Raw genomic sequence first — 72089 nt, forward strand, 5'->3', positions numbered from 1 at the left:
TCGATAAACCAAAATGGTACTTCCTTCACAAACATTTCCACTGACCAGAAACTTGCAAAAATTCTAGAGGAATAATGGCTTGATGAAAAATGCCCAAAATGGGTGGAGGTAAGTTATATGGATAACAGAAGGCCTAGAAAAATTGGAAGCCATAATGGAGCAAGATAACATATACTTGCTTCACAAACTAAAATTTTGGACAGAATCAAAGAATTGAAGATGAGCTCACATGGAGGCATGACATGAGCTCTACTTTGGTGGAGAGCTATGATATGATGATATGAGGGATCATGAAAAATGGCAACTCATTTGGATATGCCTAGCTTGTACTTCCTTCACAACCAGTTCCCTCAGACAGGAACTTTGAAAAATTGCTCAGGAATATTTACTAGGCAAATGAGGTTGCACTTTGGCATGTGGCAATGATATGGAAAGGAAAAGGTGTCCAAGGAGTTTGAGGTTAATTGGGAAAATAAAAATAGCACTTGCTTCACAATGTGCCATTTAGGGCAGAATAGGAAATGAATTATTTGAGCATGATGATAAACATGACAAATGAAATATTTTGCTATATTTGAGAAAGATATGACCCAAACAATTTATGAGAATTATTTGGGAATTTTAGGAGTGATGGAAATAAAGGTTGCTTCACAACCTAGGGCAATTTGAGTTATTCCTTTAATAGAAAAGGAATATCCCCAATAAAAAGAATATTGGGATTTGGGCTAGGATGAAAATGACAGGGTCTAGGGAAGGATTTGGGAATGACAAGCCACTTTGGAAGCAAAGAAGAGTTCATCTTCTTCAGTTTCCAGACCACAAGGCCACGGAAAAAGAAAACTCAAGCAAAAACCTCAGAAAAACAAAAGAAAAAGAAAGGGCCAAAAATCAGGCTGTCACAAACCTTACCCCCTTAAAGAAATCTCGTCCTCGAGATTTGGTTACTCAGGGAACAAGTATGAAGATCCTGAGTTAAGGAAACCGTTTCCAACTCGGGTATCCTTTTTGTTATTTTTGTTCCCACTAAATTTTTATCTGACTGGCCCTGGGGTGGTTTGCTTTAATATATCCATATTCTGACAGATTTTACCTTGCTTGTTCATGCTTATACAGGCTCCAATTTCTTTTCAGATCTGCTGACTTAGCTGTCTGTGATTGATTCTCACGACTGAAATATATGTCGGTCTCACAAATCCAAGAGTGATTTCCGCTGGGTGTGTCATCCGGCACTGACAATCTTTCATGAAGTGGTGATCAGATTTTTTTCTAGTGGACACCCAAGCTCTAACTCCTTGCATTGGGTTTCTCCACTAAATGCAGGTCCTTCGGGTTCCAAACAGTGAGTTGGGTCATAACCGCTTTCCCGACTGCTTCTAGCTTATCGCGGAAGTTTCTGAATCATCTTAACTGGTTCCACTGTCTTGAGTGTCGGATCCGTACCAAATATTTGATTGTCGCCTGTCGTGGCTAGCATAAGAGTTTGACATGTAGGATAATATCTGCAGACTTTACTGACGGTGGTTCTGCACCACGCGGGTCTTGCAACAATTTTCATACTCACATCACTGGTCTTGCTCCTTCATTATCGTTTTCTTGGTCTGGATCCTTGGCTGAAAGAGCTGGGTCATATTGCTTCTTTGTATCACCATAGGTATGGTCGGTACAATTTTTCGGCAATCGTAGCCTATCCTCATTTTCTGACAAGGTACCCCATTTAAATGGCAGTTTTAACTCCCCTCAAGTTCTGACTGATTCTTGCTTCTGACCAAAATGTTGCGGATCTGATTCTTGGGATTCACTGCCATATGCTGTCAATTCACAGCGTACTACCTTGTACCAATGTCTTACTGAGGAAGATTGGCTGGCTTGTGCTCAAAACTTTCATCGGACAGCTTGCTGAAGAAGACTGGGTATCGTGCTTCAGAAGCTTACCCCCTTAAAGACTTTGTTGGGGAAAGCCTCAGTACCTTATGCCAGAAGCTTTTGCGGTTGCTTACTGAAGAAGGCAGAGTACCTTGTACGGGAAATCATCCATGTATCGTACTGAAGAAGATAGATGAATCTTGCCTTGGAAGCTTGTCGGGTATCTTGCGAGGGAAGATTGGGTTACTTACACCAGAAACTTCTTATTGTGATATGCGGACTGATTTCCACATATATAACCATCTTAAAATTTTTGTTATTGATTTCTTGTATGAAACGGGGTTTTGTAGGACTATCCTCCTTTCTGAGGACATGCCATATTTTTGCTTGCTTCCAGGTACCTCGGGTTCCAAATTCATCCTCAACGAAAAATTACACTTGTATCTGAGCCATACCTTTGATAATATTTTGTCAACCTTGCACACAATTTATCTTCTTGCTGATTTGATCATTTCTGCTATGAGGAGTGAACGTTAATGCAAACTTTATACTGACATTCCATCCAGGATTTCTTTTGTATTCAGACGAGCTATTTCCAATTTCACCGCAGTCTGCTGACAATTCCATTCTGTTTAGCTGAGTTTCCAAATATATGCATTTCTTGCTGACTCTTCGGGTCCGGTGTCGGCTGACGAGCAACTTTAATAGGGGGAAATTTGTAACACCGAAGGCCCAAAGAAAGAAACAAAAGAAACGACTAAAACAAATGCACACAAGCATACTACTAATTTAATTAATCAAGCAATCATCACATATTACTACTACTCACACCATAATATGCATGCACACCTAAGCACACAAATCGCACGGAAACTCCGGTATTATGGTCAAATATGCTGTGGCGGTGTGCACGAAAATTATATCTGTGTGTGGAAGGAGTTGGCGTAACCGAAGCTACACCAAGCACTGGCTGAACAGTGGCTGGATCTGGATGGATACACCGGTGAGAACGGACTTGACGATCAAGTAGCGAGACACAAAAGTCACGACCACTTCATTATCAAGCGTACGAAGGGAATCGTACCCGTCCAAAGAATGAAATGACATGGCAAGATAACAATGGAAGACTGGGTTTATTGGCATTGCCCTTTTCTAATAACAAAGATCAGCAAGGGTTGCCAAGGGGACGAGATGAAGGGCATGGATGATGATGTGGTCGCATCACACCGAGGGGCAGGCATGCTAAGGAGGGTGCAGGCGGTGGACCAAAAACGATCCCGCCTATACTCACAAGATCAACCGTTAGTGACAAAATAATAATCTATATGCATGCTATGCGACAAACAAATGCAACAATCAAGTGCAACAAACCAACTAGGGTATATACTACCGCTTTCTAACGTTCGCGCGGGCTAAGGCATCATATAGCCAGACCTGGCTCTGATACCAAGCGCTGTGGCACCCCGGCTCAGAGAAAACCGGAACGCCTCGTATTCCAGCCCAGAGATCGAGGAGAAGTCTTCTAGAATACGGCACTGCTTAGCATAGAACAAACTAGCTTTCTATTATATCACGAATATGAATACAAGGTCTCCGATATTACAATGAATAACATCGGCACGGCGACACTACGCCATCCTCAGTTGCTCTATGCAAGTAGCAGAACAACTCGAAGCAGCGGAATAACTCTAGCAGCGGAACAACGACGACGGTGGTGAACTCCAATCCGCAGGGACTCTGGCTGGAACGCTTATCCTAGCTCGCAAACAAAGAATCCCTGGCAAACAAGCATGCAATCCAGGCACGACCTGCAAGCTGGCATGACACGCCAGGTCAGTACATTGAATGTACTTGCAAGCTCACAATTAACCAGAAGCATTCAAGACAAACAACAGCATGGCAATTACAGGTTAAGCAGGAATTAACATGAGATCCTCATAACAACATGACCTGAACAACATGACACCCAAAGTAATACTCCCAAAATAATACCAGGTACCATCATGAAAATAATCGTAATAGCCACTAAAATCCAAAGGCAACATGAACACGATACAGCTAGAACAACATGAGCATAGCATGAGCATATGAGTCTGACGATACTAGCATGCAACATGATGACACTATATGCATTATTTATTTTGCTCGGGTTACTACGTAACGATCACATGCCTCACTTACCAACCTCGGACATCACACGATTATCTCAGGATCAAATCAAGCTTGGTATAAACAATACCGTAGTAATCATTAAATGACCACAAGGAGCTTGATCTTTACCCATGATTCTCGCACAACATCGCGAATATACAATAACTCGGTATCCTCGATACCACCGTGATCCTTCCGGCGATCACAACCACGACCAACACTTGGTCTCAAACCGTGATCCTTACGACGATCACAACCACGACCAATATTTGGCCCGTGATCCTTACGGCGATCACAACCAACTTATCTCATCATCAAACCGGGGTTGTTATTAATCAAGTTATTATTAATACTGTTGACTCACGGTGGGACCGACACGAACTGGGCCCTTATCCGCGGGCGCGGCTATCGATAGATTTAATATACACTCTGCAGAGGTTAGTACACTGTACCCACACCACGGAACCCATGGCCTCGCACTCCTATTCGGGTGGACCAACGGCGTTCCGACAAAACCGATCTACTGCCATGACACTCTCCCGGCCACTCCGACCAACTCCCCTTTGGGCTAAGTCCTGGGTGGCCCCATGTCTACCAAAGACGCAACGACCACCGTCGTGGTCCGTCCCAAACAGGGACAAAAGCGCTTATCATCCAATCTACGGGCACACAAGGTTATGTCCGCCTACCTGATCAGGGTAAGCACGCCCATAACCTTCCCTAGTTGGAGGCACCGGCGAGAGGCATGACAATAGACCCAGTTAGGACCTCCCCATAAGGTAAGCGTGGTTGCACTGGTCAGTTTCGATATGGTGGCACCATGACTCAGCCAACAGTTGTTCAAGTTCAATTTAATCCGGTTAAACTTGAATGCAATATGCTGAGCCATGATAAAATAACATGATGCATATACAAAGCATGAGAATGATATCAACATAAGCACGGGATGCAACATAACTATCCACCATATCAACTATGAATAATCTCCAACTGAACATGGCATAATGACGAGCATGAATATTACAAGTGCAACACTACTCATAGCATAACATGACCACTAGCATCAACCATAAACATCATGCATGAACATAACAACAATGCAAGCATGCAAGCATTTAACCAACTGGATGCAATGGAACATGTATAACAACGGTACTCGGGACGGATGGTCGTCATGCACCGAAGACCATTACCAACATCAACATGTACTACTAGCAAGCATAAGCATATGAAAGGAATACTAGCAACTAGCAGGGCATGATAACCAGGTGCATAACAACATAGCAAGAAGGTAAGCACTAACCCAGAAGCATTACCGAAACAACGATAACCACATTTTAAACAAGCAAACATTTAATAAATATTCAAGTTGAAAACCATGGCTACTGCATGACTATCATGCAAGTGGGTATTGTGGCTTTCCTGGGGATGAAGAAAACACCGGGAAGATGTGCGGAAAGATCGCAGAAAGATTCGCCGGAAACACTTCTCTCTCGAAAGGGGCTGGTTAACAGCAAGGGCAAAATGGTCATTTTCACAATGTCAAATCATAGTGAAAATGAAACCAACAGAACGGGCTAGACGAGACGAAGAAGTGGGCTTTGGAATCACCTCATTTGGAGTTGTGGTTAAAAAGATATGAAGGGTTGAAGTTCAGGGACTTTTCTGCAAAAATATCATCACAAACAAGTCCCTGAGTGGATAAGACAGAGGCGCAAAGTTAGAAATACGCTTTCTGATTAAGAAAACGCATTCTGGGCTGAAACAGAGAGGAAATACGCTTTCAGTAAAAGAAAGCGTACTTTGAGCTGAAGCAAATGGAAAATGCGCTTTCCCGAAGGTGAAAACGTACTCAACCGAGTACGCCTCCACTTAATCGAGTCAGCCGAGGCGGGACTGAGGCTTGTGACGCTGACGTGCGGGTCCCACGGGCGGTGGGGCCCGTCACTTATCCAGCTAGGCAGGCGGGGTGAACGCCTACCCGCCGACAGGTGGGGCCGGTAGGAGATGGGGCCCGCCAGGATCCTGTCTTCTTCCTCCTCCTCGCTGTGCCCCGATGGAAACAGAGGAGGGAGGCAGGGAGGAGACCGGCGACGGGGCGGGCAGCTCCGGCCGTCCCAGGGTCAGGCGAGAGCACCGGCCGGTTCGGGGTGGAGTGCCGCGCCCACCCAGACGAGAAAAGGGCGCCGGGGAGGACCAGGGGCGACGGGGCTCACGGCGACAGGGAGGCGGCAGAGAGCGGCGGCCGTTCTCGGGGCACGGCCCTAGGGGTGCTCCGGTGAGGTGGAGAGAGGGTAGGGAGGTTCCCCGGACTTCGGGGAAACCGAGGGTGGTGGCTAGGGGAAGAGTAGGGCTCTGGTGGCCGTAGGATGAGGAGGCCCGCGGCCATGGCGGTAATGGTGGAGCAGGAGAGCTCCAGAGGCTCGGGCGGATGGATGGGGAGGTTGCTGGGAGTGAGGGGGGCTGGTGGTGAGGTCGGACGGCCTCGGGGTGGGCTTATATAGCCGCGGGGCGAGATGCCGCGCTGTCGTCGCCGCGGACACGCGGCCGGCGCCGCGGACGCGTGTGCATGCGCATGAGCTTGGGGAAGGCAACAGAGAGGGAACGGACGAAGGGCAGGGCTCACGGAGACGAGGCCGAGCTCGTGGACAAGAGGAGAAGAGGCCGAACGCCATAAATGCCCGGTCGGCTACAGGCTTCCCGTGGGCGCGCGGCGACGAGAGCTGACAGAGGGGAAGAGGGCTCCATGAGGACGGCGACGACGCGGTGCAGCTGTGGGACACGCTCACGAGCTCGAAGACGCCGAAAGGGAGAAGGGGTCCAGCACAAACAGCCACTGGACGCGTGCACTGCACATAGAGTGCGTGCACAGGCATGCCATTGTTGTGGTCACCATGTGCACTGGCATGTAGTGGGGAGAGGTACTTGTAAATGTTGTCTAGTGAGTAGTTCATCCAGGGGAGGTTGCATCTGAGGTGGTAGATGGGTTAAAAGTGACATGGTTAAAAAGTAATCAAGCTCTGAAGTTTACTGCAGTAAACTTGATCGAGCACTGCTGATCCACAGAGACTTGATTGAGATCAAAGGAGTTGTCTAGTATGTTTAGGGTAAGAAGGACTTACATCCTGGTAATTTTGAGAAGAATTGGACCACTAATTAATATAGTTGCTTTATGACTAAGTAATCTGGTCCAGAATGAAGATCATGATGATGCTCTCAAATGGAGAAGCCACTTGAGCTGAAATTGGGCAAGGCAGAGTTATTTGGTCTTATGAAAATGCTCAAAAGGTTTCACACCAATTGGATAAACCAAAATGGTACTTCCTTCACAAACATTTCCACTGACCAGAAACTTGCAAAAATTCAAGAGGAATAATGGCTTGATGAAACATGCCCAAAATGGGTGGAGGTAAGTTATATGGATAACAGAAGGCCTAGAAAAATTGGAAGCCATAATGGAGCAAGATAACATATACTTGCTTCACAAACTGAAATTTTGGACAGAATCAAAGAATTGAAGATGAGCTCACATGGAGGCATGACATGAGCTCTACTTTGGTGGAGAGCTATGATATGATGATATGAGGGATCATGAAAAATGGCAACTCATTTGGATATGCCTAGCTTGTACTTCCTTCACAACCAGTTCCCTCAGACAGGAACTTTGAAAAATTGCTCAGGAATATTTACTAGGCAAATGAGGTTGCACTTTGGCATGTGGCAATGATATGGACAGGAAAAGGTGTCCAAGGAGTTTGAGGTTAATTGGGAAAATTAAAATAGCACTTGCTTCACAATGTGCCATTTAGGGCAGAATAGGAAATGAATTATTTGAGCATGATGATAAACATGACAAATGAAATATTTTGCTATATTTGAGAATGATATGACCCAAACAATTATGAGAATTATTTGGGAATTTTAGGAGAGATGGAAATAAAGGTTGCTTCACAACCTAGGGCAATTTGAGTTATTCCTTTAATAGAAAAGGAATATCCCCAATAAAAAGAATATTGGGATTTGGGCTAGGATGAAAATGACAGGGTTTAGGGAAGGATTTGGGAATGACAAGCCACTTTGGAAGCAAAGAAGAGTTCGTCTTCTTCAGTTTCCAGACCACAAGGCCACGGAAAAAGAAAACTCAAGCAAAAACCTCAGAAAAACAAAATAAAAAGAAAGGGCCAAAAAACAGGCTGTCACATCCATGCCGCCAGCACAGGCGGGTAGTCCCGCGCGGTGCTGGAGGTAGCAGGGGAGGAGGAGGAGCAGGAGGGATGGTAAGGTTGCCATGATTTGGGTCATTTCTGGGCTGGACTTCATCCATTGGCCGCCGCAGTGGATGCGGGATGAGGAATTGGCTTGTAGCATAAGCACACGGCTCGGGTCTGGGACGTGGTTGCTACATTAGTACAGAGTACTTAGGAAGCTTCGGTGTGACATGGTTCGGTGACGATCGGACTGGCTATACGGACGGAGAACCGACCGACACGCCAGTTTGGATCGTGTCCGCGCCGCTAGCCGCCAATACTGCTGTCTGACACTTGTTTGGATGTTGTCATGTCGTGTAACTTTCACACTTGGCCTGGCCTGGATCACTCAGGCACGAAAATTAGCCTGCCAAGCGCCCCCGTTCGCTCACCTGGATCGCAGGTAGCAGCTACTCATACCTATACGTGGCTTGTGAGCTGGTTTGTATTGTCAGTATCTTTTTTGGTCCTTACATACACTACTGCAGGATGCTGCTAACGCGGCGCTACGATCAGAGACCCTTCGACGAAACTGTGTGCGATGCAATAATCGCAAACGGTGGTGTAAAAAACCGTCAAAAAAGGTGCAAAACATTTGCGATGGAGGATGCATCAAACACGGTTCAGATTTTAGTTGCATGTGCGATGCAGGGCATACGGTTCAGCTCAATTAACTGTTTGCGATGAGGAGGAACAAAAGAAACGGGCAGCCATATGAAGGTGTTTGCAATGTACATCATCCGGTTCACTCGGATGAACTGTTTCTGATTAGGCAACACAAAAGAAACGGTCAGCCCGATGAAGGTGTGTGCGATGTACATCATACGGGTCACTCGGATGAACTGTTTCTGATTAGGCAACACAAAAGAAACGATCGGCCCGATCAAGATGTGTGCGATGTACATCATACGGTTCACTCGGATGAACTGTTTGTGACTAGGCAAGAGAATAGAAACGGTTCAATATAACAAGATGTGTGTAATACGCGGCAAACAGGTATGTAATCAGAAATGTTTGTGAAGACAGATAATAACACAAACGATTGCTTCTAATATGACGTATGTGATATGCTCTGTCTATAGAACATCTATTTGCCATTGTGGGACGGGCGATCTACACCATAAGGATGCGAAGAGGCATTCCTACCAGCAAGGACTAGCTGTTCCACCAGTAGCTCATGTAAGAAAACTATCAAGTTAAATGTGCTCAGGCTGGAGCAGCCATCAGATGGGTGACTGGATGGGAAGTTTTGTTGATGTTAAATTAACTAATAGGACGGGAGAAATGACCCATTCCCTCAGCTAATTTAACCACGAGGTCCTTGTTTTTTTTAACACATGTTAAAGAAGGTCTACCGCATTACTTTTTGACAATGTGCGATACGTGGCATACAGTTCATCCATCCGACCTGTTTGTGATGGAATAGGCCATGCGTGTTGTGGGAAAACACTTGCTAGTATTCAACCGTTTGGGGTTGATGAATTCATCACCGACGGGTTCCCTAGTGTGGTCCGTCTTCGTCTAATCATCGTCTACTTCTTGTGTTAGCTTGATGTTCCTTCTATGCCAAGTTTCCATTAATTGATGGCATTTTATGAACACGCCACCGATTCCCGCCATTTCCTCACCGGTTTCCCGCCACCCTTCTCTATTGTGCATAGGCGGCGCGCGATGCACGGAGGCGACAAGCACAGCCTGTAGCACAGCCACCTTGTCCAAGCATGCCAACCCACCAAAGTGCCGCCTCTGCCATCAACCTCATCGACGAGGAAAACGAGCAGGCGCCACGACCCGTCGAGGCCGAGGCGCTCCTCGGCAACGCGATGGACGACACCGTGATGCGCGTCATTGCCAGGATTGAGCAGACCTTTGGCGCATGGCGCTTGAGCACCGTGGATCAAGATAGGCAGGTAAGCGCCAACATGTTGTAGCTCGCCGCACAACATGATCGATGGCACGCTACAGAGCAAGCTAGGCGCGTCCGTGCCGATAGGCTGCGGCTCACCGCACGGCGAGACCGTTGGAGCGCCGCAGAGCGAGAGGCGCGGCGCGCCGCATAGCAAGAGCGGATCCATCAGCGCTTGCCTGCTGTCGACACGGCATCGCAGCTGGGTACACATCCCGTCAGTACCCCCATTCGTCGCCAGGAGTGGGCAGAGGCCCTCAACGTCGTACTTGTATCAGAGGTCGGCCGCGCCATACTTGCACCGGACGCCCGCCGCACCGTTCGCCTTGTCCACGGCCCGCTGGATGCCAACGCGCTGGTCCGTAGGCTCGACCGCCTCCTTGGCCCAGGTGTCCACCTGGGCGTAGTAGAGGAACATGGCCGTCGCATCCTCGAGCTGGTGATCTCCGATGAAATAGCCAACTTGGAGCTCGAGATCGCGCTCCAGATGTACCGCGAGCGTGTCGACCGCTTGGATGAACGGCTGCACGAGTTCAGGCACAGCCAAGAGCTACCCTAGGCAAGGGCTGCTGGTCATGGTCTCATGGACGCGTTTTATTTTGAAAAGTCGTTTCGACGTGGATAGCTATGTTTTCACAGCAATTATAGCATTGCTCTGTTTATTGCTCTGTTTCAATGTGTGTACTCTGTTTTCCATTCTTATATGTTCTGTTTCAATATGTGTATATACGCTTTCTATTCTTTATATGTGGATGATAATAGCTAGATTCAAATTAGTATACAAAAATAGATAGAAAATGGAATTCATAATATATATATATATATATTAATCGTTCATTAGATCATCACAGAATATATATATATATATATAATATCATCACATATACGTGGTGATACTTAACTACTAGGTACAATGCATATAATTGAAAACGAACAATACTGAAACTAATAATCCCTCCTAGGGCTAGTATTCTGGCAGCCCCTCGCGAGCAGCTCCCTGGTGCGCGGCGTCTTCCCAGTGCGGAGGCAGTACTGCGACTCCTCTGCCTCGCAGCGCTTGACGTACCGATTTGCCTCTTGGTGGCGGACGTGCACGGTCGATCTTGCCATTTCGTTGGGCGACCACCGGAGCTCCTCGTCGGTGGCACTCTGGAGCTTATCGGCCCACCTCCATGCAGCAATGAGGCGCCCAACGCCTATGACCTTCCTCGCGAAGTACCCGTCTTCGTACACCTCCTCGGCACGACGACGCGCCCGCCCCCAAAGCTCCGCCGCCTCCTTTTTCCAGGCGGCATCACGGGCTTCATAGGCCGCCTGTTACCTGGCTTCCTCCTCCGCCATCTCCTTCTTGAATGCCACTTGCCTGGCTTTCTCAGCCGGCGGCAGCGACTTCCACAGACAAAGATTGTACTGGCCCCAAAACCAATCCAAAGTTGGGGGGTCCGACGCAACCTCGTCAGGCGGCGCGTAGGGGTCCTCGTCGCTGCTAATCGCGTGAGCATCCTCGGGGGGCAGCGACTCCTCGTCGGTGCGTGGGCAGACCGGCGGTGCCATGGCAGAGATTTGAGAGAGAGAGAGAAAGAGAGGGCGAGCGAGGCGAGGATGTAGATGAGAATGCAGGCGGGACGACGTGAGCAAGGTAGTATTTATTGGCGGCCGGAATCTAGATCAACAGGGACAGTACACACGCCGTTCGCTGGAATTTATGAGTACTGTAGTTTGAATTACACATAATTCCCATAGCAAATCCGTGTGTGAACATAATAGCTGACGGTTTCCAATACAGAACCGTGTCTGATTAATGATCCCCGCCAATCACCTACCAAACCTCGAGCCGCGAGATAGAGTGCCAATCGTGTGGGGGCCGGTTGTCTTGCCAGATCTTTACATTTTCTTTTTTGAACACCAGATATTTACATCGTCTGATGATTTTTTTAACTCGCACACAAGTAAACAAAAAAATGACTATTCAAACCGTTTTGGTTAGGCGTTGCATGTAGATGTAGTTCAAATTTGAATTACAGTCATTAAATGGTTAGAAAATCACTTAAATGTCTTTAAAAGGTCAAATGACCCCTGAAAATTTCCAAAATTTCACATGACAGTTGTATTAGTGCACGTTAAACGTAGGAAAAATTGAAGGTCGTAAGAGGAAGCTATCTCCCGTCCGTCAGCAAACATGCATTGTTCCCTCTCGGAACCACGAACCTTCTAGTGAGTTGATCCGGTTTGTGAGGGGTGTGTGTCCAAACTTTCGTCAAACAGGCCATTTTTTTTACCACATCATCCTGGTGGCATGACATTAAATCAAGCAAGGTTTCATGTTTTTCTGACCATTTTTTAAAATTTTGGAATTAAAATGCCAGCGCATGCACTCCATGCATGTGCCCATGCCTTGACACTAATATGTTTGAAAATTCCTTCTAATTTACTGCACATGAAATTAACTCACACACAAGTACACAAAAATATGATTTTTCAAAACCTTTTTGGTTATGCGTTGCATGTAGATGTAGTTCAAATTTGAATTACGGTCATTAAATGGTTAGAAAATCTCTTAAATGTCTTTAAAAGGTCAAATGACCCCTAAAATTTACCAAAATTTCACATGACAGTTGTATTAGTGCACGTTAAACATAGGAAAAAATTTGAAGGCCGTATGAGGAAGCTATCTCCCGTTCATCATCAAACATGCATTGTTCCCTCTCGGAACCACGAACCTTCTAGCGAGTTTCTCCGGTTTGTGAGGGGTGTGTGTCCAAACGTTCGTCAAACATGCCAATTTCTTTACCACATCATCTTGGTGGCATGACATTAAATCAAGCAAGGTTTCATGTTTTTCTGATCATTTTTTAATTTTTTGGAATTAAAATGCCATGGCATGCACTCCATGCATGTGCCCATGCCTTGACACCAATATGTTTGAAAATTTCTTCTAATTTACTTCACATGGAATTAACTCGCACACTACAAAAAAATATGATTTTTCAAACCGTTATGGTTAGGCGTTGCATGTAGATGTAGTTCAAATTTGAATTACGGTCATTAAATGATTAGAAAATCACTTAAATGTCTTTAAAAGGTCAAATGACCCCTAAAATTTACCAAATTTTCACATGACAATTGTATTATTGCACGTTAAACGTAGGAAAAAATTTGAAGGCCGTAAGAGGAAGCTATCTCCCGTTCGTCATCAAACATGCATTGTTCCCTCTCGGAACCACGAACCTTCTAGCGAGTTGCTCCGGTTTGTGAGGGGTGTGTGTCCAAACTTTCGTCAAACATGCCAATTTCTTTACCACATCATCTTGGTGGCATGACATTAAATCAAGCAAGGTTTCATGTTTTTCTGATAATTTTTTAATTTTTTTGGAATTAAAATGCCATGGCATGCACTCCATGCATGTGCCCATGCCTTGACACCAATATGTAAAATTCCTTCTAATTTACTGCACATGGAATTAACTTGTGTTGGGGATCGTAGCAGAATTTTAAAATTTCCTACGCATCACCAAGATCCATCTATGGAGTATACTAGCAACGAGGGGAAAGGAGTGCATCTACATTCCCTTGTAGATCGCGAGCGGAAACGTTCCAATGAACGGGGTTGATGGAGTCGTACTCGCCGTGATCCAAATCACCGATGACCGAGTGCCGAACGGACGGCACCTCCCCGTTCAACACACGTACGGAGCAGCGACGTCTCCTCCTTCTTGATCCAGCAAGGGGTAAGGAGAGGTTGATGGAGATCCAGCAGCACGACGGCGTGGTGGTGGATGTAGCGGGATCTCGGCAGGGCTTCGCTGAGCTTTTGCGAGAGGGAGAGGTGTTGCAGGGGAGGAGGGAGGTGACCAAGGCTGTTGTACTACTGCCCTCCCTCCCCCCTTTATATAGGCCCCCTGGGAGGGGGGCGCCGGCCAGGAACCCATCTGGATGGGGGCGGCGGCCAGGGGGAGACTTGCCCCCCAAGGCAAGTGGGGCGCCCCCCCACCCTAGGGTTTCCAACCCTAGGCGCAGGGGGGAGGCCTATGGGGGGCGCCCCAGCCCACTAAGGGCTGGTTCCCTTCCCACTTCAGCCCATGGGGCCCTCCGGGATAGGTGGCCCCACCCGATGGACCCCCGGGACCCTTCCGGTGGTCCCGGTACAATACCGGTGACCCCCGAAACTTTCCCGGTGGCCGAAACTTGACTTCCTATATATAATTCTTCTCCTCCGGACCATTCCGGAACTCCTCGTGACGTCCGGGTTTCCGCATACTCATATCTCTACAACCCTAGCGTCACCGAACCTTAAGTGTGTAGACCCTACGGGTTCGGGAGACATGCAGACATGACCGAGACGCCTCTCCGGTCAATAACCAACAGCGGTATCTGGATACCCATGTTGGCTCCCACATGTTCCACGATGATCTCATCGGATGAACCACGATGTCGAGGATTCAATCAATCCCGTATACAATTCCCTTTGTCAATCAGTATGTTACTTGCCCGAGATTCGATCGTCAGTATCCCAATACCTTGTTCAATCTCGTTACCGGCAAGTCTCTTTACTCGTACCGCAATGCATGATCCCGTGACTAACTCCTTAGCCACATTGAGCTCATTATGATGATGCATTACCGAGTGGGCCCAGAGATACCTCTCCGTCATACGGAGTGACAAATCCCAGTCTCGATCCGTGCCAACCCAACAGACACTTTCGGAGATACCCGTAGTGTACCTTTATAGTCACCCAGTTACGTTGTGACGTTTGGCACACCCAAAGTACTCCTACGGTATCCGGGAGTTGCACGATCTCATGGTCTAAGGAGAAGATACTTGACATTGGAAAAGCTCTAGCAAACGAACTACACGATCTTTGAGCTATGCTTAGGATTGGGTCTTGTCCATCACATCATTCTCCTAATGATGTGATCCCGTTATCAATGACATCCAATGTCCATAGTCAGGAAACCATGACTATCTGTTGATCAACGAGCTAGTCAACTAGAGGCTTACTAGGGACACGTTGTGGTCTATGTATTCACACATGCATTACGATTTCCGGATAACACAATTATAGCATGAACAATAGACAATTACCATGAACAAAGATATATAATAATAACCATTTATTATTGCCTCTAGGGCATATTTCCAACAACTTGCACACAAGTACACAAATATGATTTTTCAAACCGTTTTGATTAGGCGTTGCATGTAGATGTAGTGCAAATTTGAATTACGGACATTAAAAGGTTAGAAAATCACTTAAATGTCTTTAAAAGGTCAAATGACCCCGAGAATTTTCCAAAATTTCACATTACAGTTGTAGTAGTGCAGGTTAGACGTAGAAAAAATTTGAAGGCCGTAAGAGGAAGCTATCTCCCGTTCATCATCAAACATGCATTGTTCTCTCTCAGAACCACGAACCTTCTAGCGAGTTGCTCCGGTTTGTGGGGGGTGTGTGTCCAAACTTTCGTCAAACATGCCAATTTCTTTACCACGTCATCTTGGTGGCATGACATTACATCAACCAAGGTTTCATGTGTTTCTGTTTTTTTTGTAATTAAAATGTCATGCCACTCCATGCATACGTATTCATGCATATGTGTCCATGTCGTGATACAAATATGTTTGAAAATTCCTTCTAGTTTACTGCACATGGAATTAACTCGCACACAAGTACACAAATATGATTTTTCAAATCGTTTTGGTTAGGCGTTGCATGTAGATGTAGCTCAAATTTGAATTACGGTCATTAAATGGCTAGAAAATCACTTAAATGTCTTTAAAAGGTCAAATGACCCCTAGAATTTTCTAAAATTTCACAATACAGTTGTAGTAGTGCACGTTAGACGTAGAGAAAAATTGAAGGCCGTAAGAGGAAGCTATCTCCCGTTCGTCATCAAACATGCATTGGTCCCACTCGGAACCACGATCCTTCTAGTGAGGTGCTCCGGTTTATGAGGGGTGTATGTCCAAACTTTGGTCAAACATGCCAGCTTTTTACCACACCATCTTGGTGGCATGACATTACATCAACCAAGGTTTCATGTGTTTCTGATTTATTTTATTTTTTGGAATTAAAATGCGATGTCACTCCATGCTTAATTGTGTCATAGCCGTTAGACCAATATGTTTGAAAATTACTTCCAATTTGCTGCACATTGAATTAAATCGCACACAAGTACATGAAATATGAGTTTTCAAACTGTTATGGTTAGCTGTTGCATGTACATGTAATTCAAATTTCAATTCGGTCGTTAAATGGCTAAAAAATCACTTAAATGTTTTAGAAGGTCAAATGACCCCTGATATTTTCTAAAATTTGACATGGCAGTTGTATTAGTACTACAAAATTTCTCGTTCATTTAAAACACCATCTGTTGGCGCTTTATTCCAAATTCGTCTTTCACAGCTAATACAAAATATCTACAACATCACACACAATTGTTTTCTAGGAACCGTTTGCGATGAAAATATCTGGGTTTATTTAAGTCTCCCTCCTTAAGCTTCGTCGGCTCGTCTGCTCTAGTGCCGGCAACCCCCGAATCCACGAATCCCGATCCCCATTCCCGTACCTCCTTCTTGCAAAGATGACGTTGTGGAAACGTTTCGTGAAGGCCCGTATGATGGCCGCGTCCCCCCCCCCCCCCCGAGCGCCGCCGCCTATGCCGAGAGCGCAGCTGCCTACACCGAGAGTGCCGGCGCATCCGCATTGAGCGTGGCCGCTTCCGCCGAGAGGGCGTCTGCAGCGGCCGACGGGGCAGCAGCTGCTGCGATGGCGGCTGCAAACGCCGAGAGCGCTCGAGCTACCGTCCGTGCCGCTGATGTCGCCCTGGCCCAGGTCGAGGCCATCCACGCCAAGATCGAGGATGCACACGCCAAGATATTCCAGGCCACCTCGGACTCCAGCATGCAACCCACATCTGAAAAGGCGGCGGTGGCCATGGAGCACCTGCTTCCTCATGAGGTCACCGAGCGGGAGCTGGAGATGCAGGAGGGGGCGGAGATCGAGGAGCGCCGGGAGGAGGAGTTGTGCGTGGCCGAGGTCGAGGTAGAGAAGAGTCTGTCTGTCGAGGAATCGGCGGTGGAGTACCAACGCGAGCTCTAGCACAGCCACTACTACGAGTAATACAACCTTGAGGGCGGCGCCGAGGACGAGGACGAGGACGCGGTCGACTTCAGCAGGGGTGACGCGGAGTCCACCAACGGCGACATGTCGCCAGGACAAGTCATCGATGTCTCATCTCACACCGGCGATGCATAGGCTAGCGCGGCGGCGGATTTTTAATTATGCGTACTTAGGATTTGTTTTTAATGCTGGTCTTTTGTTAAAGCAATGTTTAGGTCAACTGGCTCTCTGTAATGACTAAAATTGCTCGATTCAGTAAGTGTAGTATGTCTGTTGTACGCTCTTTTGTGTGCCCAAATTAGCAAGCGATGTTAAATTATGCAATGACGTACCCGGGGAAATTTCCACCAAAATTTGAATTATCAAACTCATCCCATGCGCGTAAAGCAGAAGAATCGTTTGCGATGCACACAATCGTTCAAAGTGAATGGTCCGGCGGCACCGCGCGCGTTCAAAGTGAATGTGCCCATGCCTTGAGACCAAAATTTGAATTATCAAACTCATCCCATGCGCGTAAAGCAGAAGAATCATTTGCGATGCACACAATCGTTCAAAGTGAATGGTCCGGCCGCACCGCGTGCAAAGTTTCCCTCCACATTTCCAAAATTTTAGCCTACCGCCAAAATATCTACCCTCGCCCCCCCTTCCCCACCCCCTTTTCTCCCCGACCACAAGTCACATTTCCCATGTTTCCTCCTTCCTTCCTTCCTTCGTTCCTTGCTAAGCTATAGCCGCTTCCTCGCTCTCGCTGTCTTGCATCCTACCGCCAGGGTCGCCATGGTCTTCTTCAAAGACCTCTCCAGCGGTTCCTCCTTCGGCGACTACTCCTTCACCACCCGGGTATGCCTCTCTTCTCTCTCTCGGGCTATGACTTGGAATGAAGGATTTTTACCCGGCGGTCAATTTGAGTCATTTCTTCCTCTTGTAGCTCCCTAGGACCATCAACGGCAACGAATGGAGCGAGGTGGCTGAAGATCTATCTGCTCGTTGTCACCATCAATCTCCATGTGTGAAGCTAGTTGCGTTTGATTCGGTGGACAGTGGGAGGAAGTTTCTTGCATGTGCAGAGAAGGTTAGACCCTCTTTCGTTGTTACAAATCATTTGTTAGATGTGATTCACACACTGTCACGGTCCCAACCCATTCATACCACATCTTCAACCACACGCATCCTAAGACAGTGTCACAGTTTGTACCTAGTATCTTAAATTGTTGCCATCTCATCAGCAGTGCCATTAGAAAATTATTTGGCACCGCTTCAGTAGTTTGTGCGGCCAACTTTCGTCCACACATCCGAGCAGCCAAGAAGTAAAATACTAAATCTTTATGGCACGAAGGAACTGGGCATCGGAGCAACTACGTGCTCCGGAGTCCGGGGCCCTGATTTTTTTTCTGCTGCATCGGTTTGCCAGTGCAGGGCACCGGTGCGAGATGTAGCAACAGTTGTCTTTACCCCAGCTTTGGCATACATAGTGGAGGCCTTAGTGCTATTAGTTCTATGTTACTAAATTTGTGCATGTACACACCTGTTAGTATCAATTTGCTATCATCCAAACACTGTCGCTATGTTGTTGCAGTTATATTTACCTTCCCCATAAAATGTTCAATTTGTTATTTATTGAACATGAGTAAGAACTTGTAGCGTCGTTGTAGTTAATTATAGCTTCTGATGTTCCAGAATTTGGTTGTTGTCTCAGTATCAATTATTTCATTTGCACATTGATCTTTTTGAGAAGATATATCATAATTAACATGTTTCTTCAGTTTTTCAAAATAAGCATTGATGATTTTCTATGTTGATATAAACCCATTTCCCCTACAATTGTTACTGATCTAGTTTTAAATATTATAGGATGAACGGAAGTGTTCGTACTTGGAGTGGGTTGATCAAGAGTGGCCACAGTCTTTCAAGATGTGCCTAACGAAGTTCTGGAGCATGTATGAGGAAAAGAACACACGTAGGCTTAGAGAAAGTCTTGTCAACGCTGAAGCATATTTCAAGATGCGGGATAAAAAGTTGAAGGTGGAGAATGAGCTCAGTTTTTTTAAATCAGACTTCGCTAAGATAGTGTTGGCGAAGGAGGAGACACTTTCCCAGTTGGCCCGTGCAAAATGGATTCTTATTGAACTGAAAGCAGAGGTGGATAAGACGAGCCTGGATGATCTCGATTAGGAAAATGAATATATTGTTCTTATGAAGTTGAACTAGCTATATGTTGTACTGTGTTGTTTTCATGTAGCTACCGTACTGTGATGTTATAATATATTTATGTGCCTGATATGAAATTGGCAAACAACTGTTCGATATGAAATGTGAATTTGCGTAATATAGGAATTATTAATTATAAACTAATAAACCTGCTAAATGTGTCATGGACCTTTGCAAACGGTTCTAGCAGTAAAAGCGCTTGCGATGGATAGCCCAATGCCACACAGTTTTCTTCATCAAATTGTGTGTGATATAGTTGATAAAAGCAAACAGTTAACCAAGGAAGACCGTGTGTGATAGTTACACCTTTCACACATGAGCTTACACATAAAACTGTGTGGGATGTACGTCTGAACGGAAACGTTTTCCCTGGATTGACTGTGTGAGATGTACATAAGAACGGAAACGTATTCCTTGGATTGACTGTGTGTGATATACATACGAACGGAAATGTTTTTCTAGGATTCACCGTGTGGGATGTACATAACTAGGGAAATGATTTTCTCGGATTACCGTGTGGGATGTACATACCTACGGAAATGATTGGGTTTCGATGCCTCGCCCGATCGCACACGGCCCCAACCTGGGTCCCAGGAGGGCCTATCCCCGACGATTTCTGGATCGTGTGGGAAGAACACCCTATCGCACACACTCACTTGGCAACAGTTCCAAATGTCGTCGCGGAAAGGGATTAAAACCCATTTGTTTAGGACCGACGCGCACCAGTGATAACCTGCCAGGCCGAGGCACGATCCAAACAAGTCTCTCTACAGGCTGCCTAATCAGGCTAAAAACTCAAAATACTAGGGACATGCCAGATATTTGACCGAGGGTAGCGTCCAATTCAGCTAACATCTCTATCTGAAGCCTTACAATTTAGCTTTTTTATTTCCCCTTAAACTTTAACTTCTTATATTTGAGGAATTAAAAAATTGACTCCTAACTGAACTCTTAAAATTTAACTCCTTAAAGAAAATTGTACAAATATGAGCATAGATACATAATATGATTCAAACTATATTGTATAATACGGATATGAACATAGATATCACAATTGAATTCGAACTACATCAAAAACTGGAAAAATACCAAATCTTCCTGTATTCGAAGTTAAACTAAGCATCAGCGTCGGAATCGAAGTCTTTTTTCGGCCATGATCTTCTCCCAATTCACACCGCCTAGGTCGGGAGCAGTCGGAGTTGGAGTAGCTAGGTGAAAGATGGATCACCTCCTCCCCCGCCCCACCGGACGGCCTGGCCTCGCCGATAACCCCTATGTTGTGCAGCTCGAGCCGCCGATGGTCCTTGGCGATGAGCTCTGGATGCATCTGGCTGAGCTCGCCCATGTACTGCTAATTAGCACGCATTGCCTCTCGCCTCTCGAAGGCCTTCCGATTCTCCTGCACCTCACGGCAAGTTGGTGTCGACGAACTGCGGACCTTGGTTGCAAGGGGGAAGTCGATCTTCGCCTGGCTAGCATAGAGGTTCACCACCTTCATATTGTAGGCCCTCGCCATTAGCTCAGCCAATTGGAAGGAGCGAAGCCCATACCAGTGGATAGTGTCCTAATCATTTATTTTTGAAACACAGGTCTCCCATGCCTTTGCTGTATGCCATCGTACTTTCTCTTCGACGACGGCGAGGGCGGCAGGTTGGTGAAAGAGTGAGAGGGGCGCGTGTCTTCGCATGCTCGGGGTGGATGTGTGACGCACCGTGGATCCGCGCTTCAAATTTGTGGTCGTGATCTCCGACGGCTACATCCCACCATTACGAAGGCAACGCAGACCAATTGGAAGTGCTGGCGGGGTGCATTGTGGGCGAGACGGTCGCCGGAAGGGGTGCGGGTGCGCGGAGAGAGTGGGGATTTGTGCCGCGACGACGGTGGCGAAGCAGCCTTAGGGCATCTCTAACGACAACCCGCAAAAATCGTCCCGCATCCGTCCGCGAATAGGGGGGACCAATCCGCGAACACGGATGCGGGAGGATGCCATCCAACACTAGCCGCATATTTTTGAAATCACATTTTAACTAACAGTGAAATTCATGGAAAGGGGTCGATATCCATCAAAGTTTGGATAGAAAATAGCACAAATCATTTGTACATAGCACACAAATTAAGTCTAGTACAACAATGTCTCTAATTTGACTAGATCCCGGATGTCCAACAAGTTTTTAATGAACGAATCATGTCATTCCAGACAAACTCCCCCTTCAGCTTCATCCAATAGTGTGTGCACGTAAATGGTCGTCCCTCTGTCGTGTGGTACACCACGGCGGCGTGTGCGGGCTACATATAATGTGTAGACCAACATTGAGTGAATGACTCATCAACAAGTTGAGCAAGAGTAAGTAAAACTTACCAACTCCTCCATGTTCGCGTGCAATGGCCATCTTGCCTCCAACCGACCAACCAAGTTGCAAACTTGATGACGCTGACCTGGATAGCGCACCAGCGATACGACAATGACCTAATGTTGTGTGGTTGAATGATGTAAATGTCGTAGGGCGCAATGTGCTTTCGTGCATGAAACTTTTCATGCACTTGCTCCCAGAAGGGCTCCCCTCTGCTCCTGCATATGAAATCCGCAGATACAACCAGCCACGCATCGCACAACAACTCATTCTCCATGGTCGAGTATGTCACCATCATTCGTACTCTAAAAAATGACAGAGCATTTGAAATTAAGCTCAATGGCATTTGACCGAACACTTGCCAGGCGTGGTGTTCGCCATGGAGGTCGTCGATAGGGGGTGGAATGTACCTCGGTACAAACGACTCCAGGGTGGAACTGTCGGAACGGCGAGCGGGCGCGTCGGTGCTGGTTGGGGACGTCCGGCAATGCCTCTGTGGCCGCCGGAGATGAACAACAGCGGCGGCGGAGGTGGAGGGTGTCGATGCAAGGCAAGGGGGAGAAGGGCGGGGTGGAAGGAAATGGGACCGGGAGGGGGATTGGGTGGGCCGGGGGTGTCAGGGTCCTACATTTTGGGCGTCCGGACTCCCGCAAACCACCCCCACTTTCGTCTCCAATTTATGAGAGAAATCGTGTCCGGACCGCCTCGCGGACCGATACATGTTGGCGTTGGATAGTTTCCGTGGTTCGGACAGCGCAGTCTGGATGATTGTGGAATGTTTGCGGGCCCGCCTTGGAGATGCCCTTAGTGAAGGAGATGGGTGGCGCGGAGGAGAGAATTATTTTTCTAAGAAAAGGCACATTGTTGAGTAAATATAAATGATGGCCGGTGCGAGGAGTAAACTTTTTTAGGACTTAAAAGAGGATAAAGGATTGGCTAGGTCCAATTTAACTCCTCAAAATATTTTTTAAAAATTCTTTAATTGATTTTGAGGGATCGGCTAGAACGCTAGAAATGCTTTAACAACTAGACAGCCATGTATTTCATGGTTGGGGTTTTGCATTGCCAACGCCAGGTCCTTTATTTTAACATCATCGTCCTCACGCTTTGCTTCAGGTGAAGAGAGAAAGCGAGTGTGACAAAATTTTCATTGTTGGTTGTTGCCGTTTTTGATAGGAGACTTGGAAACCGGAAAATGTGTGTTGCACACAACGTCCTCCTACGACAAAGTAATGCTTTCTGACTTTTTTAGGGAAGTCATCTTTTATTAATCGCAAAATAGGATTACACTGTCTATTAGTTTATGGACCAAACAGTCCGGTGGTTTATCACCCGAAACACCAGAAAACTTTACAGAGACTATAATCTGCTAGCAAATGTGCCGCTTAATTAGCTGGATGAAAACAATGCTTGAAATTGAACTTCCTTACTGATGAACCAATGTAACACATTCTGCAAATATCAGTATATCACCAAACCCGGATCCCACTCGTTTGTCTCGTGCAAAAATTGGTCACCTCTTGAGAATTAGACCCCGCTTCAACTCGATGGAATCCAAAGTTGGATTCCTCCGGGTACTCTCTCTGTCCCATTATTACTAACTGATGCTCAAATTATCCGTGTCGCTTTCCGCCGATCTCTGGCTTCGTCAACTACGCCGACGCAATCTTTAGACCAACGCAACGGCCAAAGTTAGCTGCGTTAAAAACGAGTGGCCCACGATGAGTCCAAACTTTTACTTGGTCAACGGTCACATTTCAAGGATGGTTGTGGCAGGTCGAAAGAGCATCTATCTATGTCTGGCAACAACGTAGCAATTCTAGATCAATTGACATTTATTCGTTCGACGACAATGACCAGCAATGCAACATCCGGACAGTGTCATCTGTCATCTGATGGCAGGGAGGCGCGTGCCAAATTATAGAAAAAAAAGATGTCACATGCGCAATTTTTTAGAAGAAAGAGAACAGATTATCTGTTACAGTGAAGTAGCACTAAACGTTGAAGATAAAAAAATGATACAAATTGTCTATCTTCGTGTGTCTGGCGGCAGGTGTCGCCTTCGTGGGTTGTCGTGAGAGGTTTAGTTTGGTTTTCCGTATGTCAGGGCATTTTCAATATTTACCCGCAAATTTACATCCACATCCGTGCGTGAACAGGTGGATCACTCGACATATATGCGAATGCCGGCCATCCAACACTACATGCATACATTGTAAATCATATTTGAACAGATCGAACGAAAATCATGCAAACTTTTATACAAACCTGAGCACATCCATTACAATTCGAACAGTTTTCATTTAAAAAGGCGACCAGACCTTGAACCTATCCTACGGCGCCGCCCGCCGCCCACTCTCTTTGTATTTTACATTGGCGATCACATGCTCCATCTGCCGTCTCCATGAGCGGCGGCGGGGTTTAACAGTCATGAGGTGAAGGTACGGTCTCTCGCGAGGATGAGTAGAACATGTGAGACGGACCGACCCACTTGGGACACAATGCCCCGCCCCGCCTCCCATGCTCTATTCATCCTTTGAGGAGTCCGCGACCAATCTGTCACTGGTGTCAGTGGACGTGAAATTGAATATGGACGTGGACAGTCTGACACTATTCACTTGCCACATGCGGCCCTTTGGACAGCAGCGCATAGGACGCGCAACTGGCGACGTTCTTGTCCTCCACCGCCAGCACTGCCAGCGCGTGTGCGGGCGCGTCCGGCTTTGCGTTGCGAGTGGCACGTTAAGCACGCGCAGTCTCATAGAGTGCCCGCTGCTCCAGAACGAAGTTCAGATTTGCCGCGGCCATGGCGGCCACGACCTCCTTGCTTGCGCACTCACTGTAGTTTCGGCCCTCCGCCAGCCGGTGTTGCTCGAGGAGGAATAAGTTGTACCTCTGCTCCTCATGTCCCTGCCGGAACACCGACATAGGAGCTGACGCATGCCGCTCCTCATCCGCCGTGGCGGCATCGTAGTGCGCCAACACCTGCTCCATGGTCAAGGTGGCATGCACATGCATGGGGTCTGGACAGTTGTCATCGTCGGAGCCCATCTCCATCGCAGGGTCGTTGTCGGAGACCTCGGGCAAGCTAGCCGACATGTCGTGCTCGATTCACCAGGCACGACGGGCCTGCTAGGAGGCCACAAGGGCGGCCACCTCATGCTTTTGCTCTAATGTCATCTTCTCCCGCAGCGCGCTAGAGCTTACGGTCATGGTGGATGTGGTGTAAGGGAGGAGCATGTGCAGCGGATGTGTTGTGGTGTGGAGTTTAGCCGGGTGTGGCCGCCTTTAAATAGAGGATTCTAGTGAGGCCAAGCGTCCGGTGCGTCAATGCGCGGTGCCGGAGTTGGTTCCTCGGTGGCGAGCCTGCTTAATGGCTGCATATACAAACGGACGGGCATTGAACGAGCGTGGTAGATATCCATCTCGCTCCGTACAGTAAATGTCTCTCCGGCATTGAACAGGCCCGGACATCGAGGACGTGGCACAGGAGGCACTCTCGGCCGACGCACCAGTTCAATGTCGGCGCCAATAAGAGGTCGCGTCAGCTCTGGGCCGGCGTCAATGCAGAGCGACTGTTCTACAATGTCATGAATGCGGGGAGCTGGTGCCTGGCAAAAACGCACACCAGTGAGGGAGGAGTTTTTTTGCTGGGACATGATAGTCAGAAGCGGGTGTTGCAGCGGTCCAAACGTCCGCAAAGCCCCCCCCCCCCCACTTTGCCTCGGGGTTACGAAAAAACGTGTCCGGACCAGCTTGCAGACCGATACAGAACTGTGTTCGATGAAAAAACATGGCCGAACCATGCGGTCCGGACGGTGGGGCGGTGGGCGTTTAAGGCTCGACTGGAAGATTCCCTTAACCGAGCAAGTATGTTCTTTGTTTTTTTAGCAAATCGAGATCCTTCAAGCCGACTTTGAAAATTTCAATGAAGTAAACATCCAGATTTTCTCTGTAGATGATTCCTTTTCCAATTACATTTTCATCAGAAGCAAACGCATAAAGTCTCCAAGACTGAGAACCTCAGCCTGGGTTGCGCTAGCGACATCATAGGAAGTTCTCCAGCAAATCATCCATCCCCGTCTCTTCTGCTGTACTTTCCCGGTACGACACCTCATTAAGCCACAATATTTATTACTTCTATAGCTTGTCTTGCACTAATTGCATGCACACATGCAATCACGCACCTCTTTGACAGAGTCAATTCCCGGCAATCTCAGGTAGGGGACCCGAGCTGGTACTCTAGAGATGATGGTAATAAGAACACAAGGTTTTACCTAGGTTCGGACTCTATCGAAGAGATAGTACCATACATCATATTCGTGATTGTATTGATTTGGGATAGAGTACAAAATACAGATGGCCTTCCGTGAGATTGTCTATTGTATTCTACGAGCCCTACCCCTTGATTTAGATAGATACAGGGGGTCTAGGGTTAAAGATAGGCCAGCTAAGTATATGGTAACCATGTTGTAGATGATCTCTAGATCTTGGAGTATGCGCCAAGTCTTCGGGCTATATTCCTTCTCTGTGCCATGGGCCTTCTTGAGATAGCCCACTGGTGAACCTCCATGGGGGTCCTCGGCCTGGCCCACCTGGGCTGACGGGGAACCGAGGTGGTGAGTACCCTCTAGTCAAGGACATCATGAGTAGCCCCTAAACCGGTTTGCAAGTCAGGGACGCTCCTCGGATCTCTCGAACTGTTCTTCATCTTTAGTCGTCAGTGTTGAAAGTTGGTTCAACAAATCTTCCCATCTTTGATCTCGAGGTGTAGCCAAAGAATTTACACATGGGCATCTGAGGGGCCCCTTCTCCGCTCCCTTGGCCTTCACCAAGCGGTCTGTTATTTTTACGCCACACCTCGGGTCAAACTTTTCTCGCACACCGGTGCCTTAGCCTCGAAGAGTTCCCACGCTCGAACCAAGATGATGGTCTGGTCGCATTCTGACAACATTGACCAATTCTTATCTGTGCTCCCACGCAACAATGGTGTGCCTTCATTTCAGCGGTCATCATTACGTGTAAACGTGGCTCGAGGTCCCACTACGGTATCGTCTAATCAGTAAAGGAGATCATGCCCTGATATATGCGGCAATTTATGAAGGGGAACGCGACAAAAAACAAAAAATTTCCGACCTACGCACCAGCCCAGGACCACTATGGAGACTGCATACATGGTTTGATCTTTTTCGTTACCGACTCGTAGCGCAGCGGGAAGTAGAGTCGATGACAATCGGCGGTGCAGATCCCCGCAGCTAGGATTTACAACCTCCCAACCGCGAGGATGTATACCCTCATCTGCTCCTCAGACAGCCCTCCGGGAGGCGGTCGAACAGCCCCCCGGACGGTGTCGCGGACAGCCCTTCGGGAGGACCTTCGAAACTCGAACGGTCACTCGGACAGCCCTTCGGGAGGACCTTTAAAACTCGGACGGTCACACGGACAGCCCTTCGGGAGGCACTCACGAACTAAGACCAAAACTACGATCTCTCTACAGAGTTGCATACATACGGTGTCATCTATCCGGCAGGGCTTCGCCGTCCAGAACTAGTTCCTGCCGGAACCCAGACAGCCTTACGGCTCTACGAAACTCTTTTCGTGGGAGGGAGAGAAGAAGCCAGATAATGCATGGCACGTGTATGAGAGCAAGGGATGATTGTGGAGGGCTGCCCCTCCACCTCTATTTATAGGAAATCCCAAGGGGGTAGGGTAGTTTCACAAAAAACCCAAAATGCACATGAATGAAGTCCTTCCACAAGGACCTAGGAGTGAAACCAAGGAACAAGAGGGTCCCCAAAGGGGGATACCCCATGTGGCCGGCCACACCCCCATGAGGGGCCCAAAAAATGGCTCCTATCCATCCATGTCATCCCCAAGATCTTTTGGAGCAAAGCCCCAAAAGGTGGCTTTCCATAAAGTAACCATAAAGCTGATTTTCACTATTCACGACGACATTTTTCAGCGTCTGATCGAACTGAAAATATTTATGTGGGCTAAGAACATTTCCAGTACCGACTAAAATGATTTTCAACGCGTTCCGAAACAATTCCGATTTTAGTGATTTTCATCTGCGAAACGCATCTGAAGTGGCTCCGGCAGCTCCGGAACATTTCCGGTTTTTATCTCAGAAAATTCCAAAAAGCTTCCAGAATGATTCTGGCATCCTCCAAGAATTATCAGGCATGTGCCGAAACCAATTTGACTTAATGGTGTATCCCGAAACAACTTTTCGGTATCATCGAAACTTATCCGATGACCTCTCTCTGCGGTACGATTCCGCTGTCCGAAACTTTTCGGTGTCCGAAACTTTTTCGGTGATTTTCTCTCAGACTCCCTGTCTAGTATTCAGCAGATAGATGACCCTTAAGCGTGTGACCCTATAGGTTCGGTGAAGTATAGACATGACCCGGAACCCCTTCCGATCAATGATCAACATCGGAGCCGTGGACACCCATATTGACCCCTATACCCACACGAATAAATATTCGAGTGAACCTCCAGTTGCCGTGTGCTATTCCTGTTGTTTCGCGATATGTTACAAATACCTGAGGTGAGACATGTTGGCATTCCCGTGGATCAACAACTTGTCCACTATGCTAGTTACCTCGTTACCGGTATTGTTCTCTTTTCTCGTTATCGTGTTCCGGCATCCCCGTGATCAAATCACAAAGTGTCTGGCCAGACGATGATGGATACCGTAACACCGAGAGGGCCCAGAGATATCTCTCCATCGTCGGAGGAGCAAATCCCAATCTTGAGCTATCAATTTACTTGACACACTTTTCCATGAACCCGTAAGCCGCCGTAATAGGCACCCATTTACGGATGACGTTTAACAAACCCCAAAGTTCATGAAGCAAGCATGAAGAAACTCGATACTCTCATGGTCTAAGGAATCATGCAAACGTTAACCATCTCTGTGTTATGTACCAATAAACTTGTGACGAATGAATCTCATAGCATAACATCAATCCGGGTCGATTCAACACAAATGTTCTCTTAACATTGTGCCCTCAAAGTTGCTGGCATAGACATGCCCATGACCAGGAAAACAGAATCATCATGCAACACTTGAGCTAGTCTTAGAGGCCAGACTAGGAATACTTCTTACCGTTTATTATTCCACACGTGCATTTGAGTCTTCCTCCGAGCCTCGTGGATATTGCAGACTCGAGAATCATTGCAGTTATAGCATGGAACATAAACATAATTATGAACTCGGAGATAAATAATATCATTTATTATTACCTCTAGGGCATATCTCCTACAATTTAACCAACCACCCCCTTGATTCTCGTGCTTGATTAACACATGACGTCTAGGGAACTGGTGTAATTACTGCCCCACGACGTGCTTTACCACGCAACCGCTTCGTGTTCTCATCTGCCTATAAAAGGCTAGGGGTGAGAGAGAGAGGGAGAGAGAGAGAGACGGTTTGTGCTCTAAATCGGCAAAATTGATAATTTTGACCTTGGGACGAAATCATTTCACAGAATGAACTGGGTGCGAAACTATTTCACTCCCCTAACCCTTTTGTGTAGCGCCCGCCATGCCGGCGTCACACCCTACTGTGCAGCGCCTAGCGCGGCGGCGTTGCACTCCTGTCTACCATGGCAGCCCCTGGGCCCGCACCCAGCAGTGCAGCGCCTCCGAGCTAGGCGCCACAAATGGAATGTGCAGCGCCTAGACGCTGGGCGCCACACATGTAATGTGCAGCGCCTAGCGGCTAGGCGCTGCACTGTGACTTATCCAGCCACTTTGCTGGCCCCCCTCCCCCACCCCCCCCACACCACACACTCTCCCACTCTCTCCCCGAGCTTTAGCCCCTCTCCCACTCTCTCCCCCTCTCAAATCCTCTCCCAAATCTTGCAAATTTGAAGAAATTGTCCGTGGATTTCGAAGTCAAACCCTCCCTCAAGGTAATATTCTCCGATCCCCTTGTTTTGATCCAAGTAAAGTTCTCCCATTGCTCATTTGTTGCTAGTTTGGGGAGACCCTAGTTTTGTTTGGATCTAGAGATTTGCATGGAGATGTGAGATGTTTGTTTGCCAATTTCTATGATTAGGCTTTGTTAGTATGCTAGGGTTATTCTTATGGGTGTTCTTATGTTGGTGCTAGAGTTAGGTTTAGAGCTAGGGTTATGGTTATGGTTATGGTTAGGGTTAGGGTTAAGGTTAGGGTTAGGGTTGTTGTTTGATATATATATTAGGGTTTGTATTCCGTGTTTATCCTTGGATTAGTACTCATGGAAGCAATGTTACCTTGTGTTCTTTGAATGCTTATAGGGATGAAAAGAACATGTGTGTTTGTTCATCATGGGGACAAAGATGCCTTTTTGAAAGGCAATATAGAACCGGACCCGCATGAGCTTGACATGGTGTTTGATAGTAGTCCTAGCTATGCGGAGCTCTTGCAACAAGTTAGGAAAGATCTGAATTGGATGGACCCTAGTGATATCATTGAGTTGGAGGGAAGGCATAATGTTGGTTTTGGAATGCACATCCGTTGGAAGACAATGCGTGTCAACTCGGAGCAACGTTGGGTTGCATACAAGGAGACGGTGGCCGAATCACTAGACAAGGCTCTTGAGTTATTTGCAACAAAGAAAGTTGATTCAAGTTTGCATTTGGACTTGAACCGGAACCCCTCCCCTTTGGTTGCTAGTAGCCCCCCACCCTTGAAGCGAGATGAAATTGTTGAACCTCTTTTGACCCAGGAAGTGAGGCCAACATTGAGCCCGTTTACAAACAACCAAGATGAAGCTTTGCAAGAGGACAATGATGAGTATGCGGACGATGACAATGAAGTTGATCTCCATGACAACAATGTGGGTGATCTCGACAAATATCATTTGCAAGAGACAATGGACCATTCCATCCCTTTTTCCCGTGCATATGCATCGGACTCGGATGACGATGGTCCGATGAACAAGTTGATGCGGAGGGGTTCACGGTGAAGGAGGCCGAAGCTTTCGAGAAGGTATTTGGTCGGGATCATCGGACTACATTGTTCAAGGATGTTAGTCTCGCGGATGAAGCCGTGGTAGATGGTGGCCAATGTGTACCTCTTGGGGTTCGGCCAAGCTCTCACCGTGATTTGGTAGACGACAAGAACCGGATTGCTAAAGGTTCTAAGTTCGACACCTGGTTGAAATTGAAGATGTGGCTCGACAACTACTCGGTTACGCATTATCGTCCACACAAGGTGGTGAACTCGGACGTCAATGTGCGCTACACGGTTGCATGTGCATGTGAAGATGAAATATGTCCGTGGATTGTGCGTGCAAGACCATGGAAAGGAGGTCCAACTTGGCATGTAGTGAGTTGTGTGCCGACTCACATGTGCCAAGGCAAAAGGGTGGATGGCAAGATTGTGTCCCAAGACCACAAACAACTCACGTCCGAGTTCATCGCTTACAGGCTCTCCAACTCAATATCCACACTTCCAACAATGAGCGTCCACCATGTCATTGATCTTGTGAAAGCCATCTTTCATTACAAGGTGAAATACGACAAGGCATGGAAGGCGAAGCAAGCCGCACTTAAGATGTTGTATGGTACATGGGAGGAAGCATGCAACCGAATCCCTAGGTTGTTGTTAGCCATGGCCGCGACAAACCCGGGCATGGTTCATGTGGTCGAGCCTCATGGGCACCAAACAACGGTTCATGAAGGAAGGAAAGTCAGAGTATTTGGCCGTGCTTTGTGGGCGTTCGAGCAATGTGTGAGGGCTATCAAACATTGTGGGCCGGTCATCGCAATTGACGGCACGTTCTTGACCGGACAATACAAGGGCACCTTGTTGGTTGCGATAGCAAGTGATGCCAATAACCGGGTGTTGCCATTGGCATTTGCTTTGGTTGAGGTGGAAAACAATGACAACTGGGAGTGGTTTCTGCATCTTTTGAGGACGAAGGTGTTACCCGCTCAAAGGGAAATTTGTGTCATATCGGATCGGAATCAAGGAATTCTTAACGCGGTGGAGATTGACATTCCCGGGCATGCTCCGTTGCACCATCGATGGTGCATGAGGCACTTTTGTTCGAACTTCTATAGGGCATGTGGCCTTAAGGAGTTGGCCGATGATCTTCAAGATTGTTGTCTCGCTTTCTTCGATAAGCGCTTCGCCACTTTGTACAACAAATTGCTCGCACACAAAAAACTTGATACTGGGGGTCAAGACTTTCTCAATAGGCACATTCAATACCGAAACAAGTGGGCACGTGCTTTTGATGAAGATGGCCGGAGATACGGTCAAACGAATGCTTCAATATGGTGCTCAAAGGTGCACGTGGATTACCCGTGATGGCAATAGTTTAATACACATTTGACAAGATGAATGCATACTTTGTAAAGTACTCAATGGAAACTGATGCACAGATAGCGGGTGAGAACCCACGGAAGTACAAGTACAAGTTCCCACCCAAAGTTGATGAATGGTTGGTATTTCAATCACGGAAGGCGGACTCAGAAGAAGCTATATTATATGACAACGAAGAGTGGAAGTACGAAGTGAAAGAGCCAGGAGGAACCACAAACGATGGCCGGCAACATGGAGGTCGGGCTTTCAAGGTGTCGTTAACACAATGTGATTGCACTTGCGGGAGGCCATTGTTGCTTCATCTCCCATGCTCACACTTGTATACCGCCGGTCGCGTTAGGAATGTGGACATCATCACCCACGCACCATGAGGGAGTCGGAGTTCTCAATCATGACGGTCAAGAAAACATGGGCTCCCCGCTTTCACCCATACTTTGACCAATCACAATGGCCGGAGTATCATGGAGTTCAACTATGGCCGGATCCGGAGTTGAAGGTTGTTAAACGGGGTAGACGTAAGACAAAGCGTCTTAGAGGCGACATGGACAGATGGGGCCATGGTGGCCGCCGCAAAGCGGGCAACGACCAATTCCAAGAGCCTCGTGAGAGCTCCCGTTGTGGGGAGTGCAAAGGTCATGGCCACAACAAAAGAAAATGTACGAAACCAAGGAAAAGGTCCAAGAAAAATGATGCAAGCACAAGCCAACAAGGAGCTACACAAGGGAGCCAACCAAGTGGTAGCCAACCTAGTGGTAGCCAACAAGTGCCAAGCCAACCAAGTGGTAGCCAACCTAGTGGTAGCCAACAAGTGCCAAGGCAACCAAGTGGTAGCCAACAAGTGCTAAGCCAACCAAGTGTTAGCCAAAGAGGATCTAGGCAACAAAGAGGTCAGCAACTAGGACTTACAAGAGGCAGTGGTGGTGGTAGAGCTCGTGGTGGTGGTAGAGCTCGTCGTGGTGGTAATGGCCGTGGTGATGGTCTAGGACTTGGTGATGGTCTTGGCCTTGGTGGTGGACTTGGCCGTGGTGATGGACAAGGGCAAGTTCGTTATAGAGGAATGTTTGGATACCTAGATGGACCGTTTCCGTATGTTCCTCACTAACTATAATGTATCATATGTTCTTGTTTTTCATATGTTCTTGTTTTTCATATGTGCTTCCATTTGTTCTTATTGTCCTTACTAACCATTATGTTTCACTCATTGTAGGTATGGCGGCTTCCCAACCCAACAAACCAACGATGAAGGAGGATGGCGAAGATGAGATGGCGGGATGGTGGGAGAAGGCTGCGAAGAAGCTTAGAGAGGAGGATGCAGCCAAGCTAAAGAAGAAGAAGGAAGATGAGCTTGAGAAGGAGAGGAAGGCAAAACAGAGAGCGTCAAATGCGATGCGCGCTAGGGAGCAAGCGTTGGTGAGGAAATGTGAGGAGGCACAGAAGAAGCGTCAAAAGGATTTTGAAGAAAGAACCAGGAAGCTTCGGGCAATTGCAGCTGAAAAAGAAGAGAGGGACAATCAGATATTCATGGAGAGGGTGGTTAAGGAGGCTCACCTCATAAGAAAAAGGGAGGAGGAAGAGGAAGAAGATAGGAAGAAGAAGAAGGGAAAGGGCCTTGCTCTACGCAATAGAGCTATGTCATCCTCTTCGATTTGGTTGTGAACTACTATGTGTCATGAACTACTATGTCTCCTCCTCGATTTGGTTGTGAACTACTATGTGTCGTGAACTACTATGTCTCCTCCTCGATTTGGTTGTAAGAACTACTATGTGTCGTGAACTACTATGTCTCCTCCTCGATTTGGTTGTAAGAACTACTATGTGTCGTGAAGTACTATGTGTTATGAACTACTATGTGTCGTGAAGTACTTCGTGCATATGTTCTCTTCACAGTTGTTTGCTTGCTACGTATCAATCCTACTTCACATCTACTTACTATGTTTGCATATGCTAAAAAATTCACTAAGTCCAAGTGCAACGCCTAACACGCGGGCGTTGCACTGTACAGTGTGGCGCCTCCAAGCTAGGCGCTGCACAGGTCTGTAGCTATCCAGAGAGCAACAAAAGGTATGGCAAGTTACAGACATGTGTGGCGCCTAGCTCGGAGGCGCCACACTATACAGTGCAGCGCCCAGATGCTAGGTGTTGCACTGTAGAGTGTGACGCCTCCAGGCTAGGCGCTGCACAAGTCTGTAGCTATCCAGAGAGAAACAGAAGGTAGGCCTCCAATTTGGGGCAAAAATTTCGCTAAGTGTTTGTGCAGCGCCTAGCCCTTGGGTGCCACACTGTACAGTGCAACGCCTAGCTGCAAGGCGCTGCACTGTAGAGTGTGGCGCCTCCGAGCTAGGCGCTGCACAAGTCTGTAGCTATCCAGAGAGCAACAGAAGGTAGGCGTACAGTTTGGGCCAAAAAATTCGCTAAGTGTTTGTGCAGCGCCTAGCCTTTGGGCGCCACACTGTACAGTGCAACGCCTAGCTGCAAGGAGCTGTACTGTAGAGTGTGGCGCCTCCAAGCTAGGCACTGCATAAGTCTGTAGCTATCCAGATAGCAACAGAAGGTAGGCCTCCAGTTTGGGACAAAAAATTCGCTAAGTGTTTGTGCAGCGCCTAGCCTTTGGGCGCCACACTGTACAGTGCAACGCCTAGCTGCAAGGCGCTGCACTGTAGAGTGTGGCGCCTCCAAGCTAGGCGCTGCACAAGTCTGTAGCTATCCAGAGAGCAACAGAAGGTAGGCCTCAAGTTTGGGCCAAAAAATTCGCTAAGTGTTTGTGCAGCGCCTAGCCTTTGGGCGCCACACTGTACCGTGCAACGCCTAGCGGCTAGGCGCTGCACTGTACAGTGTGGCGCCCCCAGGCTAGGCGCCGCACAAGTCTGTAGCTATCCAGAGAGCAACAGAAGGTAGACCTCCAGTTTGGGCCAAAAATCTCGCTAAGTGTTTGTGCAGCGCCTAGCCTTGGGGCGCCACACTGTACCGTGCGACACCTAGCGTCTAGGCGCTGCACTGTAGAGTGTGGCGCCTTCGAGCTAGGCGCTGCACAAGTCTGTAGCTATCCAGAGAGCAACAGAAGGCAGGCCTCCAGTTTGGGCCAAAATTTTCGCTAAGTGTTTGTGCAGCGCCTAGCCTTGGGGCGCCACACTGTACCATGCAACGCCTTGCTGCTGGGCGCTGCACTGTAGAGTGTGGAGCCTCCAAGCTAGGCGCTGCACAAGTCTGTAGCTATCCAGCGAGCAACAGAAGGTAGGCCTCCAGTTTGGGCCAAAAATTTCGCTAAGTTTTTGTGCAGCGCCTAGCCTGGGGGCGCCACACTGTACAGTGCAACGCCTTGCTGCTGGGCGCTGCACTGTAGAGTGTGGCGCCTCCCAGCTAGGCGCCGCACAAACACTTAGTGTTTTTTTGTCATTCATACTGGGTCATTTTCAGCCATAGTTCAACATTTCGTATAATAAACATTAAGGTTCAAAAAGTGTTCAGCAAAGACATCATTTCTTAGAAAGGACCATCACAATAAGTTCAAGTTGAACATAGAGCTACCACCACTCCAAGTTCAACGACATAAAAAATTCCACATTACTAAGAGCTACCACCACTCCAAGTTCAACGACATAACAAATTCCACTCTAAGTTCAACATTATAAATAAAGGACAATGACTAGTGCTTTCCGCGCTTGCTGGCTCCTCCCCCCCTTGATGCTTATCTTCTTCACCTTCATAGGAAGAGGAACCCGCTCCGGCTCCGCCATGTCATCTACATAGTCATCCAAATAGTCATCCAAAGCCGCCATCCGCGAGGTGCCGCCCGTCCTTTTGCCTCTTTGGCATCTTTGGGTGAAGTCTTCAGGTGTGTACTTGTTGATTCCCTTCCTAGGCTTCAACTCGTATGCAAACCGAGCCTGGTACGTCCCCACGGTCATATCATCAGCAACCTATGCATCAACAGAAGATATGGAAAGACCGTGTGTGAGGATATAGTTAGCAATGCATCAACAAATGGATATATATCGTCATGCCATACCTCTTGGGTGACCACACCCACATCCTCATCCTCCAAAGGTTCACCATGGCCCTGCCCCGAAGCGGGATCTGATGGTGTCGCCGACCTAGACCGTTCTGGTGATACATACTCGGGGTCTCGACAACCGAAAAGGTTTGATAGCCGCCTTAACTTTTGACCCTGGCGCTGCAACATGTACAAGTGAATGAGACATGGAACGTAGCAACATATGTTAAGTGCTAGTTTGAAGGAGATGTGAACCTTAATGAATGCTCGAAGTGCACCTTCCCCATCGCTTTTGCCAGCCGGGGTTGTTTCCAGAATAGTCTCGGTCTCATCAGTTGCTTTCTTGATCTGGGCATGCTATGAACAGAAACGGTATCAAAGTGTTAGGCAAGCGAAGATGTGAATAGTGCGAATGGAAAAGCAAAAAGGGCTAACCACAAAGTTCATCACTGGAGCTGAAGGGATCACTGAGTTGCCTTTCCTGACTAATGCGTTGTACTGGTGATGGGCTACCTCATCAAAAACGGTGGGTTCTTCCAGAATCTCCTCAGCATACGCCGGCTTGCATACCTCCACGCGGGTACTTGCAAGAAACCATGTGAGATAGTTGTTGAACGCGATCGGGCAGTGCTCACGAAGCTGGGCTCGTTTTCCAGCCCTTGCTTGCTCCACACTAAGAGCGAACTGCACGACATACTTCCTATGATGGTTGGCCCAATCCTTGATCTTCCGATGCTTTTTCCTATCCAACCTGCAAGTTAGAAACAGAATATTAGCATCATCGAAACCGTCGAGAAGCTGCTAAGTGCTCAAGGTTAATTATATCTTACGCGTGTAGCAACTTGTCCGTGTCCTCCCACTCCGGCGGGTGTGGCTGGAACAAACCAAACTGGCGGAACACCCGATGTGGCAGGTGAAGCTCAACCGCCTAGTTGCATATCAGTGGGCACCGCATATGCCAGAGATCCCTATCCCTAGTGCACATCGGATTCAGCCTGAACTCCATAGGGTTACCAAAACTCTCTCCTTTTCCATATGGCTCCCATTCCACCTGCAAAATGGGATTGAATGCAAAATTGATATCGAGTTACGATACAAGCATGATAATCACTTATGCAATGTCGGTTCACCTGCTAAGGCGTGATCGCGTCCAGCTCGCTCTTGTACAACTTGTACATGACTGAGGGATCATCCGTCATCTCATTTAACACATCCCACTTGTAAGCCCAAGTGGGGAGCCGTAGTGGGTCGTCTTTGTCGTCCCAATCCTCGTACTTCACGGTCTTCGGTCGTCCAACCGGCAAACGCTCCCAGCTCCATATGGAAAGTGCGAGCAGACAACCACCAATACCTCCAGTGTGCCTACAACAGGCTTCGTCCAACTGCACATAAAAGAGAACATGGTCAAATTTGCTGCAAGGGCGCATTGATAATATATCAATGAAGTGAAAAGGAAACAACTTCATACCTGTCGATACAAGTAAGCCAGTGTCGCCGAACCCCAACTCCATTTGCTATCGAAGACGGTCAACGCCTTCAGCCACATCCATGGAGCATTCTTGCCTGTGCCATCAGCAAACATCGTCCTGGATATCACGTACCACATGTAAACACGAGCATATGTCCTCACCATGTCCTCATTAGCATCCTCAGGGCAAGTACTGAAGTTCGATGATATCCACGTGACAGTAGCGCCGGCTGCGACTCTTTCCTTCTTCTTGTCTTCTGCTTCTGGTTCCTGAGGCTCCGGAGGAACCATACCGATAAGGGCATGCATCTGCGCGCCACCCATCAGAATCGGTGTTCATACATAAAGGATTCCCATCGATAGGAAGACCGGTGATCATAGCAATATCCTGGAGCGTCACGGTCATCTCCCCGGTCCGAAGATGGAAAGTGTGTGTCTCCGGCCTCCAATGATCAATAAGCGCGGTGAGTGCTGCAGCATTGCTGGGTGGCGTCGACCGGCGGACCAACTGAATGAAAGGGAGAAGTCCTGCCTCCCTTACATACGGTGTGTACCGCTCATCATAGCGCATCCATCCAAGGGTGACCCCATGAGACCAAAGCTTCAGAGGTGCAAGATCCTACAAACAAACAAATCATAACATTACATATGGGGCATTTGTGTTTGAAAAAAATATGAAATTCATAACACCGGCCACTTTCAGTATTACCCGCTGCTCCACCGACATAGCGTACGACCGGTGTTGTTTGTCCCAATGAGCATCGAGAAGCCAAACCATCCTAACAATTTCAACAAAGCATTCTTGTCAACACGATTATCTTTTCAATTCAAAAAAACTAAAGTAGGCCTACTAGATGCAAGATTCAAAGCATATGTATCCAAAGCATTCTTCTCAATACGAGTATAATTTCAGTACAAATAAACTAAACTAGGCCTACTTCATACAAATAACTTTTCCATAGAAATAACATGTCAATCTATGTATCCAACCATATCTTTTCAATAAAATAAAATAAACTAGGGTTCCACAAATCAAACAAACAAGGGTTGTAATACATGCAAAATTCTAATACATGCAAGATTCAAATCTAATCAAATCAAACAAGGATTCCCCAAATCTTCAAAATATCATATTTTGTATGGATAGAAAGAAGGGGATCGGAGGAGAGTACCCTCTAGGATGGATTGGTGAAGAAATGCACGGACCAAATCGTCGGATCTGAAGGATTTGGGAGAGAGGATTGAGAGGGGGAGAGGAGGAAGCCGCCGGCGCGCCTGTTTTGTAACTCCTCCTGGAACGAATGGGTGGGGTGGGGGGAGGGGGAGCGGGCGGCTGGCATCTAAGTCACAGTGCAGCGCCTAAGGGCTAGGCGCTGCACATTACATGTGTGGCACCTACCTCGTAGGCGCTGCACTGCTGGGTCCGGGGCCCAGGACTGCCACGGTGGACTGGAGTGCAACGCCCCCGAGCTAGGCGTTGCACCGGCGTGGCGGGCGCTGCACAAAAATGTCAGGGGAGTGAAATAGTTTCACAGGCAGTTCATTCTGTGAATTGATTTCGTCCCGAGGTCAAAATTGTCAAATTTGCCCTCTAAATCTCTCAAGCCTTCATCTCTTTCCTTGAGCCTTTGCGCCCTTCAAGCATTACAGTGTTCGAGCCATACAAGCTTCATCGCCCACCCCCCTTTTCTCATCTAACAATGACCGGAGAGAGCAGCTAGGCCCTGCCGGTGAAGCCCCCAAAGTGCGGCAACAATACAACAGGGGAGTCACAAACTACCCGTGAGACACGAGCGCTATGGAAGCCTTTCATGGTTACCCAGCTGTAGATCAATCAGCTTCAAGGCGCCGGGTACTTGCCATCGGTGAAGATTGCCACGGCGCGCCCTAGCAATTCCGCCAGGATTCCTCATCCTCTTGAGGGTGAGCTAGTAGTATTTTTTGTTGGGGAATGTAGTATTTCAAAAAATTTGCCTACGATCACGCAATATCAATCTAGGAGAAGCACAACAACGAGCGGGGAGAGTGTGTCCACGTTGTTGGAGATCGTTGCAGAAATTAAAAAAAATTCTACGCATCACCAAGAGAAATCTATGGAGTCTTCTAGCAACGAGAGGGAAAAGAGTGCATCTACATACCCTTGTAGATCGCGAGCGGAAGCGTTCAAGTGAACGGGGTTGATGGAGTCGTACTCGTCGTGATCCAAATCACCGATGACCGAGCGCCGAACGGACTGCACCTCCGCGTTCAACACACGTACGGTTGGGGAAGACGTCTCCTCCTTCTTGATCCAGCAAGGGGAGGGAGAGGTTGATGGAGATTCAGCAGCACGACGGCGTGGTGGTGGAAGCAGCGGGGATCTCGGCAGGGCTTCGCCAAGCTCAGCGAGAGGGAGAGGTGTCACGGGAGGGAGGGGGAGGCGCCAGGGGCTTGGGGGCTGCTCCCATGCGCCTCCCCACTATATATAGGGGTGGAGGGGGCTGGTTTCTTGCCCTCCAAGTCCATTGGGGCGTTGGCAAAGGTGGGGGAAAGAAATCCCATCATTTCCCTTCCCCACCGATTGTTATCCCCCCTTTTTAGGGATCTTGATCTTATCCCTTCGGGATATGATCTTATTCCTTCTAAGGTGGGATCTTGGTGCGCCTTGACCAGGGGTGTGGGGCCTTGCCCCCACTACCCACGTTCATGTGGGTCCCCCCATGCAGGTGGGCCCCACTTCGAAACCTTCTAGAACCTTCCCGGTACAATACCGAAAAATCCCGAACATTTTCCGGTGGCCAAAATAGGACTTCCCATATATAAATCTTTACCTCCGGACCATTCCGGAACTCCTCGTGACGTCCGGGATCTCATCCGGGACTCCGAACAACTTTCGGTTAACCGCATACTAATATTTCTACAACTCTAGCGTCACCGAACCTTAAGTGTGTAGACCCTACGGGTTCGGGAGACATGCAGACATGACCGAGACGACTCTCTGGTCAATAACCAACAACGGGATCTGGATACCCATGTTGGCTCCCACATGTTCCACGATGATCTCATCGGATGAACCACGATGTCAAGGATTCAATCAATACCATATACAATTCCCTTTGGCAATCGGTATGTTACTTGCCCGAGATTCGATCGTCGGTATCCCAATACCTTGTTCAATCTCGTTACCGGCAAGTCACTTTACTCGTACCGTAATGCATGATCCCGTGACCAAACACTTGGTCACATTGAGCTCATTATGATGATGCATTACCGAGTGGGCCCAGAGATACCTCTCCGTCATACGGAGTGACAAATCCCAGTCTCGATTCGTGCCAACCCAACAGACACTTTCGGAGATACCCGTAGTGCACCTTTATAGCCACCCAGTTACGTTGTGACTTTTGGCACACCCAAAGCACTCCTATGGTATCCGGGAGTTGCACAATCTCATGGTCTAAGGAAATGATACTTGACATTTGGAAAAGCTCTAGCAAACGAACTACACGATCTTGTGCTATGCTTAGGATTGGGTCTTGTCCATCACATCATTCTCCTAATGATGTGATCCCGTTATCAACGACATCCAATGTCCATAGTCAGGAAACCATGACTATCTGTTGATCAACGAGCTAGTCAACTAGAGGCTCACTAGGGACATGTTGTGGTCTATGTATTCACACATGTATTACGATTTCCGGATAACACAATTATAGCATGAACAATAGACAATTATCATGAACAAGGAAATATAATAATAACCATTTTATTATTGCCTCTTGGGCATATTTCCAACACACGTACCCTCATAGACCGAAAGCGGAAGCGTTTAGTAACGCGGTTGATGTAGTCGAACGTCTTTGCGATCCAACCGATCCAAGTACCGAACGCACGGCACCTCCGCGATCTGCACACGTTCAGCTCGGTGACGTCCCTCGAACTCTTGATCCAGTTGAGGCCAAGGGAGAGTTTTGTCAGCATGACGGTGTGGTGATGGTGATGATGAAGTTACCAGCGCAGGGCTTCGCCTAAGGACTACGACGATATGACCGAGGTGTAAAACTGTGGAGGGGGGCACCGCACACGGCTAAAGATCAACTCATGTGTCTTTGGGGTGCCCCTGCCCCCGTATATAAAGGAGGGGAGGAGGAGGCCGACCGACAAGGGGAGTCCTACTAGGACTCCAGTCCTCATAGGATTCGGCCCCACCTTTTTTCCCTTCTACCGGAGGGGGAAAAGGGGAAGGAGAGGGAGTAGGAGAAGGAAAGGGGGGTGGCGCCCCCTTCCCAAGTCCAATTCGGCCTCCTCCCTTGTGGGGGGCGCACCAACCCCTTGTGGGCTGGTTAGCCTCCCTCCTATGGCCCATAAGGCCCATATCTTTCCCCGGGGGGTTCCGGTAACCTCCCGGTACTCCGAAAAAATGCCCGAATCACTCAGAACCATTCCAATGTCGGAATGCAACCTTCCAATATATGAATCTTTACGTCTCGACCATTTCCAGACTCCTCGTCATGTCCGTGGTCTCATCCGGGACTCCAAACAAACTTCGGTCATCAAATCACATAACTCATAATACAAATCATCATCGAACGTTAAGCGTGCGGACCCTACGGGTTCGAGAACTATGTAGACATGACCGAGACACATCTCCGGTCAGTAACCAATAGCGGAACCTGGATGCTCATATTGGCTCCTACATATTCTACGAAGATCTTTATCGGTCAAACCGCATAACAGCATATGTTGTTCCCTTTGTCATCGATATGTTACTTGCCCGAGATTCGATCGTCGGTATTATCATACCTAGTTCAATCTCGTTACTGGCAAGTCTCTTTACTCATTCCGTAATGCATCACCCCGCAACTAACTCATTAGTCACATTGCTTGCAAGGCTTATAGTGATGTGCATTACCGAGAGGGCCCAGAGATACCTCTCCGATACTCAGAGTGACAAATCCTAATCTCGATCTATGCGAACCCAACAAACACCTTCGGAGACACCTGTAGAGCATCTTTATAATCACCCAGTAACATTGTGACGTTTGATAGCACACAAGGTGTTCCTTCGGTATTCGGGAGGTGCATGATGATTTCTTGCTGGTGTATATATTTTTTGCAAGAAGGAATCATGAACATGAAGTTACAATTTCTATATTTACATCTTTTGCTCTGATGCATATAGCCAAGATACATGTAACTCATTGCTTGCTCTGCCATGCTTATGCATTCACATGCTCTTACATTCCATATCTACATGATTGCATACATGTAGGGGGAGCCAATGCATGTTACATGTCTTTCCAAAGCTTTACTTACTATTCTCTATATCTTTATCTAAGGCTTTGATGTATGTCGTCATCAATTGCCAAAATGGGGGAGATTGAAAGCACAAGTGCTCCCTGGGTGGTTTTGGTAATTAATGTCAACATATCTCTTGTTGGACTAATGTTTTTATCTAGTATATTTCACACAAGTTCAACAGATGTGGACAAGAGGATGTGGAACCCCTTCAAGATGCTAAGGACAAAGGATTGGCTCAATCTCAAAAGCTCAAGACTCTGCATTTTCATTTTGGTGATCCAAGATCACATTGAGTCCATAGGAAAAGCCAATACTATTAAAAGGGGATGAGGTGTTGCTTAATGGCTTGCTTGCTCAAAGTGCTTAGTGATATGCTCCAAATCCCTCAACCACGTTCTCATAACCACATATGTCCCAAACCAAATGTCAAACTCGGCCCCACCGATTTGATCTATCTGGCGCCACCGAGTTCATTTGACATAGCCACTTCCAGAAACCCTAATCAATTCGGTCTCGCCGATGGGATCCCGGTCTCACCGAGATGGGCTTGCAAACTCTCTGGTTCCTATTGCAATACATTCGGTCTTACCGAGATTTGTAATCGGGCTCACCGAATTTGCTTGACCAACTCTCTGGTTAGCTCGTTACCAAAATCGGTCCCACCGAGTTTGTGTAATCGGTCAAACCGAGATGAGGTTTTACCCTAACCCTAGCACATCGGTCCCACTGAGTTGATCATATCGGTCCCACCGAAATGCCTAACAGTCACATTATGAACTAAATCGGTCCGACCGAGTTTTCTGATTTAGTCCCACCGAGTTTGGTGAATTGTGTGTAATGGTTAGATCTTGTGTGGAGGCTATATATACCCCTCCACCCACTCTTCATTCATGAGGAGAGCCATCAGAACGTTCCTACACTTCCAGCGTACATTTTCTGAGAGAGAATCACCTACTCATGTGTTGAGGTCAAGATATTTCATTCCAACCACATAAATCTTGATCTCTAGCCTTCTCCAAGTTGCTTTCCACTCAAATCATCTTTCCACCAAATCCAAATCTGTGAGAGAGAGTTGATTGTTGGGGAGACTATCATTTGAAGCACAAGAGCAAGGAGTTCATCATCAACACACCATCTATTACCTTTTGAAGAGTGGTGTCTCCTAGATTGGTTAGGTGTCACTTGGGAGCCTCCGTCAAGATTGTGGAGTTGAACCAAGGAGTTTGTACGTGCAAGGAGATCGCATACTTCGTGAAGATCTACCCTAGTGAGGCAAGTTCTTCGTGGGCGATGGCCATGGTGGGATAGACAAGGTCGCTTCTTCATGGACCCTTCGTGGGTGGAGCCCTCCGTGGACTCGCACAACCATTACCCTTCGTGGGTTGAAGTCTCCGTCAATGTGGATGTTCGATAGCACCACCTATCGGAACCACACCAAAAATCTCCGTGTCTCCAATTGCGTTTACACACTCCAATCCCATCCCTTTACATTCTTGCAAATTGCATGCTTTACTTTCCGCTGCTCATATATTCTTGTCATGCTTGCTTGATATGTATTGTGAATGTTTAAACTTGTGCTAAAACTCCACCTCAACTTGAAGAAAATAAAAACTGCAACTTTTCTTTGCTAAGAGTCTATTCACCCCCCTCTAGACACCTCTTCTCGATCCTTTCAATTGGTATCAGAGCTTTGGTATCCATTGCTTTGGTTTAAACACCTTTGGAGGAAGATGGATGAGTCTATGTTGGGGAGTCTTAGACATAGAGTGCCTATTCTTGATGGAGAGTACTTTCATGAGTGGAAAAATGAGATGCTTGTGATTTTCAATGAATATCATTTGAACAAGTACATTACTAGCCCTTGTGCACCTCATGTTGATCCTTTGCATCCTACTTTTGATGAGTCTATTGACATGATACACAACCTTAGAACTGTTAATCTTATCACTAGAGGTTTGCCTAGAAACTTGATTGGTTGCTTGCCTACTCTTGATTGTGCTTACACTATATGGAGATTTCTTGAGAAACGATTTCCAAACTATTCCTTAAAAAACTTAGATGAGATCCTTCATAAGTCTATTGCTTTAACTAAAATGAGTCCTAATGATCCCAAGTATGGTGATTGTTTGTTTGAGCTTCGTGACCTTATGCGTGCCAAAGGAGATGTTGGAATCATTAACAATATCATCTCTGAAGTCATTAGAATCCATAAAGATGCACATTGTCATGGTCATAAATCTAATGAATCACTCTCTCTAGGAATTGACCCATCACAAGACAATGTTGAACAGGATACTATGATGAGGATGATGATAATGACTTTGATCTCGATGAGTCTATGAGACACTTTGGTCTTATGGCTAATCTTCGCGGCTACATGGTTGGAGGAAAGGAATGGGTCCTTGATAGTGGATATACCGATCATATGACCGGAGATAAGGATATGTTTCGTGAGCTTGCTGAAAACGACGGCCCTCGAAAGTATGTCACTGTTGGTGATAACTCAAAGCGTAAGGTGGTTGGCCTTGGTAAGGTGGCCATCTCACATGATATCTCCATACAAAATGTTATGCTTGTTGAATCTCTTGGCTACAATTTACTTTCCGTATCTAGACTTGCTGACTTTGGTTTCAATATCCTATTTACTGAAGAAGATTGCCAAGTGTTTCATAGAGATAACCATAATATGGTCTTTACCGGTATACGTAGAGGTGATCTTTACATTGTCGATTTCACTAAAAAGGCTCAACCTAGAACATGCTTTATTGCTAAATCTTCTAAAGGCTGGTTGTGGCATAGAAGGTTAGGTCATGTGGGCATGCGGAATCTTGATAAGCTTATTAAAGGTAATCATATCCTTGGAGTAAAAGAGGTTATATTTGACAAGGATAGATTGTGTAGTGCTTGTCAAGCAGGAAAACAAGTTGGAGGAAGTCACCCCGTGAAGAACATCATGACCACGAGAAGACCGCTCGAGCTACTTCATATGGATCTTTTTGGTCCCAATGCCTACAAAAGTCTCGGTGGAGACTCATTTGATCTAGTCATAGTTGATGATTTTTCAAGATTTACATGGGTGTTCTTTCTTGATGATAAATCACAGGTCCAAAAGATCTTCGAGAACTTCGCAAGGAAGGCCCAAAATCAATTTGAAGTGAAGATCAAGAAGGTTCGCAGCGACAACGGAACGGAGTTCAAGAACACAAATGTGGATACCTTTCTTGATGAAGAGGGGATTTCACACGAGTTCTCGGCTACGTACACACCTCAACAAAATGGAGTTGTTGAGAGGAAGAACCAGACTCTTATTGAGATGGCGAGAACGATGCTTGATGAGTACAAGATTGCAAAACACTTTTGGGCGGAAGCGATTGAGACGGCTTGTCATGCAACAAATCGCTTGTATCTTCACAAGCTACTCGGTAAGACGGCATACGAGCTTCTCACTGGTAACAAACCCCAAGTTGGATATTTTTGAGTATTTGGCTCAAAGTGTTACATTCTTGATAAGCATCGTCGTTTTAAATTTGCTCCTAAATCTCATGAGGGTTTCCTACTCGGTTACGGCTCAAACTCTCACACTTACCGTGTCTACAACAATTTCACACGAAAGGTTGAAGAGACGGTAGATGTGAAGTTTGATGAATCTAATGGCTCGCAAGTAGAGCAATTGCCAATTGATGTAGGAGACAAAGACCCTTCGGAAGCAATCCAAGACTTGTCTATTGGCAAGATTCGTCCAACGGAGGTGAAGGAGAGTACCTCGTTCGTCCAAGTGGAAGCTTCTACCTCACGACAAGGTGAACCAAGAGTTGACATGGAAGCATCCACAAGTGGGACACACCAAGATGAAGAAAACGAGGAAGTACACCAAGATGAACCTCATCAACCTCCTTCTCCACTACGACAAGAGAATGACAACGTCAACAATGAAGAAGGACAAGATGATGAAGAAGATGTTCCACCCCGACCCAAGCAAAAGCTCTACCGAGTTCGAGCAAGAGTCTCAAGAGACCATCCCATTGAACAAATCTTCAGTGATATTCAAACCGGGAGAATCACTCGCTCTAAAACTCGTTTGGCTAATTTTTGTGAACATTATTCATTCATCTCTAGCATTGAACCTATGAAGGTTGAAGAAGGTTGGAACATCCGGATTGGATAAATGCCATGCATGAAGAACTACACAACTTTGAGAGAAACCAAGTGTTGACATGGGTCGAGAAGCCCGACAACAACCACAACATCATCGGTACCAAATGGGTGTTTCAGAACAAGCAAGACGAAGACGGACAATCGTTCGCAACAAAGCACGTCTCGTTGCCCAAGGCTACACTCAAGTCGAAGGTATGGACTATGGTGAGACATATGCCCCCGTTGCTAGACTTGAGTCCATCCGCACCTTACTTGCCTATGCTAATCACCATGATATTACCTTGTATCAAATGGACATTAAAAGTGCTTTTCTAAATGGTGAAATAGAGGAGGAAGTTTATGTTAAACAACCTCCCGGCTTTGTCAATCCTAAGAAACCCGACCATGTTTACAAACTTCACAAAACTCTTTATGGTCTTAAACAAGCTCCTAGAGCGTGGTATAAATGCTTGACCAAGTTCCTTATTGAAAAAGGCTTTAAGATTGGAAAGATAGATTCTACTCTTTTTACTAAAAGGTTTAATGGTGAATTATTTGTGTGCCAAATTTATGTTGATGATATCATATTTGGTTCGAATAACCCTCATTTTAGTGAAAAGTTCGGGAAGCTTATGTCGAAGAAGTTTGAGATGTCTATGATGAGTGAACTCAAGTTCTTTCTTGGTTTGCAAATCAAGCAAACTAAGGAAGGCACCTTTTTTTCTCAAACAAAGTACACCAAGGACTTTTTCAAGAAGTTCAACATGCAAGAAAGCAAAGGTATGAAAACACCCATGCCTACTAGTGGACATCTTGACTTGACCAAGGATGGCAAATCGGTTGACCAAATGGTTTACCGATCTATGATTGGTTCATTGTTATATCTATGTGCCTCCCGTCCCGATATTATGCTCAGTGTGTGCATGTGTGCACGATATCAAGCGCCCCCCCAAAGAATGCCATCTTGTTGTGAAAAGGATAGTGAGATACTTAATACATACGCCAAATTTTGGCATTTGGTATCCTAAGAGGTCTTCTTTTGATCTTGTTGGCTACTCCGACTCGGACTATGCCGGTGACAAGGTTGCTAGAATGTCAACTTCGGGTACTTGTCAATTTCTTGGTAGATCTCTTGTGTCTTGGCCCTCCAAGAAACAAAACTCCATATCCCTATCCACCGTCGAAGCGGAATACATTGCGCCGGTTCATGTTGTGCTCAATTACTTTGGATGACCCAAACTCTTAAGGATTATGGGATCAATGTGAAACATGTTCCATTGCTTTGTGACAATGAGAGTGCTATTAAGATTGTTCATAATCCCGTGCAACATTCTCGAACTAAGCATATTGAAGTTCGTCATTATTTCATTCGAGATCATGTTACCGATAAGAAATTGGCGGATATATTCACCAAACTGCTTGATGAGAAAGTATTTTGCCGTTTGAGAGGTGAATCGAACATCATTGATGCTTCAAACTTGGAGTAGAAACTCCACTTGGATACATGCAAGGCATGAGCCTTTGACTAATCCTTGATATTTCTCTTATGATGATGATTATATGTATTGGATATATTTGCACCCTTGCATGCTATCTAACCCTTGTAGGTACTTGGATGAATCTAAATCTATGAGATTGTAACTCACTCACATCTTGAGCAATCTCTACATAACCAAGTCTCTACAACATGGTGGTTGAAGACAAAGAAGCATGAAACTCTTCAACCTATCATTTGACAAATTCTATATATCAAATTTCATTCGGTATCAAATTTCATGATTGTCATTTTGGATACACAAGTGCTCTTCCTTGCAAGACTAACCCGTGTAGGTAGATGAACTCAAACTACAAGAGGTGCTCCCAACCATTGATGACCTACATCAACCTTGAGCACCCCACACAAGTTCGACTACATGATCAAGTACAACACCACCACCAAAGGTATGATATTCCATCTTAGAGAAGCTTTACCCCAAGTCATGGGTCAAAGCAACTCAAAAAGATGCGAATACATCAAAATGCTTAAACGAAAAATGGTAACCCCATTTTGAGCTTAAACGATGAGTATGACCTATGATCAAGTGTTCTCACTTGACTCCTTAGTTAATATACTCTAACATAGGTGATTTTGTCGCCGCCCATTTCTAGATGAAGTTCTCTAGTGTTTCTCTAAGTTCTTGCATATTTGTTCCCCTTCTTTTTCAAAAAAAAACTTCATCTAGATTTTCTTTTCTCTGATCTATTCTGCATTCCCTGCATCCAATTCCTTGCAAATCTTTCAGTTGATTCCTTGAAAATCTTTGTGAGATCTTATTTTCCTAGTGAGCTGAGATGACAAAATGTTATCTCTGTGTTGAACTCGGACATACCGGATTTCCACTTTCGGTTAAACCGAAACAATTCGGTGCTACCGAAGTATATAACTCGGTGTTACCGATTTCACTGCAGAGAAGACAATCTGTCATTTGCATTCTGCAATTTTTGTTCCAGCTCCACTCAATGATTCTTGTCCTCTACCAGCATCACATTCCATATGCTGCTTTGCTCTGTGACTCAAGGACCAAACCTATTTTGACTCACAATCCAGAAGGTCCCTTCTTGGAAATTGATGTCAAAGGGGGAGAGAGAGATCACATCAAAGCTTAATTACTTCACAAGGGGGAGAGTACTTCAAAGGGGGAGAATGCTCAATCGTATCAAATGGAGAGAGAGACCCCAGAGACCCCAGATGCTTGGTGTTCAAGAGGAGAGAAGTCACATGTCTTTAGAGGGGAAAGACATGTTAGTTTGTGTTATGTTTTCGTGCTCTGATCTGTTTTGCTTTGATTTTCTTTTACCTACCTTCTCCCATTATCCAATATAAGATTCACGGGGGGAAAGACTTCTAGGGAAGGAAATCTTCGAATTCATTGCATATCTTTTACCTTTGGGGACATGTCTATATCCAATAGAGTACCTAGTACTCACTCTCTACATGTCATCCCAATCTTGGTACTCTTGTGGCTCTTTTGTTTGCTCTGTATATTAGATGCATCTGTGTTACCTAACCTTGTTTACTCAGGTTCATCTCTTCCTAAGCTAGCTCAAGACCACAAGGTAAGTATATGCATCACATTCATGTGCATGATGATTTCTTGCTGGTGTATATATTTTTTGCAAGAAGGAATCATGAACATGAAGTTACAATTTCTATATTTACATCTTTTGCTCTGATGCATATAGCCAAGATACATCTAACTCATTGCTTGTTCTGCCATGCTTATGCATTCACATGCTCTTACATTCCATATCTACATGGTTGCATACATGTAGGGGGAGCCAATGCATGTTACATGTCTTTCCAAACTTTACTTACTATTCTCTATATCTTTATCTAAGGCTTTTGTAACACCCCGGATGTAACTTTCCATATTTGTAACTCCAACTCTTACCATTTTCGGCTATGTGTTATGATATTCCCTCCGTGGTCGGGTTTTGTTTGTCGTTTTGCATTTTGCTCATGTCATGCATCTCATATCATGTCATCATGTGCATTGCATTTGCTTACGTGTTCGTCTCATGCATCCGAGCATTTTCCCCGTTGTCCGTTTCGCAATCCGGCACTCGCACCTCCTCCGGCGCACCCCTCTTGTTTCTTTTCATGAGTGGGTGTTGAACGTTCTCGGAATGGACCGAGACTTGTCAAGTGGCCTTGGTATACCACCGGTAGCCCACCGGTCAAGTTTCGTTCCATTTGGAGTTCGTTTGGTATTCCAACGGTTAACCGGGTAACCGCAATGTCCGTTTGTGTGTTGCAGAAAAACCCCTCTCTAAACAGCCCAAAACCCACCAAACTCTCTTCCATGCTCTAGGTCGTTCGATCACGATCGTGTGGGCGAAAACCGCACCTCATTTGGAGCCTCCTAGCTCCCTCTACCTATATATTTGCACCTCCCCCCGAAATCTCGGATCCCGAAACCCTAGCCCTTTCCCTCCGCGCGCCGGACGTGTCCGCCCGGCGCCGGACGAAATCGCGCCGCCGCCCTCGTCCAACCAGAACGTGCCACATCACCCCGCCGTCCACCCTCTCTCTCTCCTCCACCGCGCGGCCCGCCGAAGCCCGTACCCGGCCCGCGCGAGCCCGCGGGATCCCGCCGCCGCTCGCCGGTCCTTCCCGTCCTCCGCCCGGCGCCGCCGCGCCTCCGCGCCGGCGACCGCGCCGCCTCCACGACGCCGCCGCCTCACCGCCTCCACGACGCCGCCGCCTCGCCGCCACCGCAGGTCGCCGCCGGACCTCGCCGGCGCCGCCTCCGCCCGCTGCCCCACCCCCCGGACCCGGGCGCCGTCGTCCCCGACGCCTCCTCTCCCTCCGACGCCGGCCGCCGCCTCCCTCCCCTCTCCCGTCGCCGGCCAACGAGCCCCGGACCCGATCGGATCTGGATCTGGCTGTGCATTGACTTTCTCTCCTCCCCCGATTTTCCCTAAGTCTGAAGATTTTTACAATATGTGCACCTGTTCAACGCATCATAACTCTTTGCATATAGCTCTGTTTCGCGCGTGTAATATATCGAAATGTTCGCCTCGTGATGATCTACATTTTGTTCCATTGCACGATGTTCTTTTGAGTCAATCTTGATGCCCAAATCTCTGGTGCAAGAGTGCTAGTTGCTGTTATCTGCTGTTACTTAGCAGAACTTGAGAATTTGTTATTTTTGTTGCATTTAATCTGTGCATCTTATGGGCATGAGCTCTACATGTGTTTTGTTGTATGCCATGCCATCTTTACATAGGTGTATGCCATGTATTTATGTGATCTATTTGGTGAATAGCACAAGCATGGAAACTAGACTCCGTAATGTTTCTGATTTCAGGGACTTAGTAAATTTGTAAATTTACTAAGTTTTTGGCTGTTGTTATTTTGTTGCTATGTATCCATGTGGCTACAGAGAGATCCATGCTTATTTTGAAAATGTTCAGTAAGGATGTTTGGTAGATATTGTTGTAATTGATCCATTCCTGGCCTTGTTTGCAATTATGGTGTGCCATAGCATGAGTCATTCTTGCTCTACTTTTGCTATAAAATATTTCTGGCAGATTGTTTACGTGTTATTCAATTTTGCCAAGCTTGTTGTAGTTGATCCTTTCATGCTATGTATTTGCTCTTGCCATGGATAGCTTCATAAACATTCCATCTTTCTGTAGGTATTCTTTTTTTGTCATGCATTGCTTTGTGGTGAGTTCATCAAGCTCACCAAGATGCCCTCATAATGTCTGTTTCTGCCATACTCTGTTTTCTGCCAAGTCCGAAACCTGTTAACGGAACTTGCTTTGTTTACATGATTGCCATCATATCTTCTGGTCCTTTTTGGCTTAGGGTCAGTAAGGGACTTTTGTCATATGCATGTATTAGAATACTGCCATGCCTTGTTTTTCCATGTTAAGTTCACGTAGCATGTTCATTTCGTGCTCTGAACATTGCTACCTGATACTGTTTCTGCCATGTCCAGTAATTTCTCTAAGTCTGTGACCTGTTATCTTTTGCACTTTTTCCATGCTTGTTTGAACCTGCTGTGGCGTGATCTAGCCATAGCTCAGTGTTCATCTTTTGTCGAGCATCTCCTGAAGATTACTGCCATATGCTTTTTTGCTCTGTTGGGGTGTTGTAGCATTGTTACTTGTTGCATTCTAAGTGCTATCATGCTGTTAATCGCAGATTCATGTCATTCTTGTTTTGCTTGCCATTTGCAAACCGTGCATCCGTTTCCGGTGATCTTTATATCGATTTCGACCGAAATTATCTCATCTTTCCGTTGGCATGCTTGGTTTGCCAAGTTACTGCCTTGTTCATCATTTTCCTTCCGGAGCACGCATATGCATCGCATATCATATCTTGCATATCATTCATGTTTTGCATCACGTTGCTTGTGCATTTCTCGTGATTGATTGTGGTTCCGTTGCTTGTGTTCTTATTTTGGGTAGAGCCGGGAGACGAGTTCGTGAACGAGGAACCTGTTGAGTACGCTTTCGAGGATCAAGCTTTCGACAACTCTGAGAACCTTGCAGGCAAGATGACCACCCCTCGAAATTACTTCTATCTTTGCTTTGCTAGTTGTTCGTTCTATTGCCATGCTGCGCTACCTACCACTTGCTATATCATGCCTCCCATATTGTCATGTCAGCCTCTAACCATCCTTTCCTAGCAAACCGTTGTTTGGCTAAGTTACCGCTTTTGCTCAGCCCTTCTTATAGCGTTGCTAGTTGCAGGTGAAGTTGAAGTTTGTTCCATGTTGGAACATGGATATTTTGGAATATCACAATATCTCTTATTTAATTAATGCATCTATATATTTCTTAAAGGGTGGAAGACTCGGCCTTATGCCTGGTGTTTTGTTCCACTCTTGCCGCCCTAGTTTCCGTCTTACCGGTATTATGTTCCTAGAGTTTGCGTTCCTTATGCGGTTGGGTGATTTATGGGACCCCCTTGACAGTTCGCCTTGAATAAAACTTCTCCAGCAAGGCCCAACCTTGGTTTTACCATTTGCCACCTAAGCCTTTTCCCCCGGGTTTTCGCGAGCCCGAGGGTCATCTTTATTTTAAACCCCCGGACCAGTGCTCCTTCGAGTGTTGGCCCAAACTGGGCGATGTCCGGCGCCCCCTGGGCAACCAGGGTCTATGCCAACCCGACGTCTTACCCAGCCGGTGTGCCCTGAGAACGAGATATGTGCAGCTCCTATCGGGATTTGTCGGCACATTCGGGTGGCTTTGCTGGTCTTGTTTTACCATTGTCGAAATGTCTTGTAAACCGGGATTCCGAGACTGATCGGGTCTTTCCGGGAGAAGGTTTATCCTTCGTTGACCGTGAGAGCTTATGATGGGCTAAGTTGGGACACCCCTGCAGGGTAATATCTTTCGAAAGCCGTGCCCGTGGTTATGAGGCATATGGGAATTTGTTAATGTCCGGTTGTAGAGAACTTGTCACTTGACCAAATTAAAATACAACAACCGCGTGTGTAGCCGTGATGGTCTCTTCTCGGCGGAGTCCGGGAAGTGAACACGGTTTGAGTTATGAATGACGTAAGTAGGAGTTCAGGATCACTTCTTGGTCATTACTAGATGACGACCGTTCCATTGCTTCTCTTCTCGCTCTCTTTTACGTATGTTAGCCACCATATATGCTTAGTGCTTGCTGCAGCTCCACCTCATTACACCATCCTTTCCTATAAGCTTAAATAGTCTTGATCTCGCGGGTGTGAGATTGCTGAGTCCTCGTGACTCACAGGTTCTACCAAAACAGTTGCAGGTGCCGACGATGCCAGTGCAGATGACGCAATCGACCTCAAGTGGGAGTTCGACGAGGAACGTGGTCGTTACTATGTTTCTTTTCCTGATGATCAGTAGTGGAGCCCAGTTGGGTCGATCGGGGATCTAGCATTTGGGGTTGTCTTATTTTCATTTGGATTTTGACCGTAGTCGGTCTATGTGTGTATTTTGGATGATGTATGGATTATATTTATGTATTGTGTGAAGTGGCGATTATAAGCCAACCCTCGTTATCCCATTCTTGTTCATTACATGGGATTGTGTGAAGATGACCCTTCTTGCGACAAAACCACAATGCGGTTATGCCTCTAAGTCGTGCCTCGACACGTGGGAGATATGGCCGCATCGTGGGCGTTACAAGTTGGTAATCAGAGCTATCCCCGACTTAGGAGCCCCCTGCTTGATCGAATCGCTGACGTTGTTGAGTCCAGAACAAAAATGTTTTGAGTCTTAGGATTATATATATCGGAGAGTAGGATTCTTTTTACTCCTCAGTCCCTCGTCGCTCTGGTGAGGTCTCCTAACGTAGAAGTTTTGACTCTTCTCTCCTCAAATTTCACTAAAAAAAATTTAGGATCACGTGGGTATCTTAGAATCGTTCCGATGGTTTTGTGATGAGAACATTGTTCTTGGTGCCTCCTGACATTTAGGGGTTGTGGCAGTGTCCCGGGGAGTTGAGCTCCGAGGTGTTGTCGTCACAATTTTATCGTTGCAGTTCTGGAATACCTGAGTTTCGCCGACATCGAAATCTCTTTTATGCAGTTGTTGGTGAGATCACCTCGACGCCACCCAGTACTGGGGCGGGAGTTTGGGAGTATTGCCATAACTCGTATAACGGATGCTTTTCGAAGGTTGAGGTACACGATTTCCGAAGGTTTCTTGGTTATGTGTTGACGGATGGATACAGCTGGATCTAGGGATTGCTAGTTTGGGTGATATATTTTGTGTCCCGTGTATCCCCAACACCAGATTGCATAACCAGAAAATTTCGGGAGTTTATAAGTGGGAATTCAAGTAGCTCCTAGGATATCTTTCCGACAGACGCATGATATGAGATTGGGGTTCGACGTCTAGTGGTCCGCCTTTCCATGGTTGGTTTTACAGTGGTCTCGTAGTGTCTTAAAGAGTCCTTGGCTATGCCGACTCGGGGACGCTTCGTATGTCATGTGCACTGCCTTGTACATGATGGTGCTGTACGATCGAGCCCGTGTGGGCCCCACCACGAAAACTTCGGACGAAATCTCTATCATATGTTTGTTCCGGTTTATTCTGCAAGCCAATACTTTGTTTTGTTTTGAATTGTGGTATTCGAGTTGCTTCGAAGTTAAATGTTGTTTCCATATCTTTTTCTAAGTGGCTTCTCAACTTATGGAAGTGTGATGATTTACTATGGAATTCATTCGTTCATCTTCGTTCGAATGTTTATTGTGAAGACTATATGTTGCAATTTCTATCCGTTGATTCTACTCTATTTGTCTATCAAGATGCTAACGAATGTCACCCTCTTCAGGATGGCTCCGCCAACGCGTCAGAATCCGGAACGCAATGATGGGAGTCAGGCGAACCCTCCGCCACCACCTCCGCCTCCGGAGGCATGGCAAGCTATCATGGCAGCCACCAACGCCAATGCTCAGATGATTCTGCAACTCTTGCAAGAACGCACCCAAGGGCAAGGCAATCAAGGAAATCAAGGTCAAGGCAACAATCAGCCTCACTTCGCTACCCTCAACCAGTTTCTCGCAAATCAGCCCAAGTCTTTCAGCTACTGTGCCGAGGCCACGGATGCTGATGATTGGCTCGTGGACATCAACAAGCATTTTGAATGTAGCAATGTCAGGCCTGAGGACTATGTCAAGTTCGCTTCTTTTCAGCTCAAGGACCAAGCTGCTGATTGGTTTCAACAATACAAAGATTCCAGAGGAGGTCGTGTGATCACTTGGACTGACTTCTGTCGGGACTTCAAAGCGCACCACATTCCACAAAGTGTTGTTGAGAGCAAGCGTGAGGAGTTCCGCAATCTCAAGCAAGGCAGCATGTCCGTGTATCAATTCAACATCCAGTTTCAGAAACTTGCTCGCTTCGCTAAACAAGACGTTCCTGATGAAAAGAGCATGATCTATCACTTCAGAGGTGGCCTTAGAGAGGATGTGCAGTTAGCTCTCGTTCTTGTTGAGCCTACTCAGTTTGATCAATTCTACAACATGGCACTGAAGCAAGAGGCTGCTCAGCTCAAGTGTGAGGCTTCTAAGAAGAGAGTCAGGGACGCAGTTCAGTCTTCTTCTTCCTCACTTGTGGCTGCTAAGCAACAGAAGTTTTGGTTGCCTCCTCCTCCTCCGTTTCGTCATCCTTACCAGCAGAAGAACAAATGTGGCCATGGATCTTCCCACTCTTCCAACTCTGGCTATCAGAACAAGTCTCAGAATCAAGCTCCAAAGTCCAATGGCCCTTATCATCGTCCACTCTCAGAGGTGACTTGCAACAAGTGTCAGCAGAAAGGTCACTATGCTAACAAGTGCTTCAACCAAAGGCGCCTTCCGCCTCCTCCTTCTGTGAGATCTTCCAGCAATGCAGTGGTCAAGCATATTCCCAAGTCTGCAAAGGTGAACATGATGAATGCAGCTCAAGCGGAGGAATCTACTGATGTGATACTGGGTAATCTTCCTGTTAATGATATTCCTGCAAAAGTCTTGTTTGATACTGGGGCATCTATTTCTTTCATATCAAGACCTTTTGCATCCATGAACAATTTGCATACTGTTGATCTGCCTAAGCCGATAGCGGTTTCCTCTCCGGGTTTATTCATGAATACCAAAATGATGGCTCCGGATGTTTCCATCAAGATGGGCAACTATAAATTTCTGTCTTCTCCAATGGTTCTTGGTGACTCGGATATTGATCTTATTCTTGGGATGGACTGGCTTTCTAAGCACGAGGCTCAACTTGATTGTGCTGCCAGGGAAATTCAATTGACACACTCTTCTGAGGATGTTATTATTTATGCCGCTCGTGATGAAACCATTCGGTTATTTTCTCTCAATGAGAAGGGCGAATTGAATGCCATCTCTCAAATTCCAGTCGGTTGTGAGTACCAAGATGTCTTTCCAGAAGAGCTTCCGGGTATGCCTCCTCACCGGCCAGTTGAGTTCGTCATCGATCTTGAGCCCGACACTGAACCCGTTTGCAAGCGTCCATACAAGCTTGGACCCAAGGAGCTGAAGGAATTGAAGAAACAGCTCGATGAACAAGAGCGTCTGGGTTTGATCAGACCGAGTTCTTCTCCATGGGGTTGTGGTGTTCTTTTTGTCCAGAAGAAGGATGGCACGGAACGACTTTGTGTCGACTACCGTCCATTGAACAAGAAGACAATCAAGAACAAGTATCCACTTCCCAACATCAATGAGCTATTCGAGCAACTCAAAGGTGCTAAAGTATTCTCCAAGCTTGACCTTCGTATGGGTTATCATCAGATTCACATTCGTGAAGAAGATATTCCCAAGACAGCATTCAGAACAAGCTTTGGTTCTTATGAATATACTATCATGTCTTTCGGCCTTGTCAATGCTCCTCCAACTTTCTCTCGGATGATGAATTTCATCTTCAACCCCTATACCAATGGATTCGTCCTGGTGTATCTCGATGATATCTTGGTCTTCTCCAAGAATAAGAAGGATCATGCCAAACATTTGCGATTGGTGCTCGACAAGCTCAGAGAGTATCAATTTTATGCGAAGTTCTCAAAATGTGAGTTTTGGCTTGATGAAGTTCTTTACCTTGGTCACATCATCTCTGCCAAGGGCATCGCTATTAATCCCGAGAAGGTGTCCGCAATTGTGAATTGGGAACCTTCTCAGAATGTCAAGCAGCTTCGCAGTTTTCTTGGTCTTGCAAGCTATTGCCGAAGATTCGTTGAGAATTTCTCTAAGATTGCAAAGCCTCTTTCCAACCTCCTCCAGAAGCATGTGAAGTATGTCTGGTCTCCTGAGTGTGATGTTGCTTTCAACACTCTCAAAGAGAAACTCGTCACAGCTCCTGTCTTAACTCCTCCTGACGAATCCAAGCCATTTGAAGTTTTCTGTGATGCTTCTCTCCAAGGTCTCGGTGCTGTGTTAATGCAAGAGAAGAAAGTTGTGGCCTATACCTCTCGTCAGTTGAAGCCCAATGAGAAGAACTACCCCACTCACGATCTTGAGTTGGCGGCAGTTGTCCATGCATTAATAACGTGGAGACATCTCTTGTTGGAAAGACAAGTGGACATATTCACCGATCACAAGAGTCTCAAGTACATCTTCACTCAGCCCAACCTCAATCTCAGGCAGACTCGATGGGTCGAAATGATTCAAGAGTACAATCCGAGTATTGAATATACTCCAGGCAAAGCCAATGTGATTGCAGATGCTTTGAGCAGGAAGGCTTATTGCAACAGCTTAATTCTCACGCCATTCCAACCGGATCTTTGTGAAGCTTTCCGCAAGCTGAATCTCCAAGTTGTTCCTCAAGGCTTTCTTGCCAACCTCATAGTCTCTCCTACTTTGGAAGATCAAATTCGTGAGGCACAACTCCTGGATGCCATGGTGATGAAGGTGAAACGTGGTATCGACAAGGGTCTTTCCAAATACAATTGCTATCGCATTGATGACAGAGACACTTTATTCTTCGAGGACCGGGTTGTGGTTCCTAAAGGTGATCTAAGGAAAGTCATAATGAACGAGGCGCACAATTCTCTTCTTTCCATTCATCCTGGAAGTACGAAGATGTATCATGACCTCAAGCAGTCGTATTGGTGGACTCGAATGAAGCGAGAAATCGCTCAATTCGTGAATGAATGTGATGTCTGTCGAAGAGTGAAAGCAGAACACCAACGACCAGATGGTCTCCTCCAACCTCTTGCTATCCCAGAATGGAAGTTTGATCATATCTAGATGGACTTCGTGACTGGATTTCCCAAGTCCAAGCGTGGAAATGATGCTATCTTCGTTGTCATTGACAAGCTTTCTAAAGTGGCTCATTTCCTTCCAATCAAAGAATCTATCACAGCAGCTCAGTTGGCAGAGCTATACACCTCCAGGATTGTCTCCTTGCACGGCATTCCACAATTGATTTCTTCAGATCGTGGAAGCATCTTCACTTCTAAGTTCTGGGACTCCTTCCAGAAGGCCATGGGCACCAACATTCGCTTCAGCACAGCTTTCCATCCTCAAACTAGTGGCCAAGTCGAGCGAGTCAATCAAATTCTTGAAGATATGCTCAGGGTTTGTGTCATTTCCTTTGGCATGAAATGGGAAGATTGTCTTCCATATGCCGAATTCTCCTACAACAACAGCTTCCAAGCGAGTTCGGGCAAGGCCCCATTCGAGATTCTCTATGGCAGAAAGTGTCGTACTCCTCTCAATTGGTCAGAGACTGGTGAACGCCAACTTCTTGGCAATGACTTAATCACAGAGGCTGAAGAAATGTGTAAAGTCATCCGTGAAAATCTCAAAGCCGCGCAATCGCGCCAGAAGAGTTACTATGATAGTAAGCACCGTGATGTGGATTTCGAGATCGGAGACCATGTCTACCTCCGCGTCTCTCCAATGAAAGGCACTCGTCGCTTCGGTATCAAAGGGAAGCTTGCCCCGAGATACGTGGGTCCTTTCAAGATCATTGGCAAAAGAGGCGACCTCGCCTATCAACTTGAGCTTCCTTCCAACTTCACGAACGTGCACGATGTGTTACACGTGTCACAGCTTCGTAAGTGCTTCAAGACGCCTGAGCGCACCATCAACTTCGAAGAGATTGACCTTCAAGAAGATCTGTCTTATCATGAGCACCCCGTTGCTATTCTTGAAGAAACTGAGCGCAAGACTCGCAACAAGTCAATCAAATTCCTGAAAGTGAAGTGGTCGCACCATTCCGACCGAGAAGCCACCTGGGAACGCGAGGACCACCTCCGTTCCGAATATTCGGAGTTCTTTCAGTCCTAGATCTCGGGACGAGATCCTCTCGTAGTGGTGGAGTGTTGTAACACCCCGGATGTAACTTTCCATATTTGTAACTCCAACTCTTGCCATTTTCGGCTATGTGTTATGATATTCCCTCCGTGGTCGGGTTTTGTTTGTCGTTTTGCATTTTTCTCATGTCATGCATCTCATATCATGTCATCATGTGCATTGCATTTGCTTACGTGTTCGTCTCATGCATCCGAGCATTTTCCCCGTTGTCCGTTTCGCAATCCGGCACTCCCACCTCCTCCGGCACACCCCTCTTGTTTCTTTTCGTGAGCGGGTGTTGAACGTTCTCGGAATGGACCGAGGCTTGTCAAGTGGCCTTGGTATACCACCGGTAGACCACCGGTCAAGTTTCGTTCCATTTGGAGTTCGTTTGGTACTTCAACGGTTAACCGGGTAACCGCAATGTCCGTTTGTGTGTTGCAGCAAAACCCCTCTCTAAACAGCCCAAAACCCACCAAACTCTCTTCCATGCTCTAGGTCGTTCGATCACGATCGTGTGGGCGAAAACCGCACCTTATTTGGAGCCTCGTAGCTCCCTCTGCCTATATATTTGCACCTCCCCCCGAAATCTCGGATCCCGAACCCTAGCCCTCTCCCTCCGCGCGCCGGACGTGTCCGCCCGCGCCGGACGAAATCGCGCCACCGCCCTCGTCCAACCAGAACGTGCCACGTCACCCCGCCGGCCACCCTCTCTCTCTCCTCCACCGCGCGGCCCGTCCCCGGCCCGCGCGAGCCCGCGGGATCCCGCCGCCCCTCGCCGCTCCTTCCCGTCCTCCGCCCAGCGCCTCCGCGCCGGCGACCGCGCCGCCTCGCCGCCTCCACGACGCCGCCGCCTCGCCGCCACCGCAGGTCGCCGCCGGACCTCGCCGGCGCCGCCTCCGCCCGCGGCCCCACCCGCCGGACCCGGGCGCCGTCGTCCCCGACGCCTCCTCTCCCTCCGACGCCGGCCGCCGCCTCCCTCCCCTCTCCCTTCGCCGGCCAATGAGCCCCGGGCCCGATCGGATCTGGATCTGGCTGTGCGTTGACTTTCTCTCCTCCCCCGATTTTCCCTAAGTCTGAAGATTTTTACAATATGTGCACCTGTTCAACGCATCATAACTCTCTCCATATTGCTCCGTTTCATGCGTGTAATATATCGAAATGTTCGCCTCATGATGCTCTACATTTTGTTCTATTGCGCTATGTTCATTTGAGTACATCTTGATGCCCAAATCTCTGGTGCAAGAGTGCTAGTTGCTGTTATCTGCTATTACTTAGCAGAACTTGAGAATTTGTTATTTTTGTTGCATTTAATCTGTGCATCTTATGGGCATGAGCTCTACATGTGTTTTGTTGTATGCCATGCCATATGTACATAGGTGTATGCCATGTATTTTTGTGATCTCTTTGGTGACTAGCACAAGCATGCAAACTAGACTCCGTAATGTTTCTGATTTCAGGGACTTCGTAAATTTACCAAGTTTTTGGCTGCTGTTATTTTGTTGCTATGTATCCATGTGGCTACAGAGAGATCCATGCTTATTTTGGAGATGTTCAGTAAGGATGTTTGGTAGATATTGTTATAATTGATTTATTCCTGGCCTTGTTTGGAATTATGGAGTGCCATAGCATGAGTCATTCTTGCTCTACTTTTGCTATAAAATATTTCTGGCAGATTGTTTACGTGTTATTCAATTTTGCCAAGCTTGTTGTAGTTAATCCTTTCATGCTATGTATTTCCTCTTGCCATGGATAGCTTCATAAACATTCCATCTTTCTGTAGGTATTCTTTTTTTGTCATGCATTGCTTTGTGGTGAGTTCATCAAGCTCACCAAGATGCCCTCATAATGTCTGTTTCTGCCATACTCTGTTTTCTGCCAAGTCTGAAACCTGTTAACGGAACTTGCTTTGTTTACATGATTGCCATCATATCTTCTGGTCCTTTTTGGCTTAGGGTCAGTAAGGGACTTTTGTCATATGCATTTAGTAGAATACTGCCATGCCTTGTTTTGCCATGTTAAGTTCACGTAGCATGTTAATTTCGTGCTCTGAACATTGCTACCTGATACTGTTTCTGCCATGTCCAGTAATTTCTCTAAGTCTGTGAACCTGTTATCTTTTGCACTTTTGCCATGCTTGTTTGAACCTGCTGTGGTGTGATCTAGCCATAGCTCAGTGTTCATCTTTTGTCGAGCATCTCCTGAAGATTACTGCCATATGCTTTTTTGCTCTGTTGGGGTGTTGTTGCATTGTTACTTGTTGCATTCTAAGTGCTATCATGCTGTTAATCGCAGATTCGTGTCATTCTTGTTTTGCTTGCCATTTGCAAACCGTGCATCCGTTTCCGGTGATCTTTATATCGATTTCGACCGAAATCATCTCATATTTCCGTTGACATGCTTGGTTTGCCAAGTTACTGCCTTGTTCACCATTTTCCTTCCGGAGCACGCATATGCATCGCATATCATATCTTGCATATCATTCATGTTTTGCATCACGTTGCTTGTGCATTTCTCGTGATTGATTGTGGTTCCGTTGCTTGTATTCTTATTTTGGGTAGAGCCGGGAGACGAGTTCATGAACGAGGAACCTGTTGAGTACGCTTTCGAGGATCAAGCTTTCGACAACTCTGAGAACCTTGCAGGCAAGATGACCACCCCTCGAAATCACTTCTATCTTTGCTTTGCTAGTTGTTCGTTCTATTGCCATGCTACGCTACCTACCACTTGCTATATCATGCCTCCCATATTGTCATGTCAGCCTCTAACCATCCTTTCCTAGCAAACCGTTGTTTGGCTAAGTTACCGCTTTTGCTCAGCCCTTCTTATAGCGTTGCTAGTTGCAGGTGAAGTTGAAGTTTGTTCCATGTTGGAACATGGATATTTTGGAATATCACAATATCTCTTATTTAATTAATGCATCTATATATTTCTTAAAGGGTGGAAGGCTCGGCCTTATGCCTGGTGTTTTGTTCCACTCTTGCCGCCCTAGTTTCCGTCTTACCGGTATTATGTTCCTTGAGTTTGCGTTCCTTATGCGGTTGGGTGATTTATGGGACCCCCTTGACAGTTCGCCTTGAATAAAACTCCTCCAGCAAGGCCCAACCTTGGTTTTACCATTTGCCACCTAAGCCTCTTCCCCCGGGTTTTCGCGAGCCCGAGGGTCATCTTTATTTTAAACCCCCGGACCAGTGCTCCTTCGAGTGCTGGCCCAAACTGGGCGATGTCCGGCGCCCCCTGGGCAACCAGGGTCTATGCCAACCCGACGTCTTACCCATCCGGTGTGCCCTGAGAACGAGATATGTGCAGCTCCTATCGGGATTTGTCGGCACATTCGGGTGGCTTTGCTGGTCTTGTTTTACCATTGTCGAAATGTCTTGTAAACCGGGATTCCGAGACTGATCGGGTCTTTCCGGGAGAAGGTTTATCCTTCGTTGACCGTGAGAGCTTATGATGGGCTAAGTTGGGACACCCCTGCAGGGTAATATCTTTCGAAAGCCGTGCCCGCGGTTATGAGGCATATGGGAATTTGTTAATGTCCGGTTGTAGAGAACTTGTCACTTGACCAAATTAAAATACAACAACCGCGTGTGTAGCCGTGATGGTCTCTTCTCGGCGGAGTCCGGGAAGTGAACACGGTTTGAGTTATGAATGACGTAAGTAGGAGTTCAGGATCACTTCTTGGTCATTACTAGATGACGACCGTTCCATTGCTTCTCTTCTCGCTCTCTTTTACGTATGTTAGCCACCATATATGCTTAGTGCGTGCTGCAGCTCCACCTCATTACACCATCCTTTCCTATAAGCTTAAATAGTCTTGATCTCGCGGGTGTGAGATTGCTGAGTCCTCGTGACTCACAGGTTCTACCAAAACAGTTGCAGGTGCCGACGATGCCAGTGCAGATGACGCAATCGACCTCAAGTGGGAGTTCGACGAGGAACGTGGTCGTTACTATGTTTCTTTTCCTGATGATCAGTAGTGGAGCCCAGTTGGGTCGATCGGGGATCTAGCATTTGGGGTTGTCTTATTTTCATTTGGATTTTGACCGTAGTCGGTCTATGTGTGTATTTTGGATGATGTATGGATTATATTTATGTATTGTGTGAAGTGGCGATTGTAAGCCAACTCTCGTTATCCCATTCTTGTTCATTACATGGGATTGTGTGAAGATGACCCTTCTTGCGACAAAACCACAATGCGGTTATGCCTCTAAGTCGTGCCTCGACACGTGGGAGATATGGCCGCATCGTGGGCGTTACAGCTTTGATGTATGTTGTCATCAATTACCAAAAAGGGGGAGATTGAAAGCACAAGTGCTCCCTGGGTGGTTTTGGTAATTAATGTCAACATATCTCTTGTTGGACTAATGTTTTTATCTAGTATATCTCAGACAAGTTCAGCAGATGGAGTGGCGTGGACAAGAGGATGTGGAACCCCTTCAAGATGCTAAGGACAAAGGATTGGCTCAAGCTCAAAAGCTCAAGACTCTGCATTTTCATTTTGGTGATCCAAGATCACATTGAGTCCATAGGAAAAGCCAATACTATTAAAAGGGGATGAGGTGTTGCTTAATGGCTTGCTTGCTCAAAGTGCTTAGTGATATGCTCCAAAGCCCTCAACCACTTTCTCATATCGACATATGTCCCAACCCAAAAGTCAAACTCGGCCCCACCGATTTGATCTATCTGGCACCACCGACTTCATTTGACATAGCCACTGCCAGAAACCCTAATCAATTTGGTCTCACCGATGGGATCCCGGTCTCATCGAGATGGGCTTGCAAACTCTCTGGTTCCTATTGCAATACATTCGGTCTTACCGAGATTTGTAATCGGGCTCACCAAGTTTGCTTGACCAACTCTCTGGTTAGCTCAGTACCAAAATCGGTCCCACCGAGTTTGTGTAATCGGTCAAACCGAGATGAGGTTTTACCCTAACCCTAGCATATCAGTCCCACCGAGTTGATCATATCGGTCCGACCGAAATGCCTAACGGTCACATTGTCGGTGTCAAAACTGGCGGATCTCTGGTATGGGGTTCTGAACTGTGCGTCTAAGGTTGATGGTAACAGGAGATAGGGGACACGATGTTTACCCAGGTTCGGGCCCTCTCTATGGAGGTAATACGCTACTACTCCTGCTTGATTGATCTTGATGAATATGAGTATTACAAGAGTTGATCTACCTCGAGATCGTAATGGCTAAAACCCTAAAAGTCTAGCCTGTATGACTATGATTATTCTTGTCTCTACGGACTAAGCCCTCCGGTTTATATAGACACCGGAGGGGACTAGGGTTATACAAAGTCGGTTACAGAGAAAGGAATCTTCATATCCGGACACCAAGCTTGCCTTCCACGGCAAGGAGAGTCCCATCCGGACGCGGGTGAGAGTCTTCGGTCTTGTATCTTCACAGCCCATCAGTCCGGCCCATGTCCAACAGGCCAGACGCCCGAGGACCCCTTAGTCCAGGTCTCCCTCGGTAGCCCCCGAACCATACTTTCAATGACGATGTGTCCGGCGCGCAGATTGTCTTCAGCATTGCAAGGCGGGTTCCTCCTCCGATGACTTCAAAGAGCTGTATTCGGCCTTCCGTTTAATGTCATTCCCATCGGCTTCTGTGCATCCATAGCTTCAGCTCCCACGTGTTGAGCGAATACGACAGGCCAGGGTATTTTTTTGCATATTACACCCCGGCCATGTAAGAAAAGCGTTTATTTAAAGGGATTGGATCTCAGATCCGTTCCACATCACGCGGAAAATCCTCAGAGCTTGCTAGGAGAGACCACTCCAACATGGCTAGCACTCCCAGTTCTTCCTCCCGTCCCCACGGCCCTGAAAAAGGCGATTCAGAGAGATGCTCTGTATCCCACGGTCAGCTAGTGAAGCTGCAAATACAGGGATTTCATCCCCCCGTGGATCTAGTCCCCGTTTGAGCAGGATTGACTTCCTTCAACGGCGGGGCTCAGGCTGAGAATTTCCCCAATCCATCCAAGGGGAACGAGTGTGCTTCGTTCCCTACCTGCTAAGAGGCGTCGGATTTCCAATCCATCCGTTCCTCTGAGGACTTCTGGAGTATTATGTCTCCAACTTCACAATTTCACTCCCGCCTCCATCCTGCACATCGTGGGTTACATCGCTCTTTATGAGCTATTCCTGGGCTGTGAGGCCCATTTTGAATTATGGAGGAAACTATTTTGCCTCGTCCCTCGTAACCAAGAGGGATCAATATTTGAAGTGGGCGGAGCCGAGGTATGGCGCATCGCCGAGACCGGATACCTGTCCGGCACGCCGAAGAAGGCATCCGAAGAGTGGCCTTCTGAATGATTTTATATCGAGGACGTCGCCCTTCCTGACCCAGTCCGAATGGGTCTGCCCGAATTTTCAAGCGCTCCATTGAAGAAACGCCACAGCTGGCGCCCTCGGAGCTTCGAGGAGGAAGACAACGCGGAAGTCCGTCAATTGATGGGCAAGATAAAGACGCTCGCCCACTCTGGATTATCAATAGTCGAGGTAATGGCAACTTCCATAGCGGGGGGGGGGGGTTCAGCCACTCCAATACAGAGGGCTCCCCATGTGGCACTATAATGGGGAAGATAACGCCTCCCGCTGCGGTCGGAAGGGTCCGGACACCCCCGCCGCTTTGGCCAAAATATTGCCGAACTATTCAAAGGGGAGAAACAAGAATTCACTCATATCAAGCGCCGAGATGGATTTTCCATGTACAATCCTCCTAGCTGGGTGAGTTCCAATCCTACTACTCTACTCAATCTACCCCTTGAGTCAATTTTAATGGACATTAATCCATGCATGTGTAACAGGAATGGCGAAAGATCACCAAGGGGCTCGCCCCGCCCCACAGCCAGAGGACCACAACCGGGACCTTGACCCCGGATTCGAAGAGGATCCGGACATATTCGTGGAGCTCGAGAACAGGGTGTTCTACCAGGCGAGCTATGACGGCACGGAAGTGGCCATCACCGCCGACTATCCCGGACTTCTCCCTGCCTCACACATAAGTAATCAAGAGACATTTCCTCTGAAAGAGCTTGCTCATTCGGCCTCACCCACCGCACAGTCTCGTGCTCCAAAGGGGAGGCGTTCGGTGCGCCATGTTACACCAGGGGCAACTCCAAAGAGGGCGGCGCCCACGCCGGGCAAGCCTGCGAAGAGGAAGGCAAACGAAGACAGGACCGAGCCTTCATCAAAGAGGTATCGCTTTATAAATATGCTCCTTGGCAGTCACATCCAACTGTGACATTGTCCGCTTGTGCTTTATCAGGAAAAGCGTTCGCCGGACTATGTCCTGGGGTCCTGCCGATCACACTCCCAACAGCCGGGTTCCAGACCCTGCCGTAAAGACGGGGGCTGATACGGGAGTGACGCCGGATTGTCCTTTGGCAGAGGATTCGGATGATGTATCCGTCACAAACTCGGAAGTGGAGAGCGCCATGAATCATCGGCACCGGAGGGCCGTTCTATGCGACCCCGACTTTACAAAAGAGGCATTCAATGCCTTCAGCTCGGCTGATGCGTACATCCGAGCTGCTCGAGACGGGCTTACCAGAGCCACATACCAGTATTTGAAAGACATACGGGTAAGTTTACATTGTCCAAATATGATAATCATATACCAGTAGCCCCCGAGACTTGAAACAGTTGATACAACTGATTTAAGGATCATTGTATAACCAGGTGCTTATGGAGAAGAACAAACTGTTGTCTCAAGAACTGGGAAAGTGTCGGACTGAGCTAAATGCCGCTACCGTTGAACTGGAAAAATCCAAGAAGGCATCGCCTGGTAATATTCCCCTCCATCGAGAAAATACAATTATATACCAGTAATGCTAATATTGTTGCATATCTCATGGCATGAGCGTCAGATAAACTGGAGGAGGCATTGGAAGTCACGCAGGCGGGTGAACAAGAAGCCAAAAGGTAACGGGCCGCGGGCGAACGTATACTGACACGGGTCAGAGAGGAGATAAACAAAGTCCAGGATACCAATACCCAGCTGGGCGAAGAACTAAAAGATGTGCGGGCCCAGCTGGCTAACTCCGTGAAGGAAAATAAGAGGCTGCGATGCGACATATTTAGTATGTGCTCCAACTTTCCTTCGTGTAATTCAGCGGGGAAAGGAAGTGACAGAGTTATGTCTGTAGGCATGCTGACTGGCCGTCCCGAGGAGGAGGTGTCCGGATCGTCGGGCGATCTGCTACAAGAGCTATCGCAAATGCACGAGCGAGCTCGGCAGGCGATGCGAAGTGTTGCCAAGGCCTTATGGCCATCCGCCTCCCCTCCAGGAAGTATGGAGGAGCTTGTACAGCTATTCAAGGGAGTGCGGCGGCGTTTCCGATTATGGAAGATATCGGCCTGCCGGGAAGGTGCACGAGAGGCCTGGTGACAGTGTCCTGGACTAGGGGGTACTCACCACGTCGTCTCCCGACCAGGTGGATCGGGCCGAGGACTCCCATGGCGGTTCTATCATGGGCCACTTCGGACAGCCCATGCCGCATACAAGGAAGATTCCACAAGACTTGGCGCCCAAGAAGAGGACTCTCCTAAACCCTAGGCCTCCGGTGTGTTATATAAACCGAGGCCAGTCTAGTCAATAGATAATCAATATTCATTACTACAATCTTGTGGTACATACATGTACTCTATACTACACCCATATGAAAACAATCAAAAGCAGCATGTAGGGTATTATCTCTTCAAGAGAGCCCAAAGCTGGGTAAAATCCTGTGTCCATGTTACCATCGCTCCAAGACGCCTAGCTTAGGACCCCTACTACGAGATACGCTGGATATTGAACCGACATTGGTGCTTTCATTGAGAGCCTGCCAGATGTCGTCGTGGCGTGATGGGATCTTCAACCGACGCCAATCAGGTGTTATGTTTTCAGTTAAATTTATTTCATGTAAGTTGAAATTATTTGTGAATCATCTCTGCTTGTTCATGTTGTTCTGTTCATAATTTTTATCCGCGAGGCGGAAGAAATTTCTTCTATGGCGGAGCAGGGGATCACGCCGATCCGAAGATCAACCTGCGTGTTAGCCGTATTTGTGTCCAAGATCGAAACGGACTCAGGGATAGACCCTACGTCAAAGTAGGCCGGCGTGCGCACACAGATCACTTCACGAGAGATAGATCAAAAGGACAAAGTGTAGACACAAAGTCTGAGGAATAAAAAACAATGTGCTCCTCGGCGGCAAGCAGACTTGTACAGGCCGAACACAACCCCACGTGATGATGGCTGCCAAAATCAATATCGAGTACTACTTGTAGTACTAATTGGAGCACTCCTCCCAAGAGCTCCCATCAGTCGGCCTTTCATCAGATTTGGCGTTGTCTGCAGCTTTAGCCGGCCTCTCCTGTTACTGCTAGGTGTTACCTCTCTGAATTACTTTCAAACGTGTTTTAATCTTTTGAATTAGTGCTTTGCCAGTGCTATTCCCTGTACGCAGGTTCTCATCCGCGTCGACTTTGGCGCCCCGTCACTCCACCGAGCCGATGTCAAACGCGCCATAAACTTTCTTGGGCGACATCTGTTGAGGATATAACCATTAGAGTCACCCGCCCAGGAGGGGCCGGGTTACTCATTATGGTCATCATGCGAAGCCTAGCACCAAACTTGAAGACGGCGGGTCAATCATGGGCTTAAAACCTGGAGGTGGCTTTAAGGCCCGTAGTGTTAACCGCCGTTAGGGTGAAACTTGTAGTGTAAGGCAAGAATAGTAAGAGCCCGAGCCGGACACTGTTATGAGCCGGCCGGGGCTCTGAGGGCCGCTGGGCGTCAACCTCTCTATATAAAGGGACGACCCGGCGGTGGTTTAGGGACAAGAAAGACAACCTCGATAACCAGGCAGGACGGCTTAGCTCCTGGTGATCGAAACCCTAATCAATACAACCTCAACTGGACGTAGGCTTTTACCTTCACCGTAAGGGGCCGAACCAGTATAACCCTCGTGTTCCTTGTCCCGTTTAACCCCTTTAAGCTTCCTAGCTGCGATGGCTCCACGACTAAGTCCTTGCACGAGGACATCTGCCGTGGCAACTCCACGACAGTTGGCGCCCACCGTGGGGCCAGCGCACGGTGGATTTGAGTTCTTGAAGGGCAGCTTTGAAGGGCTCAAGGGATACGTTGTGGGCCGGATGACCAAGAGTCATCGCGGCAAGCTCTACATCGACGATGCAGATTGGGGCCCTGACGCCGGCTCAGTTGAGTACGGGTACCGGGTCCCCTTCGGCGGAATTCATGTCTTCATTGGCAAGATTTGTGAGCCGGGCCCTGAGCCGGATCTCTGCGCCGATCTCATCGAGACGGCTCAGCGTGCACGACCCGCCCGGGCTTTACCTGTCGTGAAGCATGCTTTCGTGGGATGTGTCCACGGAGGACTCTCTGAAGGATCTGGATCTGGAGATGAGACGGCCGCCGGCTCTGACGGCGAGTCGTCTACGGATGAGTCAAACTCGTTGTATCAACTTCAAGATGGCAGGCTCAGGGGTTGTTCCGATGGCGACAGCATTCCGGACCCCTTTGAGCCGCCGAGCCGGGTTGGAATCTTCATGGCTGGCGCGCAACCTGTTCAAAACCCCGCCTCCGGGTCAGGAAGCCCGGTGCCTTCGCCGACTCAGGTGCTGATGGATCTCACAGACAAGATGACGGTCCTGTTGACCACTACGGTTGCTCCGGCGGATCAAGTTCAGCATGACGCGGAGGTAGCACAGTTAAAGTTGGATCTAGCAAAGGCCAAGGAGGATCTGGCGGCAGAGGGGATCAGGATGGCTGCAGAGAGGGCGGCTCTCGACGCCCAGACTCAGCTGATTCAGGAACAGGCCTTCCGGCTCACGATGGATCAAAACGCGTCCAATGAGGTCATGAGAAGGAGGCATCAAAAGGCCCAATCTCGACTCCCTCCGGTTTACGATCCTCGAAACCTTTTCAACACGCCGGGTGCAGGGTCTAGTAACCCGCCAGAAATCATAGTGCCTGGGGCTGGGACGCCAGTTCAGCCCCAAGTGATGGGACCTCCCCGGGTGAACCCTGCCCCGCCTCAGTACGTACCAATACTGCCGGGTCATTATGCCAACCCGTTGGAAAACATGGTCGCCGCGGCGGCGCGGCTGGCGGCTCTCCCAATTGATGGTGACTCTCCAACGGCGGTTGAAACCCGCTGGGTCAGAGAACTCCTTCAGACGGCTCTGGCGCAGCAAGAGGCCTATTCTTATAGCCGAGACAGGATTCATTCAACCCCTCATCCAGGCCGGAGCCCAAGTTATAGCAGACACATGGTCTCAGCGACCGGCTCAAGTAATGTCCGACGCCATGACTTGCCTCCTGGCCACGGTCCGGCTCATAACGGGGCCTTTCACGCGATAGACCAAGACAGAGCGCGGCAAGAGGTGGAGTAGGTGCCTCAATTGACGGCTTACCAGCCACCCCCGGCTTATCCGACGGCTTCCATCGACGCGGGTATACCTACAAGGACTGGGGGTGTCCCTTGTCTGGTGCCGGCTCTCCGCAATGAACGTCTGCCCAAGGATTTCAAGGGGCCTAGGAAGGTGCCTAATTACACGGCTGATTTACAACCCGGAGCCTGGATCGAGAGTTACGAGATGGCCATGGAGTTGCTGGAGGTCAGCGAAGCAGCAATGGCCAAGTACTTCACCATGATGTTAGATGGGACAGCCCGCACTTGGTTGAAAGGGCTGCCACCGAATTCCATCGGGTCTTGGGCTGAGCTGAAAGCCCGGTTCATCCAAAACTTCAAAGATACCTGTAGGCA

The sequence above is a fragment of the Aegilops tauschii genome, chromosome 3 (genome assembly GCF_002575655.3).
Source record: "Aegilops tauschii subsp. strangulata cultivar AL8/78 chromosome 3, Aet v6.0, whole genome shotgun sequence".
Taxonomy (NCBI): domain Eukaryota; kingdom Viridiplantae; phylum Streptophyta; class Magnoliopsida; order Poales; family Poaceae; genus Aegilops; species Aegilops tauschii.